The sequence below is a fragment of the Cryptomeria japonica genome, chromosome 4 (genome assembly GCF_030272615.1).
Source record: "Cryptomeria japonica chromosome 4, Sugi_1.0, whole genome shotgun sequence".
NCBI classification, from domain to species: Eukaryota; Viridiplantae; Streptophyta; class Pinopsida; order Cupressales; family Cupressaceae; genus Cryptomeria; species Cryptomeria japonica.
The window spans coordinates 358493239-358565327 of NC_081408.1; positions in this window are offsets into that span (position 1 = coordinate 358493239).

The window sequence follows — 72089 nt, forward strand, 5'->3', positions numbered from 1 at the left end:
AAAAATGTAAGATCATAAAACTATGAACCGCCAAGGATATAAGCATGTTGTGTTGAATCCTTGGCTTATGAGGACAACAAAGAATTTGTACATCCACCCATTGATCACCATATTAATCACAACAATCTCATCATTCATCCTATCCAATAATGAAATATAAGAAACTAAATCTCACATCATTTTCGATTTCACACAAAAATGATTGCATCATGCTTTCAATTGAACATAAAAATTTAAGTCCACATCTTCCCAAAAAATTCTATGTATCTACTATATAATCAACTCAATAGCTGAAATAATGCTCATAATCTATCATGAACACATCCAACTGATCATACCTAAAAACAGGGTAAACAAATTACAAGGAGAAATATACACTATTCGACACAAAGTAATAACCATTGGTAAAAAAAATAAGGTCTTTTGAAGCATATTCCAAAGAAAAATTATCCCCCAATAAGCACATATGCATCCTATAACTCTTATTACCTATAACTCTTATTACCTAGGTGAGAACTAACCATAACATACAAAATTCCACCAATTTCACTCACATAAATGATATGACTTGTGTTTTATGTATCATGACATGTTAAATAAAACCTAGTAATTTGCAAACTTGCAAATATCATTATTAAATATATCTTACAATTTTTTTTCCTACAACACTAACACATGCACTATATATGACAAGTAATAGCCCCACCCCCAAAATCCCAAATGAAAAGTTATCAACCATTCAACTCAAAGATAAAGCACGTAAATATTTTGTATGTTTCTCGTGGAGATCGAACTAACAACCATTCCACAACAAGAGAATATTCCCAGAGTCACCATCTTATACTGCTCAAATATCACCTTTAGAATCAAAACTACAAATAAAGACTAAAACATAAGGATACAATAGAAAATATAATCATGAATCTACTTCTCATGCAAGTATTCATAATTAATGTCTACAACTCAAGAATGAGTGGTAAGGAGATAATAAAAAATAATACCATGCATCTACTCCTTAAGCAAGTCCTTAGAATTGATATCCATAATTGAAGACTTAGACACATGTAAATATCATAGATAATGAAAAACTACTTTTAAAAAATGGGTGGGTAGTACCTATGATACCATTGACCACCAAGTGAAACTCCTCAAGAGTAAGTATGAGATTATTTTTAAGCACAATCTCCTCAATAGATCTATGTTGAAATCACATATAGCTCTAGGTGTAGGATCTTTAGTCTTTTTCCTAGAACCAAGTCAAGGAATTCACTTCCCATGATCTTTAAAATCAAAGATATCTCTAGTCTCATCCAAATTTAATATAGGTGCACAACTGATCATCTTATTTCAACTAAACTCCATTTGGAACACTAAAATATCTAGAATCTCACAAGATAAAATGATCACAATGCACATCTAACAAATTTATCTTTGAAATGTGGCCAACACTCCTAGTAAATATCTTGAAAGGATGTATATTATAGGAACTCCATATGGCTCCATAATTTGTATTTTTTATCAAAGAGGATCATCTATATCTAATTGGAAAATATTCTCAAAATCATCCATATCTTTCCAAAAAACAAATGTGTGATCTAGAGTATATCATGGTATAAAATAATCCATCCTCTAAACCAAGGACAATCCATCTGAAACTAAAAAATCATGATAAATAATTCAACCAAGAACTCTTATTGCACTAGAGCTCACCACAATAATAAGCTAATTTCATCCCCACAAATAATGAAGATAACCATCTTTTTTTGATAGAATAAAAAATGTCAAAAAAAATCTCGTTGCTTACATAAAGTAGGGAGCATGAAGTCCACATGACACAAATGTGTATGATATAATATGATCCATCACAAGGTAATACGTCCAAATAATTTCCAAATCTCTAATTAAAAGGGTAAGTGCAACAAGATGGGGGACCAAAAAGGGGTCTTAAGATGCGGCCACTTTTTTTTTTTTTTTTTGAAATTGGTAAGTCTAAACTTCAACAAGAAAATGAAGATAGTTACACTCAAAATGTGAAGATGCAACAAGAAAAAAAGTTGTAGTGCTCTAAGTCTAATTTTTAAAATACTAATTTATTTTGAAACTGGTGAAGATTAAGGGTTTAAAAAGGGGGAGCACACAAATTGGTCTTTTTTTTTTTTCCAGAAAAACATAACATAGCATTTGGTACAGTCCCCCTAAAATTTCAACTTTTTTTTTTTAATTTATAAAATCGCTCCAATAAGAAATTAGTTAATACAATTTAGTTTATACCATATTTTTCGGCTAATTGTTTAATGAAAACATAATTTTTTACTAATTTTCAAAGTGGACACATCTTGAAAAATAGAAATTTGAGCACGGTCCCCCTTAAAATTTATGAAAACTAATCAATTTTTTATTTATTTTCTGAAATTGGTAAGTCTAAACTTCAAAAAGAAATGAAGATAGTTACACTCAAAATGTGAAGATGCAACAAGAAAAAAAGTTGTAGTGCTCTAAGTCTAATTTCTAAAATACTAATTTATTTTGAAACTGTTGAAGATTAAGGGTTTAAAAAGGTAGATCACACAAATTGGTCTTTTTTTTTTCTAGAAAAACATAACATAGCATTTGGTATAGTCCTCCTAAAATTTCAACTCTTTTTTTTTAAATTTATAAAATCGCTCTAGTAAGAAATTAGCTAATACAATATAGTTTATGGCATATTTTTCGGCTAATTGTTTAATAAAAATATAATTTTTTACTAATTTTCAAAGTGGACACATCTTGAAAAATAGAAATTTGAGCATGGTCCCCCTTAAAATTTATGAAAACTAATCAATTTGTTTTTTTTAATTTATTTTTTTATTTTCTGAAATTGGTAAGTCTAAACTTCAACAAGAAAATGAAGATAGTTACACTCAAAATGTGAAGATGCAACAAGAAAAAAAGTTGTAGTGCTCTAAGTCTAATTTTTAAAATACTAATTTATTTTGAAATCGGTGAAGATTAAGGGTTTAAAAAGGGGGAGCACACAAATTGGTCTTTTTTTTTCTAGAAAAACATAACATAGCATTTGGTATAGTCCTAAAATTTCAATTTTTTTTTTAAAATTTATAAAATTGCTCTACTAACAAATTAGCTAATACAATGTAGTTAATTATGCCATATTTTTTGGCTAATTGTTTAATAAAAATATATTTTTTTACTAATTTTCAAAGTGGACACATCTTGAAAAATAGAAATTTGAGCATGGTCCCCCTTAAAATTTATGAAAACTAATCAATTTTTTTTTTTTTTTTTGACATTGGTAAGTCTAAACTTCAACAAGAAAATGAAGATAGTTACACTCAAAATGTGAAGATGCAACAAGAAAAAAAGTTGTAGTGCTCTAAGTCTAATTTTTAAAATACTAATTTATTTTGAAACTGGTAAAGATTAAGGGTTTAAAACGGGGGAGCACACAAATTGGTTTTTTTTTTCCAAAAAAATATAACATAGCATTTGGTATAGTTCCCCTACAATTTCAATTTTTTTTAAAAAAATTATAAAATCGCTCTAGTAAGAAATTAGCTAATACAATGTAGTTTATGCCATATTTTTCAGCTAATTGTTTAATGAAAATATAAAATTTTACTAATTTTCAAAGTGGACACATCTTGAAAAATAAAAATTTGAGCATGGTCCCCCTTAAAATTTGTGAAAACTAATCATTTTTTTTTTTTAATTATGTATAATGGAATCTAGTTTCTAAAAATGTATTTTTTTTTCAAAATTTGATGTACGAGTAAAAATCTATGCCCAAACTATGACATGTTGGTTTTTGACAAAAATAAAAAACACTAACAAAAGAAATTAGAAATGAAAACCTTAACATAATCAAAATGTGAAATTTTTTTTATATGGTTGGATAGCTAAGAGAGAGCTTAACGATGCCATGGTGTTTATATTTGTTTGCATTAAAACATGTGCAAACCTGATGAAGAGCATGATCATAAATGTGATAAATTTTTGCTCGTTTTCAAAAAAACACATCTTAGGCCTGAGAAGGCCATCCAAGCCTTTGGGTTGGATGCCTGAGAAAAATCCAAGTCTAAGGCTTAATGTTTCCCAAGACAAATACTTTGACGCATGCCAAATTTGGCATGCACCAAATTCAAAAAAATGTATTTTTAAAGTTTGGCGAGTGCCAAATATAGTGCATGCCACATGTATTGCATTAACAATTTCTCCATCTCACTCACTCCCTCTCCCTCTCTCTATTTGTTAGTACACTATATACATAAACTATCTTATACTTTAAGTAATATTTTATGTATATATTGGCAGGATGTTTGAGAGTGGTTTGAAATCTCTAGAAATTATAATGTAGATTATAGTTTTTAGAATATCATATAAATTTTAGACAGTCAAATTTCAGTAATCAACATTGTCATATTAGAATTCTCTCTCTCTATCTCTCTCTCTCTCTCTCTCTCTCCATCTCTTTCACTTGGGCTCTCTTTCTCTCTCTAGTCTCTCCCTCAACCCCCCCTCTATGTGTGTGTGTGGTATCTCCCTCTCTTTTCTTCAACCCCCTCCCTCTCTCTCTCTCTAATCTCTCCCTCAATCCCTACCTTCATCCATCTCTTTCCATCAACCCCCCCTCTCTCCCTCCCTCCCTCCCTCTCCCTAATACCTCCCTCTCTTTCCATCAACCTCTCCCTTCCTTCCTCCATATCTCTCTCTCTTTTCTCTCCCTATGTTTTCCTCAAACCCTATCCCCCCCTTACTGCCTTTGTCTGTCTATCTCTATTTGTTTGTCTATTTTTTAAATTTGTCTCTCTTTGGTCTTTCCCTCTCTTTCTCTCAACTTCCCATCTCCCTTTCTCTTAGGTCTCTCCCTCTCACTTGGGTTCTCTTTGTCTAGAGGTGAGAGAAATAGAGCCTAGGGAGAGAGAGGTGAGAGACTTGGGTAGGGAGATAGAGATGAGGGGGATAGAGGGGGAGGTAGAGAGAGAGGGAGGGAGGTAGGAATGGAGATGGGGATAAGAAGGAAAGGCAAGATAGGGAAGGAGAGAGGGTGGGAGTGACTTAGAGAGAGCAGATTTAGAGAGGGGGGAGAAAGAAGTTCACAAAGAGAGAAAGAGGAGTAAGGAGACATGGAGAGAGATGGAGAGGGGGGTAAAGAACTAGAGAGGGGAGATATTTATTGATGAGAGACCTAGATCTTGGGGAGAGATAGGTGAGAGACCTTGGGGAAAGATAGATATGAGAGAGATAGAGGGGGAGAGAGAGGTGGGTAATGAGACAAGGAGGGATAAGTAAAGATAGAGGGAAGGGGAGACCTGGGGATTGGGAGAGAGAGAGAGAGAAGGTGGGAGGGAGAGGCAATGATTGAGAGAATGGAGAGAGAGGGGAGATACAAAATAAGAGAGGTGAGAGAAGAAGAGAGGGAGGGAGGAAGGCATAAAGATGGGGGTAAGTAAGGAAGGTGAGGTACAAAGGGAGAGAAGATGAGAGAGACCTAGAGAAATAAAGATAATGAGGGAGTGAAGGGGAGGTGTGTAAAGAGAGATAGGAAACATAAAGTAGAGAGTGAAGGGTAGGAGAGAGAGGTAAATATGTAGTGCTAAATCTTGGAGGAGAGAGAAGATAGAGGGATAAAGAGAGGTAGAAATGGGATAGAGGAAGATAGATATAGAGAGATCTATAGGTTTATAATTTGGGGGAGATAATGACAATCACATAGAGAGAATAAGTGAATGCTCATACGAGCATGCTGATTACTAAAATCTGACTAGGTCTAAATATTTAAATGATTGTTTAAAACCTAGCATCTACATTATAACTCCTAGAGATTTGAAGCCACTCTTAAACATCCTGCCCACATATACATGAAATATAACTTAAATTATAAGGAAAAGAAAAATAAATATTGAAATGTGACTTATATTTCATGTATATATTCTTGTTGGGAGAGAGAGTGAAAGAAACAATTTGCCAATGCTAAACATTTGGCAATAACCAACAATATAAATTCTAAAGTACACGTGAAAGTGACCCAAATTACTACTACAAGAATTCTAAAAGTTGTCAAAAGTATTGAAATATGAGTTATGGCACCTTAAACATCTATCTCTTTGTCTCTATACATTTAATATACCAATGCACCATGATGGCTAGTAGACTAGCCAAATGAAATTTATACCATGAAATCTAATAACAAAACCTTGATTCTACAAGATACCAATATTGCATTGAAGATCCATAGTTACTTTTTTGTTTAACATGTAGGTATAAACAATCCACAAAACCAAAATGCACATGACATCTAATATGAAATAGACATGGCCAACGCTTGAGTTAAAAAAGATAAACTACAAAAATTGGAAATATTGAACAATGTGTTATATAGATTCAACATTGTAAATAATAAAAAGACTAGAAAAAACATCAGATGCCTTGTAAATTCTCTATGAGACCAACATAAAATAAAAACCCAAATATAGAAAAATGGAAATCCACCATATAACAACTAGGTTTAGTAATTGAACAATCAACTTTGTATGAATGTTATGTGAATAATCACATTCCAAAACTTCTACACCCAAGAAAGTAGGAAAGGTTTCTTTTCAAACTATTCATAACGTATACATAAAAATTTGAATATTATCTTAATCTAGAAAACACTCAATATTTACAATTAAAGAAATAATCTTCCATAGATCTCTAAAAACACAAGTTTTATAACATGTAAAACCTATAAAATCATATATGTCAAAGACATCTATGCAAATATAAATACATCAATTATTTTAAAAACTCAAAATTTTGAAAATACTAAATATATAAATTAAAAACAATGGAATATCAAACTAAACATTAAAAAATGTACCGAAAAATTATAAAAACTGACATAACCATATAATATGAATCTATAATTTCAAAGAAACTTTTTCGCATAAATATCTTAGGGCTATCTAGGAACTCTAGGTAACCAAAAGGTCATCTCCATAACCTCCACCAAGTACACACAAACATATAAAGTGTTGAACATTGAGAGAAAGAGAGGTTGGGGGGGGGGGGTGAGTTAGCATACACTTAAAATTTGATTAGATTAAATTTTCACTACAACATAAATTTCATCGACCATATGTATGAAAGTAAACAACAAAACAACAAGGCAAACACACAAGAACACCAAAATTTTTATGTGGAAAACCCAAACTGGGAAAAATCATGATGAGATTACAAGATTTAGGTCACAGGCCAAGGATCTCACCACCCCTAAGAGGACTTGCACAAGTAAAGTGCACTACCTTAGGGAAAGAAACAATGGGGACTTGCACAATTGAATATCACTTCTTCAAGAAAAGATACATAAACTTAGAAATAAAGGCAACAAAACATTGAATTGCAAGAATACTGCATCTTCCAAAATGTTGCTTATAGTTCACAAATAAAACACATCTAAAATAGTCTTCATCTCTGTATTGCTACACATTTGAACTTCTATGTTGTATCACAATTACTTCACTTAACATTCACAACTTGCTTATGATAATACAATGATTCTGTCCTACACACACACACCTCAAAAATACTCATCAGATTGACATACAAAGATGTAACATGCACATGTATAACCATCAGCCACAAAATAATCTCCAAATAAATTTGAAAGGCAAATAAAGTGTGTGAGGGGTCACACCATGTTGGAACACCTTCTAGATACATCCAAGATTGCACTTATGTAACTACACGTTACGACATAGACAAAAAAACATATGAGTTAGCCTCAAGAGATCAAATAGTTAACTCTAGACTAATGTAACCGACACAACCACTAATTTGGACCAACAAAAAAACTTGTAGACAACCAAGGAAGTAACATAGAGCATTATGAAACTTGAAATAACCATCCACAACACTATATCATCAATCAATTTGAGGAATGCACTATATTCCTTCATACCGCTTCACTGTACAAAACTGAACAAAACACATACATGCATAACTTTAGTTGTAGATCCTTGAGCACCATAAATATAAGAAATGATATATATATACACCTCAAAAATACTCGTTAGATTGACATACAAAGATGTAACATGCACATGTATAACCATAAGCCACAAAACAATCTCCAAAGAAATTTTAAAGGCAAATAAAGTGTGTGAGTGGTCACAAACTGTTGGAACACCTTCTAGATACATCCAAGATTGCACTTATGTAACTACACGTTACGACATAGGAAAAAAAACATATGAGTTAGCATCAAGAGATGAAATAGTTAACTCTAGACTAATGCAACCGACACAACCACCAATCTGGACCAACAACAAAACTTGTAGACAACAAAGGAAGTAACATAAAGCATTATGAAACTTGAAACAACCATCCACAACACTATACCATCAATCAATTTGAGGAATGTACTATATTGCTTCATACTGCTTTACTGTACAGAACTGGACAAAACACATACATGCTGTAGACACCCAAAAATGGTCAACGCTTGCGAGGTCATACTTTAACATTTGCGCATTGCCTCATTTTAGGTTTTTGCGTCGCATTAACATTTCTCCTATGTCACGCACTTGGTCTTTATCATTTGCAAACATCGAGTCATTCTTCTACATTATTCAATCATCTTGTCCTCAAATTTGGTCTTCTCGACAACATTATCCAGTCATGATTTTGATCAATTTTATCCTGTCGCATCAATGTGCATATTCATTTGTCATCATTTTGGACATCGTCAATCCTAATTAGGGTTTTGTCCTCTTATCAATCTTATCATTTTGGACATCGTCAATCCTAATTAGGGTTTTGTCCTCTTTTCAATCTTGTCGATTTATCATCAATCCTTCAACCTTGTCATTTTAACGATCGATTTGTCATCGATCGTTGTCATGTTCAATCTTGTCATTTTGCGATCGATTTGTCATCGATCGTGGTTATTTTCAATCTTGTCATCTTGCAATCCATTTTGTTTTCGATCCTTGTCCACTTGTCAATTTTGTCATTTTGCGACCGATTTGTCATCGATCGTTGTCTGTCTCAATTGTGTCAATTTGGATCAATTTGTCATTGTTCCTCGTTAATTGGCGCATTTTCTCAATCATTTTGTCGCATTGGTCATTTATCAAAATCAAATCATGACATTAATTATCTTTAATCAAGACCTAATTGTCATTTTCGCATTTCTAATTCGTCTTCTAGGGTTTTATGATTTAGTCATTTAACCTAATTCGCCATTTCTTCCTCTAGGATTACTAAATTACTTGTTAATCCTAAGTCTTCTTATTACAATTAAATCTTTATTTAATTGGCTAATTATTCTTCTTTGTGAATTGATTAATAAATGAAAAATTATTAATTAATTCACTAATTCCTAAATCCTATTTTTCATCAATTTCTAATTCCAATTTCCTAATTTTCATCAATTTCAATTTTCTAAATTCTCAAATTTCTAATTTCTTTTCCCTCCTATTTCATCTCCTAATTCCATGGGAATGGCATGTCAATTTGTCATGAAATTGTCATAATTGATAATCAATCAATTTTGACATAGAATGTGTCATAATTTGTCATCAAATTGTCAATCAATCAAATTGTGCATGGAAAGTGCATAATTTGTCATAATTTGTCATATTGATTTGCAATTTCCATTTGAATTGCATCATGCCAATTTTGTGATTTCTCCAATTTCTCTATAAATTGGATAATTTTTCTTCAATCATCCCCTTCAATCACTTCATGAATCTCAAATTTCTACCGAACTTTCGTTTCTAGTACTCTTGAGCCTTTTTGCTTTCAATTGTGTGAGCACTTGTAGGTGAGATCCACAAAATTATTGAAGAGGAAAGAACAACAATGGAGCCGCATGGAAGGAGTATTCAATCTTGAGTCTGGTTTGCATAATGTTTTCTTTTGAATGCTTCATTTTCATACCTCTATTGAATGTGCATTGTGATTAGGTTCATTGCAATGAGTATTTCTTTGATTGAGCTATCATGTTTAATGTTTTGATTGATATATCTTATTTTGATGAATCCTAATTTCTTATGCGACATTAAATGGTGAACCCGACGTGAAATACTAACCTTCTAACCATCTTACTGTGTTTTGGAGTGCTTCTAAGCTGATTTGCAGGTCAAAAACTCAAAAACAGGGCCGTGCAGTGCATTCTGGACACATCCTGCGCCTGTGTAAAGCATCTTGCGCCTGTGTTGAAGAGTCTTGCGCCTGTGTCAAGACATCTTGCGCTTGTGTTTGACAACCTGCGCTTGTGTCCTGTCTTCTGCGCTTGTGTAAAGTCCAGATCAGAGGGTAAAAAAATGCAGTTTACTTGAAATTTTTGATGTTTTTGCATTCTGTTTTCTGTGTTTTGGATTTTGGTACTGATTATTTGTGCAGGATCTTGGCTTACACATGACAAAGACTAAAAATCAAATTACTAACGTGTGTTATGCAGATTCGATGGTCAAAGACTATAAATCAAACTTCTGACATGTGTTTTGCAGGTTGCCTTGGAGAAACAACCAAATTGTGTGTTTGAGTTTTCTAATTAGGCACTTAGTGATTTTTTTTAAATAGGTTGGAAATGAACCCTTGTTTGCTTTGTTTTCTAAGTATGACATTGGAGTAGGAGAGTATGCTCTCATCCTTCATAGGGTGATCAGAAATCCAGATCTTCAATACCATGCTTGTCTTGTTGATTGTTTGTTTCCATTAGAGGGCCTGCCTTCCTGACCACTTTGCTTTAGCAAGCAAGTGATAATCGTGAGAAGGGAACAACCCAAAGTGAGTACGGCTAGAATTCCTGGGCATTCTAACTCACTATAAACAAATACCTGATGAGCAAAAGCTTTGAAGGAAGTGTTACGTGGGAATTGTAGTTACTTGGGAAGTGATGCCCCTTGAAACTCTTTCTCATATCAACATCTAAGTAGGGCCTCTTGGTCTAAATCGCGCTTGCGTGACTACATTTGTTGGTATCTTGATGGGCTTAATGTCTCAATCATGCTTGCATGACATCAAGGAGTAATGCTTAACAGAAATCCTTACTACATACCTTGTTTTTAGAGGCCAAAAACCCTTCTAGTTGCTTGAGAAGGACAAATTCGGATACTTGGAAGAGATACTAAGTTCGCCATGGGGAGATTCCATGGGGACTGATGCTTGGCTGCCCTGAGAAGTGAGTGCCGTGGAGGGGAGCCCGTGGGGTCAAGCATCTATGTATTCTCCTTGAATCCCATAATGAGTCTACCTCTCAAGTACCTAATGTCTTTGCCTACCATAAGAAATGTGGAAATGAGCATGATTGTCTTGAGTCTAAGTTGCAATATCTTGTATTCTTTGATTGTCAAAAGTTGAATACCATTTCAAGAACAAGCACATTGATATAACATAAGATTTAAACACCAAAGACATTCATCCAACAAACATTCAACAAGATTCAAAGATCATATTCCTAAAGCATGGTTATCCAACAATGTTCAAAAACTTGTCTCAACTCTTATGTCACTTACATTTAGGTTCATCCTAGGTTGCATTTTTCAAAGTCATTATCAAGTATCAAGGTTAGGTTTCATCTAAGTCATACTTCTTTTGCATACCAATAAAAGTCATCCATTTACATGAGTCCTCTTGCATAAGAGTAATATCATTTCATAATTAAACCTTAGGTTTCATCTTAGGTTGACATTGTTATACATTTGCATTTGCATAGCCCAAGTCTCTTCATTAAGCCTAAGTCATTGTCATATCATATTAAGATCACTTGCATATTAATTGTCCCTTTGCATATAGTCTCAAAACCTAGGTCTTGTCATACTTAAGCAATCCAAATCTTTGATAAACCCCAAGTCATTGTTAAGAAGTCTAGACCTCATCAAGTCTTTTGTCCTTTTTGTCATCAATATCATTTCGTCAAACCTAGCTTAGTATCCAAGCATATAGGTGAGACATTGTCAATTTGTCCTTTTGTCACTTGGTCCTTTTGTCCTTTGAGGCCTAGGCATCATTTCAATTTCCTAAGGGTCAATCTCTTAGATTTGCATTTCAAAAGTTTGTCAAAATCTTCAAAAACAACCAAAAACATAGATTGCATTTTCATATATTTAGTTTGCATTTAGTTGCATATCATACATTATCCTTGAAAATTTCCAAAAAAAAAAATTGCATTTGCATAAGTGACATGCCTGTTGAGATAAGATCAAGATCTAAGAAGATGAGTGAATCAATGTATCAATCCATGGATAACATAGTAAATTCGCAGTTTCAAACTAGTCAAACAGTGCAAGTTGAAGGTTCATTAAACACATCTCTACCACCATATGGAATGGTTCAACTTGGACCACCTCTATTATATGAACCAGTGTTTGTACCTATGAAACCAGGACATGGGAGTGTTCCACCAACTCCAAGAGGAAATGCACCTTTCGATTGGAATCAGTCCAGCTTGCAACAGGAAATACAAACATTGTATGAAGAACCAACTCTATCTCAAGGATTTGGTTCAGATCAAGGCATTCACCAAGAAACAAATCCAAATGTCCAACCAGACTCTTCATCCGATTTCAATGTCTCTGATGATGTTGTTATGTACCTTAAGGATCCAAAGTTGACAAAAAAGATGGATAAATTCTTGAATAAGCTCTTTAAGAGGTTCCCACAAAAATATCTTGACATGATGAGTAATGTGACCTCCTCAAGTAAGCAAATTAATGTGCAAAAACAACAAGGCGGTGAGTTGTTAGGTTTCTCTCTACATCCAAATGATGAAAATGTGCAACAAGAACTCCAACCCACCTTGATGAGTAAACGTGCTTCAAAGGCATTGACAGTGACTATTCCTCAAAAGTCCACACTCAAAATAATAAACAATCCATTGTTTAATGCAACACCTTTAACACCAGATCAAATGAAGGCCACAAAAATGTTGATGACAGGTGTCCCTCAACAAGAAGTGATTCCTCGAATACCAAAAAGTGGATCCAAATCTAAGATGCAAGAAAGCTTTACGGTTGGAATGTCTGATCTTACAAATGTTCAAATTGCCTTTCCTTCATGCCAAAGCATTAATCCCTTGCCAAAATCCCCCATGCATATTCAAAGTCCAACCCCATGTCAAAAGGATAATTTAGAGCATGAAGAAATGAGTCCTAAAGCAAATCAAGATCAAGATCCTGAAACCTTATCACCCCATCCAATTGTTGACCAAGATCCCATTTCCCCAGACACTCATAATGATTCCCCTATTCTTGTACATCCTATCCAAAGTCCTATTGGCACTCCATTCCCCAGGCAAGATCAAGATATCCCAGTCCATTCGATCCCAAAGGATCCCATTCCATTTAATGAGCAAAATGTCCTTTCAAATCCCATTGACATTCCACTTCCTCAGAAAGATCAAGATATCCCTTCCATCCTTTCCGATGATCCCATTGAAAGTCAAGAGCAAAGCACCTTTAAAGAAGATTCCAATGATCTTCCTCCTTGTCAAGATCAAATTATTCCTTCAGATCCTCCACAAGATCCACTTGTTCCTCCATCTCCATGTCCTAATCCCGCATATCCACTCCAAGATCACATTTCTTTTGATGATCCCATTATTTCTCCCATTCCATCTCTTGAAGAGCCTGTCATTGAACCATGTCCACAACACAATCCTAGTCACCCTCATGATCCTAATCCCCCTCATGATTCTAACATGTCAGTGCAAGATGTTCATGAACCCCCTACATGCATAATGGGTTCTTCCACTTTGGTGCAATCCGATCCACTTCAAGATCTCATTATTTCTCTCATATCACATCCACCTCATAATGAACTCGCGTCTTCTTCCCAAAGAAAAGAGTATCCTACAAGTCAAGATATTCATAAAGGCAAAGGGGTAGACCTTCACAAGCAGGAACCCTTCCATATCAAAGAGTATACTAATGGTCATGGCTACAAAGCTCACACTCAAGGCGTTGGTATCCCTTCAAAGTCAAAATCCAAATGTCCACCTTCCCCATCATCGCTTCCATCCATTCTAGGTCCCTATATCCCTCCATCTCCTATGCAACATCAGCAGAGGCACACATCTTGGAGAACCTTCCATCCATCCCACATGCCTCCATATCATTCCCGTCCACACCAACATCCATTCCCCCCTCCAAGCAATTTGGATGCCAAGTATAAAAGTCATAAGTCTAGAAATCCACATGTATTCAAGGATCAACATGTCCAATCTAATCAACATGTCAAAGCAAAGAAAAATATGATCTATAAAGAAAAAAATATATCCAAAAGGCCGCAAAGGCCCACTGAGCAAAATAAAGCAAAGTCAAAATATATATGGGTTCCTAAATCCCTTGTGCAAGCAATGCACTCCAAGGAACCACAAAGCATGAAACATCAAAAACCATGTGGATTCCCAAGAAGCTCCTTGAAGCCCAAAGAGAAACATCAAACTTGGCATCTAAAATTGTTGTTCCTCCATCCAAATTTTCCAAGTCTATTCCTCCATCACATTCTTCATCTGTTTTGGGCCCTTATGTCCCAAAATCCCACACTATTCCTCCATCAAAATCTCAATATCCAAATCCCACTTTTCCTCCATCAATCCATCACCCATCAAGGTGTGTGCCAATGTTGATCTTGCCAACATTTCCATTCAGTGAAACCCAATTCTTCCAATACCCTATCCATTATCCAATGCATATTTTCCATCCTTCCATCCCTCTCGTCCAATCCTTTGCATAAATCATTGCCTTAGTTTCATCTCATTGTCCATGTCCTTATCCTACCAACATCTTTGAGCATACTTTTAAAGGTCATGGTCCAATTTTTTAAGGCTACTATCCAACCAAAAAGACGCTCGAGTCCTTCTTCCATCCCCTATCATGTGTCCGTCTTCTATTGAAAAAGTCAAAAATCAAAAAAAATTGAAAAAAAAAAAAGACAAAAGAAAAAGAAAAAAAGTAAAGAAAAAATAATTCGTCCACTGGTGAAAACCTGGCAAATAGGCACCTTGGGCAAGTACCATGATGAAAACCTGGCAAATAGGCGTCATGCGTAATTTATGAACTTCTTGCACACCACACTTGGGGGCAGGTTTTCTCCTTCATATCCTATTGCCCTTCATTATCCTATTGTCCCTCATGTCCAATTTCCTCTTTCCACCTTTGATCTTGACAAGGCTGACGGTCGTCATGAGTATCATGTATCTTGTTTGCAGCTTTCAGTCCATCATAGCTTTTGGTCATTTATCCATTTGCTTATTATCACCTTTCATCCATATTCCCTAGCTTATTGCAACTTTTTACCACTATCCCTTAGCCTATCCTGACCTTCAGTCCATGTCCCTTATCCATTCTTGGTCTTGCTTATCTTATCCATATCTTATCGCTATCCATACACTCTGTTTCATTCCTTGATCTTGATCTGACATAAGGACGTAAAATTTAAACATGGTTTCAAAAGCCTCTTGACATGTCCCTCATGCCATGTCACTGCTTTACATTATCATATCCAGTCTCTTGTCCCATCACGCAATAGCTCTTGGAAATTGCATCTGCATTGTCTCCATAATAAAAGGCCTTTGTCTTCCCTCTATCCACCATCATTTCAGAAAGCCTATTTATTCACCTGTCATATTCCTTGCCTTGCTAGACACTGGGGGCAAAAATTCCAAAAAAATCAAATAATGTCCTGAAAAAAATCCATAAAAATGGCAAAATGTCCTGAAAAAAATCCATAAAAATGGCAAAATGTCCTGAAAAAATCCATAAAAATCGAAAAATGTCCTGAAAAAATTCATAAAAATCTCAAAATGACCTGAAAAAAGTCATAAAAATTGAAAAATGTCATGAAAAAAATCCATAAAAATGGCAAAATGTCCTGAAAAAATCCATAAAAATCGAAAAATGTCCTGAAAAAATTCATAAACATCTCAAAATGTCCTGAAACAAGTCATAAAAAAAAAATTGAAAAATGTCCTGAAAAAATTCATAAAAATCTCAAAGTGTCCTGAAAAAAGTCATAAAAATTGAAAAATGTCATGAAAAAATTCATAAAAATCGAAAAATGACCTGAAAAAAGATCATAAAAATTGAAAAAAGTCCTGAAAAAAAAAAAATTCTAAAAATTTCAAACATGTCCTGAAGAAAGTCATAAAAATCGAATAATGTCCTGAAAAAAAAAAAAATCATAAAAATCAAATAAAGTCCTGAAAGAATGAACCCAAAAAAATTGTAAAAACTCGAAAAACCAAAAACACGCATTCTGCAATAAGGTATTCCCTTTATGCATCGACAGCTCATTGAGCATTCCTCCAACTACTCGCAATCAAACACTGTGCTTTAATGAAATCATGCTTTAACCAGATGAACTATTTCAATCATATCAAGCATTCAAACTGATCCAAATTGTCATCTCAATCGAATATCAGCATCGATATCATTTGTCCTTGTCACATTATCATGGGTCTTATACAGGGTGTGGTATACTCGAAACCAGACTGTGTCCTGTCTTAGACGGGGTACCACATTTCCTGAAACCAGACAGCATGATCGTCCTATCAGCACGTTCAACTTTTGACAATGAAGATCAATATGTTTGTTTGATTTGCTTGAATTTGTGAGTCTTATCTTTTTATTGATTTATCTTTGGCTTCGATCATGTTCCTATGTTGCTCGATGATGTCACTAAGTGATTTAGAGTGACCGGGATGGTTCATGATCCTTTTCTTTTTTGATTATGATTGTCGTTTGTCTATGCTGTGTCTGTTTTTTGCAAAAAGGGTTGCATTTTAGCTCTGGCCTTCAATGCCATGATGCTACGCATCCATTTTGCTAAATCAAAATAAAGGTTCTCACCTACAAAGTGCATTACTGAAAGCAAATTTTTTGTCATCTTTCACTGTCCTCTATCTCATTTCTTACTAACATTTCTTCCGTCCGGTCGGCTAGTCAGTTCGGTCTAGTGCTCCGATATCCAAGCACATATGCTGCATCCTACATCCATTTGGTTAGTACATTTGCATTCCATCACATATTACATCAAGCATTTTATCCATTTCATTTCATAAATGCATCAAAAATACATAAAAATGCATCCATACATGTTCATAAACCAGTGCATAAGTCATCCATACATGCAAAAAAACCATAAGTCATAACATATTGCATCCATCATATCGATGCATATCATATCACATATCATCATAATGTCGGAGTACAAAATCGGACTGTCTGTCCTAAGTATGACCTGCAGGCTGACTACATAATGGCAAACTACATGATGTCCACTGTCTGTCATACGGAGCACGTGCCTCTGTCACTGGGTGCTCCCTCTGTCCTCCTCATCCCTGCCATGTCTCACAGATGATGTACCTGGTCCTGGTCCTGGCTGCGGTGGTCTCATCGGTCCACTCCCTCCTATGCTGCTCAATGACCTCCGAGAGCGTGACCTGCTCTCTGTCCTCGATCGTGCCCGATATGAAGGTGCTCTCTGCTCCGGTGGAACTGCACCCTCATATAGTGTCCTCCAGTACAGTCTCTCCTCGCCGGTCTCTACCAGCATCTGTGCCATCTCCCGTGCACTGGCATCCCTGATCGACCCAATGAACTCAGTGACTCTCTGTCCCTCTCGCTGTGCCTGAACTATGGCTGTATCCCGAGCCTCTGTGAGTCTGGCTATCTCCGCTCTGAACTGCTCATGCTGTCTCTCCAATATTGCAATATAATCCTGCTGGCTCGCTATGGTAGCCCTGTACATGTCTATCTCCTCTGTCCTAGCTGTCTCTGGCTCTATGGGAATATCCTGCGAAGTCTCCTGATCCGCTAAGTCTGGCTCCTCATCGTCCTCACCACACATCGCTGCTCATACTCGGCCGCCATAGTCTCCCACCGAATCTCCCTCTCGACAATGTCTAGATCCTCTGCGTCACACTCAAACAGTCTGCATAATGCGTCTCTCCCTGTCACTGGGTCGTACTCTATCATCTCCCCATGTATAGGAATGCGGAGGATGCGCCATACATCCTCTAGAGTCACTGTCGCCTCGCCAGTCGCCAAATGGAATGAGGAAGTCTCCGAATGCCATCGCTCTGCCAATGCGGTAAGCAATCCTGTGTTTGCCCTAATTTCGGGCATATATGTGATGTAATACAATCCCAGTCCAGCTAATGTGTCTCTCTCTGTGCTCCTGAGTCTATGTCGTAGCATGAAACAGTCCGGTCGATTCTCTCGTGCGATCAATGGATATTGTCGACTCTGCATCACAATCGAGGTATCATTTTGTCAGTTTTAGGGTTTGCTCCTACAGGTTGCATGTCTTCATTTTCATGATCAAATCAGGGTGTTTTTCATCCACATTACCCTATCCTACCCTTCCCCCCCCTGTCAGGTCATTTGCATGCACTTTCACCTCAAAACTAGGGTTTTTATGACAACTTGCGCCTGTGTTGGAGAAACTTGCGCCTGTGTTAGATTAATTGCGCTTGTGTATTCCTACACAAGCGCAAAACTCCTTACACAAGCGCAGGTTTAGATGACACAAGCGCAGATGTCCATTTTGGTATCCTCTGTGGGCCCTGCAATGTCCCGTAAGCCATCAAAATTCATGAAATCCAAAACATGGGTTTTTGAGATACATACCGCTGCTCTTGCATCCTCCGGTCGTCTGAATGTGCGTACACGTTCTCCAAGGTGATCCGCCGTTGGAATGTTCGCCATCTGTCTGCAAGTGTCCTTGTCCAGAGCAACAAATCCTCCTCTTTAGCTAGTGCAAATGAGTCATTTTCACCCTCTTGGTCCCATTTATAGCTCTTTGTCATTGCATAGATGGATGTGCGTCTTCTCCATCTTATGTTGGTCGCGGTCTTGTGCACATTAAATTGTTTGTCCTTCATGCATCCGATCTCCGATTGTCAGTCCGTTCGATCCTGTCATTTTTATCGATCAATTGGCCTCTTTTCCGCATGTTTCCGGCCAATTCCTCGAGGGGGCATGCATATGTCATTATCATTGTCTGGGGCATTTTTATTATTGTTCTTTGAAACAACGCTCAGAATCGCATTGTCTCAAAGAGGGGCAAAATGTAGACACCCAAAAATGGTCAACGCTTGCGAGGTCATACTTTAACATTTGCGCATTGCCTCATTTTAGGTTTTTGCGTCGCATTAACATTTCTCCTATGTCACGCACTTGGTCTTTATCATTTGCGAACATCGAGTCATTCTTCTACATTATTCAATCATCTTGTCCTCAAATTTGGTCTTCTCGACAACATTATCCAGTCATGATTTTGATCAATTTTATCCTGTCGCATCAATGTGCATATTCATTTGTCATCATTTTGGACATCGTCAATCCTAATTAGGGTTTTGTCCTCTTATCAATCTTATCATTTTGGACATCGTCAATCCTAATTAGGGTTTTGTCCTCTTTTCAATCTTGTCGATTTATCATCAATCCTTCAACCTTGTCATTTTAACGATCGATTTGTCATCGATCGTTGTCATGTTCAATCTTGTCATTTTGCGATCGATTTGTCATCGATCGTGGTTATTTTCAATCTTGTCATCTTGCAATCCATTTTGTTTTCGATCCTTGTCCACTTGTCAATTTTGTCATTTTGCGACCGATTTGTCATCGATCGTTGTCTGTCTCAATTGTGTCAATTTGGATCAATTTGTCATTGTTCCTCGTTAATTGGCGCATTTTCTCAATCATTTTGTCGCATTGGTCATTTATCAAAATCAAATCATGACATTAATTATCTTTAATCAAGACCTAATTGTCATTTTCGCATTTCTAATTCGTCTTCTAGGGTTTTATGATTTAGTCATTTAACCTAATTCGCCATTTCTTCCTCTAGGATTACTAAATTACTTGTTAATCCTAAGTCTTCTTATTACAATTAAATCTTTATTTAATTGGCTAATTATTCTTCTTTGTGAATTGATTAATAAATGAAAAATTATTAATTAATTCACTAATTCCTAAATCCTATTTTTCATCAATTTCTAATTCCAATTTCCTAATTTTCATCAATTTCAATTTTCTAAATTCTCAAATTTCTAATTTCTTTTCCCTCCTATTTCATCTCCTAATTCCATGGGAATGGCATGTCAATTTGTCATGAAATTGTCATAATTGATAATCAATCAATTTTGACATAGAATGTGTCATAATTTGTCATCAAATTGTCAATCAATCAAATTGTGCATGGAAAGTGCATAATTTGTCATAATTTGTCATATTGATTTGCAATTTCCATTTGAATTGCATCATGCCAATTTTGTGATTTCTCCAATTTCTCTATAAATTGGATAATTTTTCTTCAATCATCCCCTTCAATCACTTCATGAATCTCAAATTTCTACCGAACTTTCGTTTCTAGTACTCTTGAGCCTTTTTGCTTTCAATTGTGTGAGCACTTGTAGGTGAGATCCACAAAATTATTGAAGAGGAAAGAACAACAATGGAGCCGCATGGAAGGAGTATTCAATCTTGAGTCTGGTTTGCATAATGTTTTCTTTTGAATGCTTCATTTTCATACCTCTATTGAATGTGCATTGTGATTAGGTTCATTGCAATGAGTATTTCTTTGATTGAGCTATCATGTTTAATGTTTTGATTGATATATCTTATTTTGATGAATCCTAATTTCTTATGCGACACATGCATTACTTCAGTTGTAGATCACTTGACCACCATAAATCTAAGAATGATATATATATATATATATACACCTCAAAAATACTCATTAGATTGACATACAAAGTGATGAATAATGATGAATAGTTAGTACCAAACCAATACTGAGAGGGGGGGGTGAATCAGTATAGACAAAAACTTTTCCTTGAACTGGTTTGACTGCACAGACTGCACTTTAACTGGTAAACAATATCACCGGTCTAAATCAGGGCACTACCGGTAAAACACGGTGAGACTATGAAAGATATAAACTGGTTAATACTTATACTTTTACCTCACCTAACATCTCCTATTCACTTCACTCACATGCATAGACAGATAATACATCATCAGACATATAATAATCATTGGACCAGCATGCATTACCACTTAACAGAAAACACTAACCATCACATGAAAAGGCATCACACATGACACACAGATTTTTCACGTGGAAACCCAACTGGGAAAAACCATGGTGATGATGAATACCCACAAGCTATTCTTTGAACTCTTCTGAAGTCCACTCTGTTAGGAGCCTAGTCCGGTCAAAGACTTTTAGAATATGTTCTGCTAGGAACTGATGCTAGGGATCACCCAGTTAAGGGATGGCTAAATACTTGGTTAAAGGTTAGAACCCTGTTAAAGGTTACCTCGCAAGAGGATTTGAAGAACTCATTGAATTGAGTCACCCTATTAGAGGATTTACACAAAAGCTTGTTAAAGCTACCTGGTTAAGGGATTTTCCAATTTGCTAAAATGGTTAGAAGTCAATAGGTAAATCATTGATTTGATAGCAACACACAATGCCAAGGCAGATCCACTTTAGCTCATTTTCTTCTGCAATCACACTCTGTAGGTATCACCACACTTCTCCGGTCTGGAAAGAATCAAGTACCACTCATTGGGATACACACATAACATTTGCTAACAACTTCAAAATGAAAAACATCATCGGCCTTATAGGAAACAGATAGGTCGATAGCATAAACCCTAAACCCTAAACATTTAGGTTTAACAATTCAGTCGGTTCAATCTTGACCGTTAATTACACTGCATTGAATGCAACAGTCTTGAACAAATCTCAAGATGTTATCCAACGTTCATTCTTTTCCGCTTCAGGAGGTTGATAACCCATCACGCGTTCTCCACTATTTACAGAGACTTCACGCATTCCCAAGGAAGATAAGATCAATCTCCATGCAAAATCCTTAAGGAAATCCTTCACGCACACAAGGATGACGTGGCAACACGATCTGATCTTCATTACAATGCTAACTCATCACAAGATGTCATCGGTTTAATCACACAGGCTTGGAATGCATCAACCAAAAACCCTGAAGCTGAGACTACCAACCAGTAGTCATACCAAATGAAACCTCGATACAAAACTTCCCATATACCAGTTGTCATTCCAACATATTGGTTCACCTTGAACAAACATACCACTTCACTTTTTCATACATGTACCGGCTCACATCATCATACCGGTTCTCTTTCCAGTTGCTTTATATCAATATACCGGTTCATACTTCAGCCTATTGACATCAATGACAACATACAATATCATCATGTCATCAAGCTCTGCACATATGCCAACAATCTCCCCCTTTGGCATTGATGGAAATATACAAAGATATCTCTATGCTTCACATTTTCTCCCCAATACTGCAAATATCTTCTCTGCTTTACATCTTCTCCCCCTTTGACAACAATGCCAAAGTGGAGGTACAAACAACTATGTTCCACTATGCTGCTCCCCCTAAGGAGTAGCATCCTTCAACACACCAACCCTGAAAAAGATTTGTCAATGCAATACTTGACTGATGTGGAGCACACACCTTTAGTTCACCTCTTGAAGGGGCAACACCCCTAATTCACCTCTTAAATAGGTAAATGTAGCCTTCAGTAAAGGCTTGGTGAATATGTCTGCTAACTGCTCCTTATTGGAAACATGTTCTAATACAACCTCTTTGTTCTGAACCTTCTCCCTCAAGAAATGTGAATTGAGCTCGAAGTGCTTGGTTCTAGCATGTTAAATTGGATTCTTGGAAATATTAATTGCACTTGTGTTGTCATAGAATATACTCATCGGTTTAGATATAGGAACTTTGAAACCACTTAATACATGTTTCATCCAAATTGTCTGAGTGCAGTTCATAAATGCTGCAACATATTCCGCTTCTATTGTAAACTGAGAGATACAAATCTGCTTCTTGCTCATCCATGAGACTAGTCTACCACCAAGAAAGAATGCACCACCAGTTGTGCTCTTCCAGTCATCCACATTACCAGCCCAATCAACATCTGTAAACACTTTCATGTTGAAATCATTATTGTATGGATACCATAATCCATAGTCAATAGTTCCCTTCAAATATATAAGAATCCGCTTGTCTGCTACCAAGTGGGATTCTCTTGGGCTTTTCTAGAACCGTGCAGTAATGCCTACTGCATGTGCAATGTTCGGTCTGCTATGTACTACATAGTGCAACTTACCAATCATTGATTGGTATTCCTTATCATTCACCAATGTCGAGTCATCCTCTTTTGATAATTTACACTGGTGTACCAACCGGTTTGCTGTCTTCCATGCTAAAGGTCTTCAACACCTCTTTGACATACTTGGACTGAGTGATAAAGATACCATCTTTCATTTGTTGAATCTGTAGTCAAATGAAGAACTTAATCTCCCCTATAAGTGACATCTCAAATTCCTTCTTCATCTCATCTGCAAAATCATGACTCATCTTGTCATCTCCTCCAAAAATTGTCATCAACAAATACTTCATAGATCAGAATCTGATCTCCTTCTGACTTTAGATAGATATTGCTATCTTCACTTTTTCTTTCAAATCCAATCTTCACAAGATGGGAGTGTAAGCGTTCATACCATGCTCTAGGTGCCTGCTTCAATCCATACAAGGCTTTATGTAGCCTACACACCATGTCACTATCTTCTGATAGGGCAAACCCATCTGGTTTCTCTATATACACCTCCTCTTCAAGTATTCCATTCAGAAATGCAGATTTTACATTCATTTGATATACTTTGAATCCCTTGAAGGCTACATATGCAAGAAGCATACAAACTCCTTCCAATCTAGATACTAGAGCAAAGGTTTCTCCATAGTCTTCTCCTTCTTCTTGAGCATATCCCTTACACACCAGTTTGGCTTTGTTTCTTACCACTATGCCATCTTCATTTAGCTTATTTCTAAAAACCCATTTGGTGCCAATGACATTTTTATGCTCAGGTCTGGGTACCAAAGGTCAAGTTTTGCTTCCATTGCCTTGATCCAGTCTTCATCGTTATGTGCCTCTTTAAATGTTTTAGGCTCAAATTCAGAGATCATGCAAGAGTTTTCTCTGACCTTTCTTCTTGTAAGAATTCCTGCATCCTTGTCTCCTATGATCTATTTTGGATCACGATTCAGCTTTACATACCTGGGAATGATCTTAGTTGTTTCCTCTTGCTTTTGTTCTTCATCCTCATCTTCATTAGTATCAACATCTACCAGTGTAGAAGCACTATTACTGTACTAGGTTGTTTTGCAACCGGTTCCCAGAAGGTTACCACCGATTCATCTACCACTTTCTCATTGCCAGTTTCCTTAAGTTTCTCAGAAGCTTCATCACCTCTAACATTGATACTTTCAACAATTCTCTGAGTCCTATTGTTGAAACACTCGAGAGCTTTGTTTTTGGTGGAATACCCTAGGAATATTCCTTCATCACTTTTTGCACCAAACTTGCTCTGGTGTTCACTCCTCTTGATATAACATTTGTTACCAAACACTCTAAAGTATCTTACTACTAGTGTCTTACCGGTCCATACTCATAAGGAGTTTTATCCTTACCTTTCTTAATGAGTACTCGGTTCATAGTGTAGACTACAGTGCTCACCGCTTCTCTCCAAAAAGTGTGAGCAACCTTTCCTTGAATCAACACGGTTTTGGCTGCTTCAACTATAGTCCAGTTGTTCCTCTCTACTAGGCCATTCTGCTATGGAGTTCGGGGGGCAGACAGTTGCCTCTTGATGTTGTTCTCTTCACAGTACTTGTTGAATTTACTGGAAGTGAATTCTCCTCCTTGATCAGTTCTTAGGCAGTTAATCCTCTTACCACTTTCCTTCTCGACTAGTGCTCTGAAAACTTTGAACTTTCCAAAGGCTTCAAAGGTGAACTCATAAAGCTGGTTCCCACTTTTTCCAATGAAGGAAATTGGTGAAAGTGGAAAATTTTGTTTACGAGGGGTTCGAGCGAAGTGGGGGTGTTCGAACAAAATACCCTTTGGGGTTCGAGTGAAGACCCCACTTCACTCGAACCCAATCTTTCGAGCGAAGCACCTTTAATGCCCGTTTATGTCATTTTTCAATTATAGCGCGGGGCTTCGATCGAACCCCCCTTCATTCAAACCCCTCTAAAAATGGGGGCTTCGCTCGAACCCCCCTTCATTCGAACCCCTTTTTTAACACTTCTCTGAAGATTTCTACATTTTTTTAAGGATTTTTGGCCTTGAAACCTCTAGTTGAAGGCTCAAATGGAATGATCTTGATAACCCAAAATGTAGTATTATATTCCCCGAAGCAAGCTTTCCAATGAATATAATTTTATTACATATTGAGTTTATTATGAACTTGTTTTTTTAATTTTACCAAATATAGGTTTTTCACCGAACATGAACTTCTCTATTCAACACATTGGGAAAAATAGGAAATTAATTTATAAAAATTCTGAAAAATATCTAAGCCTTGGGTATTGATGTCTTCTTTCTAATAAAAAAAAGAAAATTGAATTTCAATATATATAGAATAAGTTATGTGTTCAAACGTAAACCTATGTCTGAATTATGACTAGTCGGACTTCAAAACTTAATAAAATGAAAAATATTGAACATATCACTATCAAACCAACTGTAAGCCTTGGATATTGATGTTACAAACCAAAATTTGAAAGAATTGAGTTTTTATCATTTATAGAAAAAAAGTTATGCATTTCAGGAGGCACATCACTCTTAAAAAATGTTGTTTGTTGTAAAAAACTACTTTTCGAGGGAGATGGAAAAATTAAAAAAAAATCCTTCAAAAAAATTTGAAAAAAAAATATATAGAATCTACAGACAAAATTCTACAAATCACTAATTTGCATCATCTTCAAATTCTTAATAGTTTAAAAGTTATAGTTGTCGGAAGTTGAAGATTATTTTAAATTTGTTCATCTCAGTGTCAAAAGTGGCAAAAAAGTGGGAACCATTATTGTGAGTTCACCCTTATCTTTCAAGAATGTGACCCACATCATTCTTGAGTAGTCATCAGTGAGAATCATAAAGTACCTATCTCCCTGCACACTCCTAGTTTTCATAGGACCACACAAATCAGTATGCACAAGATCAAGTAAATTGTCTGCAGTGAAAGATTTACCTTTGAAGGTTGAGTAAGACATTTTCCCCAGTTGACACTCTCTACACAAAGGATTCTCTGGTTTGCTCAACACATGCAATCCTCTAACTGACTTGATCTTACTGGCCTTCATAATACTATCAAAGTTTACATGGCAAAGTCTCCTATGCCATATCCAGCTATCATCAAACTTAGCCATTAGACATGTACTGATATTTGCATTCAGCTGAAATAAGTTACCTCTGGTCTGCATACCAGTGGCCATTAGTTCACCACTCTTTCCTTTGATTTTGCACACTCCATCTTTGAATTCCAGAGTGAGTCCATTATCATTCAGTTGGGTAACACTCAAAAGGTTATGCCTGAGACCTTCTACCCAATACACATTATTAGCACTGCTTTTTCCATTTAGAGAGATGGACCCTCTGCCTTTTACCATACATGGTGCATCATTACCAAATCGGACCACACCACCATCATACTCTTCCAGAGACAAAAAATTTCTTCGGTCACCAGTCATGTGGTGAGAACAACCACCGTCAATAATCCACTCATTGGAATTATCAAAGTGGGAGACAAGAGCCTTCTTGTCTGACAAATCTTCCTTGACTGCTACAAACACAATGTCTTCACTTTCTTCATCTTCTAATTCCTCATCAGTGACACCTTCATCAACTGCTACAAAATAGTTTCTTTTGAACTTCTTGAACTTCTCCAGTTTGACCTTATCATCACCATTAGGACAGTTTACAATAATGTGTCCTATCCTATTACAAGAAAAGCATTTCAAAGGGAGCTTACCTCTATATTTACCGGTTCCCTTAGGAAGTCTCTTGGCAAGAAGAGCTTCAAATTCCATCAGGATCTCCTCATCATCCATTTCTTTGCTTTGTCTTGGTTCACAACTGGTACTAGCTTCTTTTCCCTTTCTAGATGGTGCAACAGATGCTCTAAAGGCTGATTCAGTCTTCTGAATACTGCCATTATAATTATTTAGCTCATATGTGGTGAACTTAGCAATCATGGAATCTAGGGATACCTTTGTCTTGTCTATAGACCTCAACTCCTAAATAGAAGCAACCCTTATTGCATAGATTGGTAGCAAGGATCTCAAGACTTTACTAACAAAAGTGGAATCATCTATTTTACCTCGTACACTCTTGATGTCTCCAACAAGAGTCTTGCTTATTCCATATTGTTGAATGGTCTCTCCTTAAACCATTCGCATGTCTTCAAACTTTCCCCTAAGGCTCTCTTCCTTAGTTTGTTTCACATGCTCATCACCACCATATATATTCTCCAGAGTATCCCATACTTTTTTGGGATTGTCTTTATCCTGAACATCAATAAACTCAATGTCAAATAGACTGCTAATTAGGGCTTCCAGGACTTTCCCATTCTCCTGAATCTCTCTTCTTTGATCATCGGTGAGAGTACTACTAGGGATAAAATAAGCATTCTCAACATAGCTCCAGTGTTGATTACCCATGCTTCTAATGTAGATCTTCATTCTGTCCTTCCATATCTTAAAGTTATCTCTATTAAACTTCGGACCTTCCCTCTTCATCATTAGAGTAGGATCTTTTCCTCAAGCGATTAAGCTTACAACACAGAGGACCTAAAGAAGCTCTGATACCAATTGATGAATAATGATGAATAGTTAGTACCAAATTGGTACTGAGAGGGGGGGGGGTGAATCAGTACAGACAAAAACTTTTCCCTGAACAGGTTTGATTGTATAGACTGCACTTTAACTGGTAAACAATGTCACCGGTCTAAATCAGGGCACTACCTATAAAACACAGTGAGACTGTGAAAGATATAAACTGGTGGTAAACAATGTCACCAATCTAAATCAGGGCACTACCTGTAAAACACAGTGAGACTGTGAAAGATATAAACTGGTTAATACTTAGATTTTTACCTCACCTAACATCTCCTATTCACTTCACTCACATGCATAGACAGGTAATACATCATTAGACATATAATAATCACTGGACCAACATGCATTACCACTTAACAAAAAACACTAACCATCACATGAAAAGGCATCACACATGACACACAGATTTTTCATGTGGAAACCCAACTGGGAAAAACCACGGTGGGGATGAATACCCACAAGCTGTTCTTTGAACTCTTCTGAAGTCCACTCTATTAGGAGCCTAGTTCGGTCAAAGACTTTTACAATAGGTTATGCTAGGAATCGATCCTGCTAGGGATCACCCGGTTAAGGGATGGCTAAATACTCGGTTAAAGGTTAGAACCCTATTAAAGGTTACCTCACAAGAGGATTTGAAGAACTCATTGAATTGAGTCACCCTGTTAGAGGATTTACACAAAAAACCTGTTAAGCTACTTGGTTAAGGTATTTTCCAATTTGCTGAAATGGTTAGAAGTCAACAGGTAAATCACTGATCTGATAACAACACACAATGCCAAGGCAGATCCACTTTAGCTCCTTTTCTTCTACAATCACACTCTACAGGTATCACCACACTTCTCTGGTCTAGCAAGAATCAAGTATCACTCACTAGGATACACATATAACATTTGCCAACAACTTCAAAATGAAAAATATCATCGACCTTATAGGAAACATATAGGTCGGTAGCATAAACCCTAAACCCTAAACATTTAGGTTTAACAATTCAGTTGGTTCTATCCTGATCATTAATCACACTGCATTGAATGCAACAGTCTTGAACAAATCTCAAGACGTTCTCCAACGTTCATTCTTTGCCGCTTTAGGAGGTTGATAACCCATCACGCGTTCTCCACCATTTACAGAGACTTCGCACATTCTCGAGGTAGATAAGATCAATCTCCATGCAAAATCCTTAAGGAAATCCTTCACGCGCACAAGGCTGACATGGCAACATGATCTGATCTTCATTACAATGCTAACTCATCACAAGATGTCATCGGTTTAATTACACAGGCTTGGAATGCATCAACCGGAAAGCCTGAAGCTGAGACTACCAACCGGTAGTCATGCCAAATGAAATCTCGATACAAAACTTCCCATATACTGGTTCAGCTTGAAAAAACATACCGCTTCACTTTTTCATACATGTACCGATTCATATCATCATATCGATTCTCTTAATAGTTTCTTTATATCAATATATCGGTTCATACTTTAGGCTATTGACATCAATGACAACATACAATATCATCATGTCATCAAGCTCTGCACATATGCCAACATAAAGATGTAATGTGCACATGTATAACCGTTATCCACAAAACAATCTCCAAAGAAATTTCAAAGGCAAATAAAGTGTGTGTGGGGTCACACCATGTTGGAACACCTTCTAGATACATCCAAGATTGCACTTATGGAACTACACATTACGACATAGACAAAAAAAATATATGAGTTAGCCTCAAGAGATGACATAGTTAACTCCAAACTAATGCAACCGACACAACCATCAATCTGGAGCAACAACAAAACTTGTAGACAACCAAGGAAGTAACATAAAGCATTATGAAACTTGAAACAACCATCCATAACACTATGCCATCAATCAATTTGAGGAATGTACTATATTCCTTCATACCGCTTTACTGTACAAAACTGAACAAAACACATACATGCATAACTTCAGTTGTAGATCACTTGAGCACCATAAATCTAAGAAATGATAAGATATTATACTACAACTGCATAACCATCTGACATAGATCTTCCACAAACCGGATTAGAAAGGCTTCTCCACAATGTTTTTGTTACTACATTAGCTAGGATACAGACCAACATGTCTTGTACAATGATTGAACATATGAATCTAAAGAGTATGAACTCACAACTAGCATACTTTGACCACATAAAAATATGATACACATCCACCATAGTTCTAAGAAAAAACCAAACATACATATTGTTCATTGGAACATACACATTTCTCTAAAACACTACTCCAAATCATGAGGATCACCAACAAAGCACTGAAAACTTTATACAACGTCATTATTTGCTATCAAAGATATCAATACACATACTCCATACATCTACATGACATATACGTCAACATATATCAACTACACACCATAGAACAACTTCTGAACCTAAAGAATGGTTAAGTATCTCTTATGGACCTATCAAGTTTGATAATACCGAACTACAAGACATAATACTTCTTTACACATCTTCATGATCACAAAGTGTTATAGATTACCTTTCACCAACCTATAGCACAACATTGTATCAGACCATATCCAGACCATCCCAACCACTTCCAAACCAACAAGTTTGACAACAATGACAACGCGATCTTATATTTTTAAACATAAATCAGGTTACCCACAGTCTTACACAATATAAAAAGAAAAAATCCTAAACCTATATGTTGTCAAGGGCTAATAATTTAGTACTCACCCATGTAAAATATTAATTTATCAAGAATCTAATTGAAGAAAAAAAAAATTGGTTCTCTTGCATGTGGCTAAGGGGAAAAGATGGACGCCTAACCTGAACACTATTTTTTTACACATGACCATAGGATAAAGTAATACAACCACCATGATATCCATTTGGTAGTCTCAAGATACTAAATAAGAGCTTTAATTCCATACCATGCAAATTGGAAACATATGACCAATTCCAAGTCATTCATCTTGAGTATCTAAATCTTGATGTTGGTTCCATTGAATACTTCCACATTTCTCCAAGTTATTGCCATATTATTTTCTAAAATTAAAATAAAGTCTATTGTAAAAATGTTATTTTATAAAGGATTACTATCACAAGAATATTGAATTCTCTTACAACAAAAGTATGTTCTAATGCATGCAACCCACATGTAAGAACATGCAAGTACATATAAGCCACATACCAAATAACTAACTAAGATTTGATATTTAATATAGGAAAAATTTAGTGCCTACAAACCTCTTAACAATAAAAAATCAAAGCAAACTTTAACTTTAACATCTAATATTTCAATACTAACCACATGAGGATTTTTTTATGTTTCCCCATTTAACAATTTAACATACTCTCATGTTCGATCATAAAATAACTTATTTGGTTCATATACTATAAAGCTACTTGATGGATTGATTAATATGGAATTTTGCATTGTCTTTTTATTTTTAATTGAGAGTGATCCAGATAAAGTATTTTGCAAAAAAATTTGTGTAATACTTATTACATAGGTAAAGTTAGTATAAATATGGTAAGGTAATTTAAACATAATACAAGAAAAGATGTGGATTTTTACATGATATATTTAGTGTCCAGTTAAATTCCATTCTTAATAATAATTAGTATGATCATATTATATTCCTTATTTGTGTATACTTTGTTTTGAGATGCATATAATTGGTCTTGGATTATAGTCAAATTAAATGACAAAAGAGGCTTAGATTTGTTCTTGTTAGAATTGTTAGTAAAAATAGGCAAGAGGAATAAACAAATAACTTATTGTTGTATTAGTGAGATGAGAAAAATGTATAAGAAGGTGTACGTATATAGAAGAAGTATCTTACCTACTTCTTAGCTATCACCCTACCTAGCTTGCCACATAAGCAAGATGACAGCTAGGTAGCCACCTAAGCACCTAAGTAGGATTAGCACACCAACATCTCACCTTAAGCCTAAGTGATGTAGAGGTAGGGCATACACAAGGACATCAACATACAATGATTGTGGTTTCATACATCTTCCTAGAGAGTCCTCTTGGATACATGTCTTGGGGCTTCTAGACTTGCACATCCTAGGAGGGCTTGAACCAACATCATGAGGAAATATGATCACTATGGGGAAATGGTCTTGGTTTGAGACATTACAACAAATGCAAATTAGTGTCTCTCAACACTACAACACTACCACACTTAAGCCTTTGCAAGTAGGACTGTTAATATTGATGGCCAATGGCTGAACACTACAATTATGGATAAAAAATCATTCACTTTGATTAAGGAGAGACTTTCAAAACATTTATGACTCATCCTCTTGAGAATTAGACACCCAATATTTCCCCAAGACTCTATTTGCAGACAAAGGCATTGATTGTCCAAATTGTCACAATTTGTCCCATTAGGACCATATTTAATATCACTGTTCTTCCATATTATTATGACTTCCAACCAAGTGGATTTGATCCACAAGGGCCCTACACATCTCCCTACCACCACACTCAAGGTGTATCAATTCTATGTGTTAGTTAAATGAGAGGGGGGGTGAATCAGATAAACTCACAATTCAATGTTCTAATCAGATTCAACCTCGGTAGAACTTACTTGATATGCAACTATGACTATAAATCATTCAAACTCATAAACTGATAAAATTGAAACATCAAAACACATTTAACACCAGATTTAACATGGAAACCCAAATAGGGAAAAATCATTGTGGGATTTCAGACCCACAAAGAAAATATACTCTTCTAGAGTATGCTTGGTTAAAAGCCAATCTTGTTAAAGATTACATAAACACATTGTTATATGTGACTTGGTCAAGGGATTTCCCTCAGATCTATCAGAATCTTGCACTTTGTTAGAAGTGACCTTGTCAAAGGATTTGAAACACTCAATTAGAATGTTACCTTGCTAGAGGATTTACAAATAAGATTGTTAGGTCCACTCGGTTAAGAGATTTCCTGTCACTTACAAAAATAAATAACAGTAATAAAATATATTTGCAACTTTACATCTGAAATGTTATAGTAGACTCTATGTGCTCAAAATAATCTTGTCATAAGACTTATCTTCCTCCTTGCTGGGCTTCTTACTCTGTTCTTCAATCAGATCTTCAATCTTTTGTACTCTGTAATCACTTCAGCAGCATCATTGTTCTTCTATTTGCCCGCATTCATTGTTCATCAACTAATCCTTATTTATAAGCAATTCCTAACCGCTTAATCTCCTTAATCACATTTCCCATGATTAATATTAACCATCATATCTTCAAACTTGACTAGGTTCATTGAATCCTTCAAACTGAAAAACATTTTATCTTGCCTTGAAACTTGTATTCCTTCCTTGGTACTTATGCTTGGTTATGACCGTTCAATCTGTGTTGTAGATCTAACTCTTGAATTTTCATTGCTGTTGATCTTTAACAAACTTCTTGCACGACATTCCAATCTTCTATAAATCTCTAGTTCATTGGCATCCTTCATTTAATAATGTATTTATTCATCCAATGGATTCTGTTACTGCTCGGATGATGCTCGATTAATTCTGAACTTTACTCGGTAGACATTCTGTATTTGTCTCGGTACCTTTTCTTGCTGACGACACTTGGTGACTTCTTTCTTCTTTAACCGACATCGATAACCTTGGAGTTTACCGACTGGCTCCTTGCTCGGTAAAATAGAATAGTATCAAACCTTTACTCATTCTATTACATGAAATCTTTTCTCCTTCTTATTTAGTCTTCAAATACACATATATAGTATATCAAAACAATCAAAATAACATAATCTCATCATTGTCTAACTTGGTAATAGTTGCCCATTGAATAAATTATCACTCCCCTTCATTTTCACATTCTTTCAATGTCACTTACCGACATCTTTATACTCATCAAAACATACTCTTTAAGATATGGCAACATCATACTGAATCAGAAAATCAATTGCTTGACATCAATGACAAAATAATATTATTAAGACAGTTATCATCCTTTATCAATTATATCATCAATCTCCAACAACCTTCTCAATATCAGCATACCAACAAACTTAATGTAATGCCAACAATCTCCCCCTTTGGCATTGATGGCAATACCAACTTGATTTATTCCAATTGATTCGAACTGCTGCTATTCTTCTCCTATTATCCTTGAGCTGTAAACTTCTCCTGTAATCTTCTCCCCCTATCATTATTAGTCTTCTCCCCCTTTGACATTAAGAAAGACTGGAGCCAAATTTGGTTTGATAAATACATTAAGAATCAGACTATTCAAGGGATCCTCAATGATGAAGATATCTCGGTTGGATCTTTCATCTGGAATAGTGTAACCAAAGCCATAAAAGTTGCAAAAGCTGGAGCTGGATGGGTCCTTGGAAAAGGTGACAAAATAAGGTTCTGGGAAGACCCCTGGATGAATAATGAAGCCCTATTTGATCAAAACAACAATCAAGTCATTGAAGAATGTAAAAGGAGGTTTGGGCTGATGGTTTGTGACTATTGGAAGGAGAATAAATGGGCCAATCTTGAGGACATCCATCCTGGTCTTTCCTCTATTCAGAAAGAGTTGTTGTCGTTTTCCTCTAACAATAACTATGATGATGTTTTCCTCTGGAAAAGTGACCCTAAAGGTGAATTCACAGTTTCTTCTGCTTATAACAACACTTTTTCTCAAATCCACAATCCCTTTTGGAATAAAGTTTGGAACAACATCTTGATCCCTAAAGTCAACATGTTCTTTTGGCTTGCTTCCCATAATAGTATCCTTACTATTGATAATTTAATTCGATGGGGCTTCAATTTCCCTAATAGATGTGAGCTCCGTCAGAAGGAGGAGGAATTAGTTGATCACCTATTTTTTCATTGCTCCTTCACTTGGGAAATCTGGTGTAAAATATGGGAAATATGGAAAATTAATTGGGTCATGAACAAAAGCATTAATGATATAATATGGCAATGGAATTATCCTACCAAATGCTAAATTATTAAAAACCTGTGGTCCCTGACCCTCCCCATGATATGCTGGGGCATTAGGAAAGAAAGGAATAACATGATATTTAGGGAAGAAAAGTGTAATACTCAGGTTGTCTTTGAAAAAATATGCAGGGCTATAAAGGAGAACATCAACATCCCTCACAAGAATAATCAGCAATGGGCTATTATAAATTTGAATGATATGGAAAAAGACATTATTAGTGAATGGAACCTGATTGATAAGGTCTACAGAGTGGATAACAAGAAGAAGAGAGAAAACATTGTTTGGAGGTTCCCTGATTATGACTGGATAAAGGTTAATTTTGATGGGGCTGCCAAAGGGAACCCTGGAAAGGCTGGTGGAGGTGGAGTTATCAGAAATGCTCAAGGAAGGTTTATTGCTTCTTTTGCTTCCCCTTTTGGAATCCAAAGTAACCATGTGGCTGAAGCTATGGCCATGCTTAAGAGCCTCCAGTTAGCCCAGGAATTCAAATTTAAAAATGTAGTCACACAAATCTGTCCAACTTAATTAAATAAATATTCGCTATTTATTTGATTAAAAATCCGCTAGCCATCAGTTAATTAAATTAATATTTAATTAATTCCTCCCCAAACATTCTTCTATTAATTAAATAAATTATTCAATTTATTTTAATTAATTCATTAAACCAAATACAAATCAATTAAATAAATAAAATCTATTTATTTAATTAAATCCCCCCATTCCTCTTTTAAATAAATTAAATAAAACATTTATTTAAATCATTATCCCCATCCCACTTGCATTTTCCTACAAATGCAACTTGCACACATTTATTGAAATAAATTAATTTATTTTTAATAAAATCCTATTTTCCCTCACCCACCAAATCCACTTGCAAAATCTAATCCCCTTCTAGATTCTTCTAACCCCTTCCTAATTAGCCTAATCCATCCCCTAATTATTGTCACATTCCTAAGCAAAATGGAGTCACTTCTCAAAGACTCCAAAGTCTTTGAAAAGCATTTAATGCTTTGTGTGTTCAACAAATTAACCCCCAAAGTCTTCCAAGACCACTAATGGCTCTTACATGACCATTTATGGCTCTTACATAACCATTTATGGTTATTTCAAACTTGTCCCCCCAAACATTTATTGTTTTGACCATATTCATCCATTTCACATTTGCACAAGAGTTTATCCATTGGATAAAAGCTTTATTCTTTGAATAAAGAGTTTATTCACTCAACCAACCTTGACTCTAAATCCCAAAGTCATATCAGGCATTTAATGCTTATTCCCTCCCCTCTCAACCTATCTCACATTGACACTTGTCATCCCGGGATTGGGTTGAAAGCCCTCACATGGATTTGAAATCATTCAATCCTGACCCTTGTTGAGATTGCTCAATCTCAACCATCCATTGCTCCATTTTTCCTATAAATAGAGCCCATTTCTTCATAATCCAGATCCTGAAAACTTGTATGCATTTAAGCTATAAGCATTTTTAGAGAGCATTTTAGCATAATTATCTAATATCTTGTCTTTTTGATAAAATAAATCATTTTAGCATCAATAGCATAGTAGTAGCTTTTCATTTCACATTTGGAGCACAATACTACAATCTCAATCCTCCATAAGCATCCATAGTGCAAAAAGCTGCTAAGAGCTACACTATTTTGAAACTTGGAGAGGAGAGGAACAAGGGAGAAAGGAGCCAAAACCATGCTAAGAGGCATTTGGAGATGTCTCATTATCTTTGTTTCTTTAGTTAGATATATTAGCATGTTTTTAGTGTCTCTCTTGGTATGTCTTTTTAGATTAGTTTTTGATTGACTAACACTAACGATCTTTTGGTTTTTTGTGTGTTGTTTGTCATTTGCTAAACCTTGTCCATTTAGGAAGGCATCATTTGGTGAACCCAACGTGAATCCAAGCACCAAAAACATGTCATTTTTTTGTAAACTAACATGTCTGATTGTTGAAATTGTCACATAGGTTGCACTTTAGCGCTATTGAACACGTTTTAGCGCTACTGACACTTTCTCTTTTAGCGCTATTGTTCTTACAATAGCGCTATTGTCAAAGTTTCAGCGCTTTTGAAGTGGTTTTAGCGCTTTTGTCGTTATTCTGGCGCTATCGATAAACTTTTAGCGCTTTTGACTCTCTGTCATTCATGTTCTTTCAGCGCTTTTGTGTTAAATAGCGCTTCTGTTCAAACACAGACTAGCGCTATTGTAACAGAGAGTTGTACGAAAATTCCTTGTAACCAAAAACCAAAAATTTTAGGCTTGTAGAAGCCCACCAAAACATGCGGATTTTTCTAACACATTGTCTTTCATACAGGTTCTAATATTTTTGTGCAGGGGAAGGAGTTAGTTGAGATGCTTTAAAGGTTTCTTTTTTTTTTACTTTCTGTTAACAAAAGTTGGTTAAAAAGAATCCATTTTTCCTTCTTGCACAAGTTAAAATAAACCTCACATTTTATTTTAGAGTGCATAAAATGAACCTCAAACTTGTTTTTGGTGCTTAAAAAGAAAATTCATCTTTCTCTACTGCAAGGTAAAAAGAACAACAACTTCAAAATTTTTGCTTTCATTGCAAGTTAGGGATACATTTTGTTTTGGTGCTTCAAATCAACAAGACAAATTTTCTTTCTCGCATCAAACTTAAAAATCACAAGCCACACTTCAATTTTTGGGCAAATAAAAAGAACAATCCACTTGTTTTGGTTTTGGCAAAAACAAATTTTACTTGAAGCAAACGTGTTTTTCATTAAGCTGACCAGGATTTCCGAATTCTAGATTACAAAACACATTTCCTTTGAAGTTAAAAAGAACACCATGGCTGTTGGAGCAACATCTCCAAATAGTTAGATCACATTTGAAATGGTGGATTAAAAAGAACAATTGTCTTTCGTACTTGGCACACTTGTGCAAAAAAAGTCAGTCGAGTGGTCCTACCTCTAACACACACTATCCTCTCCCTTAGCTTTCGTGGTCCTAGGTGCAAGAGAAAAGTGTCAGTAACACTCAAAATTTTTATCTTTTTAAGAGAGGCCTGCCAAGGGATCGATACTCTTGGGAACGACCTCAAGTGGTAAATCCTTTGAGCCGCTATAAAAATCAGGTGAGAGCGAAAGCTGTAGCCTTGGGTATAGCTGTTCCTATAGTGTAACTGGTCGAAAGGACAAATGGGCCCCACCACCAGTTACAAGGCTCTTAAGTGAGTCACTGTAGAATGAACTTATGTCCAAAAACATCGAACATGACTAAACACCTTTAAGTAGTAGCCCACCTGTTCTATTGATTGAGGATATTTGAGATATAATTTAGTGCAAGAGCATAGATGGTTTTGCTCCCAAGATACTCACCATACATATTTCCTTGAGTATAAACATAGCTTTTTGAAAAGTCACTTGTGGCTTGATAAAAGTGGTGACTCCCCCATCATAGGGATCATCTATTTGTTATACTCGTGCAAGACTTAGTATATCACATCCTTACCTGCCACGGTGGGATTCATAAGGTATGTAGTACCAAAGTCGAAGAAATATCAAGATGTGGGCTAAATTTATCACAACTGGCCATTTGACCTTAGGGATAAAAAGTGTTTGAAGTGTGTTCGTTTTAAAGACCAAGTGCAAATTGAGCCGACTTCAGGCTTTGGAAATACGCCTTAAAATACATCTAAAGGAAGGGTCATATACAAGTCCAAGGATTGGGTTGATCTAGACCCATACTCATTTGTGCCTTTTTAGGCAACATTTTGGTGTTTGTGTGCTTGCTTTGTTTTCTTGTCAAAGAAAAATCAGAAAATCACTTCCCAAAAACAAAGTATTCATCCAACCAAACATTTGTCAAAACAAACAAAACACATCAAGAACAAAGAGCCAAACAACAAAGAATCAAATTTTTTTTATGACCATTCTTCACATCTTGCGAAAGAAGAAGCGTCATCAGAATATCAACTTGAAAAGAAGACCATTGAGCTCAAAGGCTTTGATCAAGAGAAGGAAATTCTTCTATATAAATAGACAAATCTTTGTCTCACATAGAGTCTTTCTACGTCACATGCATCTCTACCTTCAAGGAAAAACAAACGAATTTGATTCTGAATCATTGAACTGCAGAGCTTTTATGCAATATAGAGCTCTGAGTTATCACAAAAACCAAGGAGGAAAAATTAATCCCAACTTCTTCCCAAACGTCTGTATCACATACAACACAGCTCGAGAAATACCACCAACACCTAAAAGGGAAGAGATAGAGTTTGTCCCATTTGTAACACAAAGTTTTTATTGAAGTTGAAAGCATTTTCATCCATCATCTCACTCATACATCATCACTTCATCATCAATCCATCCCAACTTTCAAAACACTAAGAGGTTCTTGTCCCAAGTTCTCTTTTAGATATTGCTTGAAATCAAACACATCACATCACTTTTTAGATTGTTTCTACATCTAGGATAAGCTCATCCTAAGAAACACATCTACGCAGGTTAAAACTAGTTCATGAGTGAATCCTCTCATTACTAGGTAGTTAAATCTGTAACACATCTCAGATTTCTCTACACCTTATCACATCCAATCTTATCAAACAAGCAAGCAATTCAAAGGAGGAATTTCGGTTACATCTACCTTAAAAGTGTTAGAGATCCACATACCACACAATCCAGCAATCATCAATTTCTCATTTCATCAAAAACTCATCATCATTTTCATGCAATTTCAACAAAGACTCATAAACAAAATGGCTCAAACCCGATCACAGTCAAGGCAATGAGAAATAGAAATAGAAGAAGAAGAAGAAGAGGAAAATTTCAATGAATTTCAAGAAGCGCTTGGAGGAAATGCAAATGACGAAAACCCAAGTACTCCTACTCCTGCAACAATCGAAAGGGCTCAGCATAACCCTCTCTTTAACAGATTGTTTGATGAAATACTCAAGAGCAATGCGGATGCTCACTTTTTAAAGCTCGCTCGAGAAGGAGAAAAACTCCCCTCAGACTTTGATCTTGCCCAATTGAGACAAGCATCAGAAAGACAAAGTCGCCATGAAGAAGACAGAGGTAGAGATCCCATCAGATATAACATTCCTCGAGGTAACCCACCACCTCCTCCTCCAAATGAAATGGAGATGTTGCGGCAACAAGTCGAGAATCTCACCCAACAGCTTCATAGTGGTGTCAAGACTAACCAATTCTCACTCAATGACATCTGTCCCTATCCTTTTGATAGGAATCTTTATATGCCACCCTTTCCACGAGTATTCGAAACACCCAAATTCGAAAAATATAGGGGAAAGGGAGATCCTCGTGATCATGTCCGAGAATTTCATTCCGTCTGTCTCGAAGTGGCATATGAAGACACCTACCTAATGCGCCTTTTTCCCCAAATCTTGGGAGGACCAACCACATCATGGTTTTCCCGACTATCAGGTGGCATTAGAACATTTGAGGAACTCATCCAGAAGTTCCTAGCTCATTACTCTCATAACATTGAACGTGACATCACCATGGCTGATCTGTGCAACACCAAACAAAAACCAGGTGAACAATTCTCAGTATTCCTGCAACGATGGCATCAAATTTCTAGCAGACATTCTCTTCAGTTACCTGAACGAGAACTAGTGGAAATATTCATTTCCAACTTAAACGAAGAAATGGAATTTCACCTGGATGTCAAAGACATAGACTCTTTTAATGATATGATCACCGAGGGTTTGAAGTGTGAATGAGCACTCATTAAGAAAGGACTCATCAAAATCTTTAATGAACCCAAAGATGGTCCTTGCCCACGCTTCAATAGTGATAAACCAAACTTCTGGAATAAAAACAAGAATATCGTCAACGATGGGGTTGTGGATGCCTGGACTATCCAAAATGCACAACCTGTGGTTCGGTTTGCAGGACAAAATCCTCCACCTCAGAACAACACAAATGGTCCTACAAATCAAGGTCGCATCACATCTCATGATGAACCTAGACCTCGTCAGCAAAAACAAAAACGCACATACACTCCCTTAGGGGAACCCATTGAAACAGTATTGTGACAACTCATATCTCAAAATTTGGTCACTCTACCTAAACTATCAAACTATGAGCCTCAGGTCAAACCGGCATGGTGGAGAGATACTGAACACTGTGAATTCCATCAAGGAAGAGGACACAAGACAAGTAATTGTCACCGATTAAAAGATCTTATTCAGGATCTTATTGACGAGGAGAAATTGAAATTGAAGGACATGACCCAAAAACAACAAATAATAATCATCTGATGTTCAAAAATCCACTTCCATCACAAGATCAAAGGGGTCCTTCCACTTCTAGGTGAGATACTGATACCACTGATTATACACAAGCTGCGTATAATTACACTGTAAATCATCTATATGATGCCCATGAACAAGTTGCAACTATAACCTTCAAAAATCCCAACTCAAATTACAATGTTGTTACGCGTCGCGGCAAAGTTACCATAAAGGAAGCTCCACAAGGCACCACCTCCATCCCAAAGCAGTACAATCTTGTGGAACAATTAGACAAAACCCCTATGCTTATATCCATTTTAGAGCTTTTGTGTCTATCGCCATCTCATAAAACTATCTTGCATCAAGCACTCCAAGAGGCGTTAGTCCCTGCAAATCTAAATACAGACCAATTTCAAGCCATGGTTGGAAGTCTAAAGTCATCACCTTGTCTCACTTTTTCCGAAAGTGACAACTCTTCCTTCCAGCAACCTCATAATGCTTCACTACACATTGAAGGCTTTATCAACCAGCACAGGATCAAGCGAGTCTTGATCGATAATGGAGCAGGCTTAAATATTTGTACACTACAATTGGTCACAACATTGGGATATGCAGTAGAATTAGTGGATCCTCGTAAGAAGATCACAATCAAAGCCTATGATGATGCAAAGCGTTCATCCAAAGGGGCTATGGTACTACCAATCCGAGTGGGCCCTGTGGTAAAGCACATCATCTGTCAGGTTCTGGACCTTCCTCTGCCATACAATCTATTGTTAGGGAGACCTTGGATACATGCCATGCAAGCCGTTCCATCTACCTACCATCAATGTATCAAGTTCCCACATAATGGTGTAGAGATCACAATCCCGGGCGATGCAAATCCCTTTGCATATTGCCATAATATCAGCCATCAACCAGAGATTACTGTTCCTAATAATAGGGAAGCCATATCCTCCACATCATATATAAGTCTAGCCTCTCTTGCCAGTTCGAACACCACTATACCGACGCAAGAAAATCTTAAGATGAAAGTAGCAGAGGAAGGTCCTGGGGAATACAACTTGAGTCAACTATTTTGTGTAGGACAAATGCCCACTTCTCCTCAAACACATGGTAAACCACAACAGTTACTCCAGCAACCACTGATCACGCCAGCATGTGCTTTGATGCCTTTCATCCTTGGAAAGAGTCAAGAAGAAGAAACCCAAGATGAGGACTTAGCGGAATGGATCTATAAAGATCCCATCACCACTGATATACTGCAAGTTAAGCTGCCTATAGATCAGTATGGCAAAGGTCTCCTCATTATGCAAAGAATGGGATATGATGGTCAGAGTGCTTTGGGATATTGGAAATAAGGATGACATGAACCTCTGCTGCCAGAATTAAAGCCCAAAGGTAATATAGGCCTAGGCTTTGAGAAAGAAATCTTTCCTAAACTCAGATTCAAAGGAAAACCCAGCAAACCATTATGTCAACCTACTGCAAAAAGGACACCTTTCATCATTAAAGCAGCCTCAAGCACCATCCTGACTGCCCCATTGAGGCTCACAACCCCAACACAACCATCTACAAAACCAATCATCCCACCACTCAAACTAGTAATCCCATTCGCAGCAGCCATTACATCCATAGTACCATTAGTAGCAGCAACTTTATCAGAACCCGTAGCAGCATCTATGGTACCAGCAGTTCCCGCAGAAGCCACTGAGTCAACACTGCCGATACTTCCTGTGCCAGATTCTTTTATCCCCATCAAACTTCCTGTAGCACTGATCACCACAAAGGTACATCAACCAATCACACCTGCAGTGTTTAACTCAAAAGACATCCCAGTATGGTATAGCAATTGGATGCTGGAAAGTGATTCAGAGACCGACTCACATGAATGAGAATTTGATTCGGTACAGCTTAATACTTCAAATGAGGAAGACACATCACCACCTCCACCACGCAAAGACATCCCTATTTACGGAGAAGCACAGATAAAGACCACTTGGGTTCTTGAGCTGGAAACATCTTCCACAGACCCTATGTCTCATCCTACGCTTGATTCTGACAGGGAGAGTACCATCAACGACCTTCACCATAACGTCTTAACCCTCACTGATACCTCTAACGAACTTAACCTAATCGATGAAGTAATGCCCATTATCCATCCTGAACTCATCGAATGGAACCAACCAAATCCTCCATGTCTTGACTTCTTCCAAAATGATGAGGCCATCATTGACTTTTTGGAATTAAGGGATAACCTACCAAGCGGGGATCACAAAGCTAGATTCGCCATAGAACTTAATAGCCCAGCATACTTCGGGGTGGATGCCAAACCTTTCAGCTGCAAAAATACAAAAATAAAACATGGATCTTCCAGTGAAAACCACACTGTGGCATTGTTTGATCCAACAAAAGTAAAAAGAAAGAGCGTATCCAATGGTGAAAACCTCTCTGAGGCGCCTGAGGATGAAGGGTTTGACATTCTCCCTGCTAAGGCACAACAGGAACGATCAACGATTCTCATCGAGGAAACCAAAGAATACAATGTGGGGACTCCTGAAGACCCTCATCTCATACATCTGGCATCTCTTTTCACTCCAGAGGAACAACCTAAGTTTATAGAGTTCTTCCAGAAGCGTCAGATCAACTTTGCATGGTCATATGCAGACATGCCTGGGCTTGATCCTGATTTAGTCATGCATCACCTCACCATAGTAGAAGGAGCCAAACCTGTCAAGCAGAAGCTTTGTAAGATGCATCCCCAGATTGCAGTGCTAGTCAAAATAGAACTCAAGAAACTCCTAGATGTTGGTTTCATTAGACCAATTGATTATGCAGAATGGATCTCCAATATTGTGCTTGTCGGCAAACCAAAAGGGGGCATCCGCATTTGTACTGACTTCAGAGATCTGAATAAGGCCTGTCCTAAGGATGACTTCCCCCTTCCAAATATCGACATCACAGTGGATCTGACAGCAGGACACACCATGCTTTCACTCATGGATGGCTTTTCAGGATACAATCAAATAAAGATCGCACCAGAGGACCAACATAAAACAGCCTTCACATGTCCATGGGGCACTTATTGCTGGAATGTAATGCCCTTCGGTCTAAAGAATGCAGGAGCAACCTATCAAAGAGCAATGACCACCATCTTCCATGACATGATGCATACCATGATGGAAGATTATGTTGATGACTAACTAGCAAAATCACTCACCAGAGAAGGGCATCTCCACATCTTAGATAAAATCTTTGATAGACTGGAACAATACCATGTTCGACTCAACCCAAAGAAATGTGTCTTTGGAGTAACCTCCAGGAAGCGTCTAGGATACATTGTCTCAAGCAAAGGCATTGAGGTCGATCTAGCAAAGGTAAAAGCAATCATGGACATGCCACCACCAAAGAATATCAGTCAGCTAAGGACATTACAAGGGCGACTTCAATCCATCCGAAGATTCATTGCACAATTGGCTGATAAATGTCACCCATTCACACACCTGCTACACAAGAACATCTGCTTTCAGTGGGATGCCCGATGCCAGCAAGCATTTTAGATGCTTAAAGACTATCTCATGAATCCACCATTGCTGATGCCACCAGATCCAAGTAGACCGTTGTTACTCTATATCTCAGCGACAAGTACAACATTGGGTGTACTACTGGCACAACATAATGCAAAAGGAAAAGAGTGTGCTGTTTACTACATCTCTCGCACACTGGTGGGCTATGAACTCAATTACACACCTATTGAGCGAGCTTGCCTAGCAGTAATCTTAGCAGCCACCAAACTGAGGCACTATCTGTTAACACACAAAGTACAACTCATTGCAAAGATTGATCCACTCAAGTATTTACTCAGCAAAGCAGCATTGACAGGCCGCTTGGCCAAATGGGTGATGATTCTAAGTGAATTTGACATCGAGTATGTAGACCGTAAAGCTATCAAAGGTCAAGTTATTGCAGATCAGTCAGCCGATGCACCACTCATAGGCAATCATCCTCTGATTTCCAATTTTCTAGATGAAGAGATATTCATGATCACAACAGCACAACCATGGAAACTATATTTTGATGGTTCGTACACTAGGCATGGCTCGAGGGCAGGCATTCTGTTTATCACACCTCAAGGTGACAGCATCCTGAAGTCTTACAGGCTCACATTTCCATGCACAAACAACATAGCAGAGTATGAGGCCTTGATCATAGGACTCAGGTTAGATGTACAATGGAAGTTACAAGAACTACAAGTATATGGCGACTCCCAACTAGTCATTCGACAAGCAACAGATGAATATCAGACAAAGGATGACAAACTCATGCCATATAAGCAAATGGTGGATACTCTAAAGACATTATTTACTACTATCACCTTTGAGCAGATACCAAGAGATTAGAATCAAGCTGCTGACGCTATGGGTACCATCGCATCTCTCCTAGATCTTCCACAGAATTCAACATGCTACGAGTTCTTGGTAGAATAGCTTTGGATTCCCGCTTATAATATCCCCGAATCCGAGATGATATGTTGCCTTGTCGGTTCTGAATCCCCATGGTACGGTGAATTCTACACCTATCTCCGCGATCACACCCTTCCTCCCAACCAATCGAATAACCAACGTTAAACCTTCATTCGCCAAACTGCTTGATATACCATTATTGCTGAAACCTTATACCGCCGTAGTCTTGATGGTACTCTCCTTCGATGTCTGGAACAAGATGAGATAACAAATTCTTTGGAAGAAGTCCATGAAGGAATTTGCGGGACTCACTCAAGTGGTCCATCACTAGCCAAGAAACTCCTGTGCAATGGATACTATTGGCCATCTATGGAAAAGGATTCCTACTACTTTGTCAGGAAGTGCAAGAAATGTCAAGTTCATGGCAACCTGATACATGCACCAGCTCAGGAACTGCAACCAATCACAACACCATGGCCTTTCTGTCAATGGGGCCTTGACCTTGTGGGTAAGATTCATCCATCTTCATCTAATGGCCATAAATTCATTATTACCGCCACTGAATATTTCACAAAGTGGATCGAAGCTGTTCCACTTACCCAAGTCACCGGCAAGCAGATCACCTCATTCATCCTCAACTACATCATCTGCCGATATGGTGTACCCATGTCCATCATCACAGATAACGGTCTTCCTTTCAAAAATCAGGATGTTCGCGAACTTTGTGAGAAATTTCATATCCAACACCGCTTTTCCACTCCCTATTACCCACAAGGCAATGGTCAGGCCGAAGCATCCAATAAAAACATATTGAGGATCCTAAAGAAGATAGTCAATGATGCTGGCCGTGACTGGCATGTTCAACTAAATCCGGCACTATGGGCATATCGAACTAGCATTCGAACCCCTACAGGTGCAACTCCTTATTCATTGGTCTATGGTGCAGAAGCTATCTTGCCTATTGAGGTTGAGATACCATCATTACAAGTTTCCTTGCATAATCTGATCGATGATGAAGCTTACAGAGTATCCCATCTTCAAGACTTAGAGTTACTAGATGAGAAGCGACAAGCCGCATACAATCACCTCAAAGCCTATCAGTAGCACATGAGTAGAAGCTACAATCACCGAGTTAGATCTCATACATTTGAGGTAGGTGATCTTGTTCTACGAGAGAATCCTCGCAACTAGCCACACAGAGAACATCAGGGAAAGTTTGAATCAAACTAACTGGGCCCATATATTGTCACTGCTGTGTTCGGGTCTGAGGCATATCAGTTGGCTACATCAGAAGGAGAACCGCTCGCAGATCCAATTAATAGCATGCACCTCAAACAGTTTTATACCTAAGCTGTACAGAGCATCAGGCTCCCCTGCATATCAGAAAATACCAAAAACATTCAAAAAAATGTCCTGAAGAAAATACAAAAACATTCAAAAAATGTAAAGAAAAATCATGCATCCAACCGGTGAACAACCACTCCGGTGGCACCTTGGGTAAGTACGATGGTGAAAACCTGGAAAATAGGCACCACTCGTAAAGGCTATGGCTCCATTGTCTTTTAGACTTGTTGCGATCACATCTACTTCATACATACATCCATCCATCCAAAACCATGGCTTGTTATTCATCTGCAATTATGATAGTACTCCATGCATCCTGCATCCCGCTTTTTCATCGTCATGTCTAAAACTGGGGGCAATGCCTTTAACCTATTGATGGAAGTGGATTCTACATTGTCTTATGATTCATTAAGTTCTTCATTCAAGCAATCATCAAAATACCAAAAACATTAAAAAATGTATCACAAAATCCAAAAACATCCAAAACAATACAAAATTCAAAAACATCAGAAAACATTGAAAATCCAACAAAAACATGGCAACACCTTGTACATACTCATGCATGCAGATACCAAAACAAACATTGACATAATACTCACACAATGACCATTTACCAATCAAACCACACAATCAACATCAACACTCAAAACTGTCTTCAACAAGGATGCATCCTTCCTTACCAAAACAAAGACAAAAAGTGACATTTTCTTTGACAAGAAAATTATGTTAAGCTATCAAATACTTGGTTGATTTGTGAGTACAATCATTCATTTATCTGTATCGGGATCTTTCAGCATTGTTTTGTATCATTTGCGCATTATTTCCGATGAAGTTCTGGGGCATGTACTAATGGTGTCTACGTGGGAAGTTCACCAAGCTACGTGATCTTATGCCAAAACCAGTCATGGATCATTACGGCTTGCTGACTATAGCATATACCTCGACCATATGGGCATGAACCATTACCAAGGATCCTTATTCTTTATTCTTTATGTATATACTGTTGGTTTGCAGATACAATGCTCATTCCTTGGTTCCTCCTCATCCAAATTGGATAAAGGTTTTTATCTCTTAGTACGGTATGCACTTGTCTCAGGATATGATCAGCCTAAGATCAAGGAGGACGATCCAAGTCATGCATGAACAAAGATAATCCTTGTCTGTTCTGCAAGCAATACTCTGGTCGGCTTGACCCTTATATCAAGTCGTTTGTATTAACTTGCTATATAAAATCCATGAAAGGAATACTCAGGTCATCTTGAATCATTATGTCAAGATGCTTGTATTCTCTTCCAACATTTTAAAGCTCAATGATGAAAATAGAGCACTATGGATCATCATTTCATCTCATCTGTTTATATCTTGCATTCCGTTGCATATCACCCATTCATTCATTCATATATAGGATTTATATGCAAAAGTGACCATTAAAACTGATCTTGGATACAATCACGACCGAGTACTCTGATACATCATCAATGAATCATGCAAAGTCTTACAAACCTTGCATTCCTCATGGTCATATCACCATCGCATTTAGTTGCATCTTGCATTAAGTACATTCATATCACTTTTAACTTAACATTGCATATAGTTCATTTTCTTGACATTTAGTTTTCATTAATCATTTGCATCATTGCATCAATCATAAATAATTAGATTCATTCGTGAGATCAAATTGTCTTTGATTATATTAAGTCCTTTCCTAGGCATTCATTTAGTGACAATTATCCATCATCATTTTATCATCCTTTACCATTTCTTATTATAGTTAAGAAAGTGCATTCATTCATTACTAAGTATCTTATTATGTTCATTTTAGGATTCATTCACATTGCATTCATTATTATCTTTTTAATTGCATTAAGGTGTAGTTATTAAACCCATAAGTTATAATATCATCATATTATCATTTGTACTTAAATCATATTCAAAACATTTAAAATCATAAATCCACTTGTTTATTAAACATTGGTTCATACCATTTTTTTAATATATATATATCCATTTTACATACGCATTCATTTAGGCATTATCATATAAAGCATTTGTACTTTACATTTTGTTTATCCATATTGCATTTATCTAAAAACATCTAGATACATATCCATACATAACATCATTCATTCGACCATTGCATTAACATCATCACACAAATCATCTCATCATTATATCAAAATAGGAAATACCAAAAATCCTGTTCATAAATTATCATAAGCATACCTCATCATCATGGCATAACATACATAAAGCATTGCATCAACAAATCAAAACAAATCATATATAAACCTGCATTCATATGTTAGTATCCAACATCATAAATCATCATAAACACATACATATAAGAAACATCTCATCAAGTGCATACATATACACATATCCATCTAAACAATAAACTCATCATCCTGCATCAACATCCATATAAATCAAATGCATATCATCAAAATATGGGATCTCCTCATATATCTCATCTCATATATCAGAGTACAATGAAGTCTACAAAATCGGCTACCAAGAGCCATCCAAGATACGGTCCAAAAAATAAACAAGGATACAAATACATATATGCATGAATGCTCTCTCAAATGCCGCTCTGGCCCGATGCTGTCCCAACACCTCCACCTGCTCCACCACTGATGCCTGCACCCCCTGCTCCATCTCTTCGTGGAGGCCTCATCAAACCACCACTCCCTCCTGCATCTCCTGATCTCTCCCACCTCAAAGGACCCATCACTCCCCCATTGCTCTGCATCCTCTGTGATCGCTCTGATCTAGTCTGTCGCATCTGAGTATAACTGAGAGCTCGCTGACTCACTGGCACCACCTGCTCATATAAACCCCACCAGTACTCTATCTCAGCCTGTGCTCATCCAAACTGCCTCATAACCTCCCCTGTAGGCCCCTGTGCTCCTACTCCAACCCAGACTCTCTCCTACAGCTCTGCCAATCTCTCCACTGCAGTATCTCTCTCCCGCAACACCACCATCAGCTCTGACTCCCGTGCAAATAGTTGCACATCCCTAGCTGCCACCTCTGCCTCCAAATCCTCTATCCAGGTCTGCAAGCGTACTATCATGTGATCCCGCAGATCTCTAGTAGCTCCCCCCTCGGTATCCATAGCTGCCTCCCCTGCACCACCCTCTCCAGTAGTCCCCTCTCCTCTGTCCATCGGGATCTCTCTCTCCATCCCCCTCCCACTCAGCTGAACTCCTACTAGTATCAATGGTCCCTGAGATATCTGTAGAGGAAGTCCACCTCTCTCTCTCCACTGACTCCGCATCCCCAATCCTCCACCTCCACCTCCTCCATCTCCTCCTCCACCTCCACCACCTCCTCCACCTCCACCTCCTCCACCTCCTCCACCTCCTACTCCTCCTCCTTGACCTCCTGCCCTCCTCCGGCCCCATCCCCTCTCATCCTCAAACGCTGGGATCAGCTCTGCTAGATCCGATATCCGTGGGATCGGGTGTGCTACCCGGTACTGTGTATACTCATCTGTCACCCCTGCATCAATGACCCTCAGTCGTAGGTCCCATGGCCTCGCCTGCAGTGTTCGAAACTCTGCCAATGCCTGATCATAAGGTAGCACTGGACCCCATGCATACCTCTCTCGAATCACCTGCGCATACTCTCCAGATCCACTGGGCAGTCCCTGCTGCCGTCCGAACTGCCTCATCACTCTCCCGAGCACTTGTCTCTCTACATGGTATGAGGTGCTCCCAATGAGGAATCGGGTCGTGAAGACATACGACAGTGCCTCTGCATCATCACCCCATGGCTCACACTCCAAGTATGACCACCATATCACTGCATCCAGGTCATCCAATGCCCACCGCCACCACTCTAACTTCCCCAAGTGGGGCTGACTCATCATGCCACTGTACATAAACATGTACGACTGATCCACTACACAGAATCAGAGACTCACCGGTCGAGTCACTGGTAGATGCTCCGAAGCCCAAATATGTAGCAGCATCATGCCCATTGCTAAGGAACCCCTCCCCCAGTACACTACCTCATGGAGCTCTTGATACATGTGCGCTAGCACGCACGACCCCCATGGAAATCGGGTCCCCTCGGTCATCATCATCTCGATAACCTGTCCCCATCCCACCACCAAACCATGTGAACGCCTATCTGGACACAGCAGTCCTCCTACAATCCCTGACAAAACTGCTGGAAGAGGCTCATATAGTGCCGCTATATCCTCCCACGCAATCGAGCCATCATCAATGAAAACATCCTCATAAAAAATCCTCTGCACCGAAAGAGTCCCCCAGGATTTGTCATATGTGACCAGCTCCCCTCAAATCAGAATCCGAAGGATGTGCCACACATCCTCTAAGGTCACGGTCATCTCCCCCTGTGCCAAATGAAAGGTGCACGTCTCGCTGTGCCACCACTTTGCCACTGCTATGATCAAACCATGATTCATATGAATCACGGGCATGTGCATCACCTCGTATAGACCAGTCGTGGCAATGCAATCAATCTCCACCTGTGTCAATCGATCCTGCAACCCCTGTGTCGCAGGATGGTGCTCGCGTAACTGCAACACGCGCAGCTCCTCCTGCACATAGACATTCATCAATCACCATCAGTTGTTTTGTTTTCAAACTTTCTTAAGTTTAAACCTAGACTATCAACAGATACTTTGATCAAGTATCTTCGGGTCTCAACAGGTAAGCAATCATGGCCACCTAGACTTCAACAAACATTTATCCTAACAAATGACCTAAGTCTCATTAGGCTGCTATGGTTCAAAACAACTCCCACTTCACCTCACCCTCCATCATTCATTGGCATCAGGAGATTGGTCTTCATCCACACTGGGGCATCTTTTTATCCTCAGACAAAAGCGCTATTATACAAACAACAGCGCTAGTTTCCAAATAATAGCGCTACAATCCTAACAAAAGCACTCAATCAGCTATCCTATAGCGCTAAAACTACAACAACGCTAAAACCCCTATACAATAGCGCTACTTGAAATCAATAGCGCTCAATTAAGCCCACAATAGCGCTACTTAATCAATAGCGCCCAAACTTGCCTACAATAGCGCTACTACCAAGCAAAAGCGCTCAAACAATGGCTCAATAGCACCATTGCGGCGCAGTAGCGCTGATTCAGGGAGCAAAAATGCCAAAACCAAAGTTCCAGCGCTCTTGCTCCGACTTGACTTGGACTCAGCTAAAAACCTATCAAAAATGCATAAAAATTAATGTTTTGAATTTGCGTACCGCTGGTCCATAGTCGTTTGGGCGCTGGAACCATCACACTCGTTCGAATCTATGCTCGGTGATCAGAATCGGCATCCTCGCTGCTACTCGCTCCTCCAAATGTCCCTATCAGAGCTCTGATTTTCAAATGGTCGCGGTCACAAATGATCCTATTTTTGCCCACTTCACCCCATTTATACCCTTCGCCGTCACCGTAACTTCTCCTCGCTCATCACCATGGTCCCCATGAACTTCCCGAGCCCCCCATGTCTCCATTCCTCCCCCGTTTTCTTCTCTTTTTCACCCACGTTGCTAACTCCTTCTCTTCTACCACCTCGCCAATTTTCATTCTTTTTCGAGAGATCGCCTGATTTTTCAAAAAATTTCGGTCCATCTCTCGAGGGGGCATACCACCCATTAAATTAACATTTTTTGGGGCATTTTCTTCACACCAATTTTTCTTTCTTTGAAACGACGCGATAAACCGCACCGTCTCAAAGAGGGGCAAATGTAGTCACACAAATCTGTCCTGCTTAATTAAATAAATATTCGCTATTTATTTGATTAAAAATCCATTAGCCATCAGTTAATTAAATTAATATTTAATTAATTCCTCCCCAAACATTCTTCTATTAATTAAATAAATTATTCAATTTATTTTAATTAATTCATTAAACCAAATACAAATCAATTAAATAAATAAAATCTATTTATTTAATTAAATCCCCCCATTCCTCTTTTAAATAAATTAAATAAAACATTTATTTAAATCATTATCCCCATCCCACTTTCATTTTCCTACAAATGCAACTTGCACACATTTATTGAAATAAATTAATTTATTTTTAATAAAATCCTATTTTCCCTCACCCACCAAATCCACTTGCAAAATCTAATCCCCTTCTAGATTCTTCTAACCCCTTCCTAATTAGCCTAATCCATCCCCTAATTATTGTCACATTCCTAAGCAAAATGGAGTCACTTCTCAAAGACTCCAAAGTCTTTGAAAAGCATTTAATGCTTTGTGTGTTCAACAAATTAACCCCCAAAGTCTTCCAAGACCACTAATGGCTCTTACATGACCATTTATGGCTCTTACATAACCATTTATGGTTATTTCAAACTTGTCCCCCCAAACATTTATTGTTTTGACCATATTCATCCATTTCACATTTGCACAAGAGTTTATCCATTGGATAAAAGCTTTATTCTTTGAATAAAGAGTTTATTCACTCAACCAACCTTGACTCTAAATCCCAAAGTCATATCAATCATTTAATGCTTATTCCCTCCCCTCTCAACCTATCTCACATTGACACTTGTCATCCTGAGATTGGGTTGAAAGCCCTCACATGGATTTGAAACCATTCAATCCTGACCCTTGTTGAGATTGCTCAATCTCAACCATCCATTGCTCCATTTTTCCTATAAATAGAGCCCATTTCTTCATAATCCAGATCCTGAAAACTTGTATGCATTTAAGCTATAGGCATTTTTAGAGAGCATTTTAGCATAATTATCTAATATCTTGTCTTTTTGATAAAATAAATCATTTTAGCATCAATAGCATAGTAGTAGCTTTTCATTTCACATTTGGAGCACAATACTACAATTTCAATCCTCCATAAGCATCCATAGTGCAAAAAGCTGCTGAGAGCTACACTATTTTGGAACTTGGAGAGGAGAGGAACAAGGGAGAAAGGAGCCAAAACCATGCTAAGAGGCATTTGGAGATGTCTCATTATCTTTGTTTCTTTAGTTAGATAGCATGTTTTTAGTGTCTCTCTTGGTATGTCTTTTTAGATTAGTTTTTGATTGACTAACACTAACGATCTTTTGGTTTTTTGTGTGTTGTTTGTCATTTGCTAAACCTTGTCCATTTAGGAAGGCATCAAAAAAAATCTGGCTTGAAGGGGATTCCTTAAATATTATACAAGCCCTCAAAGGGATTAGTTCAGTCTCCTAGAATATTGCTAATATTATTAAAAATGCTAAGACTATCCTTAATAACTATGTTAGCATTATTTTAACCCATACTTTTAGAGAGGGTAACAAGGTAGCGGATATCCTTGCTAATGAAGGGGTTAATTTGGAAAAGGTGGTCAAATATATAGGGGAAGATCACATTAAGTGGGAGACTAAGGAACAATTATATTTTGATCTCCTTAATGGAGCAAGCAAATATTATGATTGAATTCTGGGGAATGAGTACCAATGATAGAGTTTGGAGGCGGATGAACTGCCATTCGATGAGTGCTTCTAGGCATCATAACCAAGAACACATGTGTGCAAGAGGTAATTGTAATAATAGCCAGGTTCGTATGAACATGAAAGGCAATTTCAAAATTGTGAAAGTATCTTTTCAAGGAGAAACCATAAACACAGAGTTTTACTTGCGGGCCGAGAGTTGTAACAGAGGTGATTGTGACCTGGAAAGTAGAATGGGAGGCAGCCTTAACATGAATGAAACGTCCGGTTGTGAGCACTAGAAGAGCAAAAGGAAGGTGTGGAGAAGGCTCCACTGACACGAGTTCACGGATTACATGGAGAAGATCCATGGTAGTAGAAGCTCTGTTTCTCAGGGGTTCACAAAAAGCTGGAGCAATAATAGGGCTACCCTGTTTGGGGAAATCTGGCACATTGATGAAAGCCTGATCTCGGAGGTAACGAGGCTCAAGATGGAGGGGACCAAATTCTATAGGGATAGAAAGTACATCGTTGAGGCCTTCAAAAACTTCCCTAAGATGGAGGACGAGAAGAGCAAGCTGGAGAAGAAGGATAATATATCTTACTTCACCCCCCAACAGGTAAAACCTTTCTGGCAAAAAATTCTTAGGGCATTAATGGAGTATTTAACTATGGATGGTAGGTTTACAAAAATTTACAATTATCACTTTGCCATCCTGAACCACTTCCGCCATGGGGTGAAAATTTCTTTGCCCTTCTATCTTGCTTCTTCTCTTAACGAGAGCTTGGTCGACCACATTTAAAAACCCAGCTCCTACCCTCTTGCACACCAGGGTCTCATTCTGCTGATTTATGAATATATGAAGAATAAGACTAGGGCAACAAAGGATGACCCTTTAATTCTCAATTCTTAGACTTCTGAGAAAAGCATAGACTCTGGTTCGACTAAGGAGACCAAAACCCCTACCCATAAAAAAAGGAAGATTATTGTGTAGGAAGAAACGGATGTGCTTTGTGAGGAAGAAGAAGGAAAAAATAATGAAGAAATTTCTGAAAAGGAGATCAATAAGGAGGAGGAGTATGGGGAAGGAGAGGAAGGAGGCAATTCTGAGAATTGTCAACATAATATTGAAGGCTCAGAAATTGAGAAAGAGGCTCTGAAGCCTAAGGAAGGTGAAAACCCTAATGCAGAGGAGACGGAACAAAGCAAGGATTCTGCGGAAACCATTCTGGATACTGCCTGCAATTGCACCCTTGAATTCTTCAATTTTTAGAAGTGGGGGGTGGAAAACATTACCAGCATGTAGGGTAAATAGAGGGAGTTGGAAGTTAAGATCAACAAGTTGATCAACATGTCTGATTCTGGGAAGGAGCACGAGGAGATGGAGAATAGTGAAGTGGAGGAAGAAATGGAAATGGAAGACTGCCAGGAGAAAAACCTGATTAAAGGTGACTTGAAACACCTAGAGGACATCATCAAAATTCTGATGGAACAGGTGGAGGAGGATAAGGACAATGTCAATGCCCGGATGGCTAGAAATGAGAAAGCCTTGAAAAGCCTTATGGATCATAGCCTCCAGGTTCTAAAAGTCTCCTCCCAGAACATGAACGCGCTGGTGAATCACCTGGAAAAGAAAAACCAGGAGAAGAACCTGGTGGTTATTGAAGATGCTCCTACTTCCAGCCTAAGCCACCAGACCTCTAGATGCAAAACCAGACAGACTATGGTGGAGAAGGAAATGAAGATGAAAGATAGCCAGACTGCTCAGGAAAATACTGATTTGAGGGAAGCGGCAAAAGCTATGATGCTTTTGGTATAGGATGCAGAAGAAACCATGAAGAATTTCTAAATCTTGTCTTTTGCTGGGCTTGGCGCCAATTTCTTGCTAGCCTTTTGCTATCCTTTCCTTTGTTGTTGGTCTTTTTGCTGGTGTTTTGCTGGTGTTGTATTTTGTTGCTTTGTTGAATATCTTTCTTATGTATCTGGATTTCGGGTCCCTTAAAACTTGTTTTTAATTAATCAAAAACAATGCGAAAAGTAAAACTAATCCATGATTACTTCCCTTGTGAAGTAATTTCCTTGTTGTTAAAACATATACAAATGTATCATCTCAATCTCGGTTGGGGCATCTTGTCTTCATTCACTATTTCTTGCACAACTTTAGGCAACCTCCTAAAGTATGTAAATCAATATCAACTCACAAATAGTATTCTATAGAGTCATGGAATTGATGCTTTCACCGAACTTTGTCAGTGAGTACTAGATAGGGGTAGGACCTCTAACTTACTTCTGAGATACTCAAAAGTGTCCCTTGGCAGTGGCTTTGTGAAGATGTCTGCTATTTGTTCCTTTGTGCTAACATATTCCAACACAACTTTCTTTTCTTGAACTTCTTCTCTTAGATAATGATACTTTATATAAATATGCTTAGTTTTAGAGTGCATTACCGAATTCTTTGCAATGGTAATAGCACTTGTATTATCACAAAATATAGCTATTGGTTCGGTAACTGTCTCATTCATACCTTCCAATAGTTGTTTGATCCATGCTATATTGGTACAATTCAATGCCGTAGCGACATATTCAGCTTCAACAGTTGACTGTGAAATGTATCCTTGTTTCTTGCTAAGCCAACTCACTAGTCTTTCTCCCAAAAAGAAAGCTCCACTGCTTGTTCTTTTCCTATCATCAATATTTCCTACCCAATCAACATCAGTATAGACTTTTAAGTCAAAATCATTCTTCTTTTTATATAGTAAACCATAATCTATAGTGCCTCTCAAGTATCCAAAAATTCTCTTGATTGCTGTCATATGGGTTTCTTTGGGATCTGCAGAAAATCTTGCAGCTATACCTACTGCATGTGCTATATCAGGCCTACTATGAACTACATATTGCAACTTTCCAATCATAGATCGGTAAAGTGTCTCATCAACAGATGTAGATTCATCATTCTTTGATAGTTTACAATTAGTAGTCATAGGTGTACTTACAGGTTTAGAATCCTCCATTCCAAATTTCTTCAAGATTTCCTTTATATACTTGGATTGAGTAATGAAAATCCCATTTTTCATTTGCAGTATTTGTAAACCTATAAAATACTTTATTTCACTGATTAATGACATCTCAAATTCTTTGCACATTTCATTTCCAAAGTTCTTGCATAAAGAATCATTTCCACAAAAAATAATATCATCAACAAATATGGCCAAAATCGGTATACCATTATCCTCATCATTCTTCATATACATGTTGTTGTTTTCACTAGTCCTCATAAATCCAATCTTTATTAAGTAGGAGTGCAACCTTTCATACCATGCTCTAGGTGCTTGCTTTAGGCCATATAAAGCTTTGTTCAATTTACATACTCGATCTTTATTCTTCTCTTCAATAAATCCTTCAGGCTGTTCAATATAGACTTCTTCTAGTATACCATTCAAAAATGTAGATTTAACATCCATTTGATATACCTTGAAATTTTTGTAAGCAGCATATGCCAACAATATTCTCTCTCCCTCAAGTCTTGCCATAGGTGCAAAAGTCTCACCATAGTCTATTCCTCCTTCTTGAGCATAACCTTTGCAAACTAGCCTTGCTTTATTCCGAATGACCTCACCTTTTTCATTTAGCTTATTTCTGAAAATCCACTTTGTACCAATTACATTTTTCTCTTTTGGTCTTGGGACCAGTGTCCATGTTTCATTTTTCTTGATTTGTTCAATCTCTTCTGTCATAGCATTCACCCAATCTTCATTTCTTAATGCCTCTTTTACTATCCTTGGTTCAAACTCGAATATCAGACATGTGTTCTGTCTCAGTTTGTTCCTTGTCATCACTAGAGCATCCTTATCTCCTATAATCGGACTTGATGCATGATTTCTTCTGACATATTTTTCTAATATAGGCTTGGTAGGCTCTATATGATCTTCTTCATCACTCAGTAACTAAGTATTTTCTTCATCGGCTTTCTTGGTTAGACTTCTCAGTTATACATATACAAATTTTTCATAATCTTTTGGTTCTTTGGAATTTCCTTCATCATTCCTTTTTGCAAATTCATCAATTTTCACATTTGCACTTTCCACTATTTTGTTAGATGACTTGATCAGACATTTAAATGATTTACTCCTAGAGGAGTAACCAAGAAATGTTCCTTCCTCGCTTTTCTGATCAAATTTTCCATTTTTGTCATCTTTGTGAACATAACATCTACTTCCAAATATTTTAAAATAACTTACATTTGGTTTCTTGTCATACTAGATTTCATACGGTGTCTTCATAGTTCCTTTCTTCAGTTGTACTCGGTTCAGGGTGTAAATTGCGGTGCTTATTGCTTCTCTCCATAATATTTGAGGTACTCTCTTTTCTATCATCAAGGTTCTGGCACAATCTACAATTGATCTGTTTCTTCTTTCAGCTATCCCATTTTGCTGTGGTGTTCTCGGTGCAGACACTTGTCTCTTTATACCACGATCATTGCAAAAAAAGTTAAATTCATCTGAAATGAACTCTCCTCCTCTATCAGATCTTAGACATTTCAACTGTCTTCCTGTTTCATTTTCAACTCTTTCCTTATACCATTTGAACATTTGAAAGGCTTCTGATTTCTCTTTTAAAACCATAATTGACATCATCCTTGAGTAATCATCCACAAATAATATGAAGTATTTATCAAAATAATAACTTTAAACTTTCATAGGACCATAAAGATTAGTGTGTACAAGATCTAAAATTCCTTTAGAAGTGTAAGACTTACTTGTAAAGCTTGATTTTGACATCTTACCCATCTGGCATCCTCGGTATATTGCATTCTCAGGTTTTTCCAAGCTTGGTAAACCTCTTACTCAGTGCTTCTTACTTATTTTGATCAGGTTATCAAAATTTACATGACAAAACCTTTTATACCATAACCAGGTATCTTCTATTTTTGCATATAGACAATTGTTCCGAGTTGAGTCAAGATGAAATGTATTACCTCTTATTTGAGTCCTGGTAGCAGCCACCTTTCCATGTTTGTCATGAACTTTGACAATTCCTTTTTGAAATTCTATTCAGTATCCTGTATTGTTTAGCTGTGCTACACTCAACAAATTGTATTTCAGACCTTCGACCCAATATACATCATCACATTTAGCTTTGTCAAGAAGTGTGATAGAACCTTTACCTTTCAGAGGACATGGTGCATCATTACCAAATCTTACATAACCTCCATCATAATCTTCTAATTTAACAAACGTGTGTTTATCACCTCTCATGTCATGTGAGCATCCACTATCTATGATCCAAGAATCATTATTATTAATGTGTGATACTAAGGCTTTTTCTTCATACATTTCTTCATCTAATCCATCTTTGATAGATACATATACAACTTCCTTTGTCTCAGTCCCATCAGATTTATCATCATTGGATTCCTCATCAACTACTAGGCATGTCTTTCTATCTCTCCTTTTGAAGTCTCAGTGCCCTCTGTATTGGTTATCTTTCTGTCTGTCATCTCGGTATTCTCTCTTTTCACTAGATTCTTTTTCAGGATAGTTAGAAGCCGTATATCCAATTTTATCATAGTTAAAACATTTGAAAGGTAACTTTCCTTTATACTTACCTTTGCCTCTTGGTAACCTTCTGGCCAATAATGCTTCAAACTCTTCTTGTTTTCTGATTTTCTCATATAGTTTGTGTACTTCTTCCATGTTTTTGAGAAATCTCTCACTTGCTCCATTGTGATTTCCTTCAGTATACTTATACATTCTATCATTGTAATCATTAGATTCACCAAGATGAAAAGAACTGAATGCAGATTCAACTTTCTTTACCGAAGACCCACTATTATCAAAATTACTTAACTCAAAAGCATTTAGCATACCAATAGTAGCATCCAAAGAGACTGGCATGTTTGGTATAGACCTTAATTCATTAATTGTAGAGACTCGAATGGCATAAGTAGGTAGAAGTGTTCTCAGCAACTTGCTTGTTACATCCTTTTCTTCAATAGTTCCTCTTGCTCCTTTGATTTGAATGACAGTTTCTTTTAACCTTGTATTGTATTGGATTATGTTCTCACCTTCATTCATTCTCATGGATTCAATTTGACCTCTTAGACTATCTACTTTTGCTCTTTGAACATGTTCATCACCACCATACACAGATGTAAGCTTATTCCACATAGCTTTGGCATCATTACAACCTTCTAGAACTCTGATTCGGTCAATGCTGATGTTATTTCAATCATTGTTTGAATATGTTCTTGCTTTGCCTTTATTTCTTCCATTATGATAGGGTAGGTGCTAGGTGTAGTGTAATCATTCTCCAGATAATATATTGCATATTCTCCAATTCCTGATAAGTGTAACTTCATCCTTTTCTGCCATGTGGTGAAAATTGACTTGTTCAATTTTGGTGCATCTCTTTTATACATCTTTGGATCTTGCCTCAAGTTCTTTTAAAATTTTCTTTCGGAGTTCTAGCTCTAATACCAATTTTTAGTTAAATGAGAGGGGGGGGGTGAATCAGATAAACTCACAATTCAATGTTCTAATCAGATTCAACCTCGGTAGAACTTACTTGATATGCAACTATGAGTGTAAATCATTCAAACTCATAAACTGATAAACTTGAAACATCAAAACACATTTAACACCAGATTTAACATGGAAACCCAAATAGGGAAAAACCACTGTGGGATTTCGGACCCGCAAAGAAAATATACTCTTCTAGAGTATGCTCGGTTAAAAGCCAATCTTGTTAAAGATTACATAAACACATTGTTATATGTGACCCGGTCAAGGGATTCCCCTTGGATCTATCAGAATATTGCACTTTGTTAGAACTGACCTTGTCAAAGGATTTCAAACACTCAATTAGAATGTTACCTTGGTAGAGGATTTACAAATAAGACTGTTAGGTCCACTCGGTTAAGAGATTTCCTGTCACTTACAAAAATAAATAACAGTAATAAAATATATTTGCAACTTTACATCTGAAATGTTATAGCAGACTCTATGTGCTCAAAATAATCTTGTCATAAGACTTATCTTCCTCCTTGCTGGTCTTCTTACTCTGTTCTTCAATCAGATCTTCAATCTTCTGTACTCTGTAATCACTTCAGCTGCATCACTGTTCTTCTATTTGCCTACATTCATTGTTCATCAACTATTCCTTATTTATAGGCAATTCCTAACTGCTTAATCTCCTTAATCACATTTCCCATGATTAATATTAGCCATCAGATCTTCAAACTTGACTAGGTTCATTGAATCCTTTGAACTGAAAAATGTTTTATCTTGCCTTGAAACTTGTATTCCTTCCTTGGTACATGTGGTCGGTTATGACCGTTCAAGCTATGCTATAGATCTAACTCTTGAATTTTCATTGTCGTTGATCCTTAATAAACTTCTTGCATGAGATTCCAATCTTCTATAAATCTCCAGTTCATTGGCATCCTTCATTTAATAATGTATTTATTCATCCAATGCATTTTGTTACTGATTGGTTGATGCTCAGTTGATTTTGAACTTTACTCGGTAGACATTCTATATTCGTCTCAGTAACTTTGCTTGCTGACGACACTCGGTGAATTCTTTCTTCTTTAGCCAACATCGATAACCTTGGAGTTTACCGACTAGCTCCTTGCTCGGTAAAATAGAATAGTATCAAACCTTTACTCATTCTATTACATGAAATCTTTTCTCCTTCTTATTCAGTCTTCAAATACACATATATAGGGTATCAAAACAATCAAAATAACATAATCTCATCACTGTCTAACTCAGTAATAGTTGCCCATTGAATAACTTATTACTCCCCTTCATTTTCACATTCTTTCAGTGTCACTTACTGACATCTTTATACTCATCAAAACATACTCTTTAAGATATGGCAACATCATACTGAATCAGAAAATCAATTGCTTGACATCAATGACAAAATAATATTATTAAGACAATAATCATCCTTTATCAATTATATCATCAATCTCCAACAACCTTCTCAATATCATCATACCAACAAACTTAATGTAATGCCAACACTATGGTGTCTTACAAAATGTTTCTTCAACCTTGCTGTCCTTAAATCTCTAATACATAGGGATATCAAACCTTCAATCCCTTGCCGCATGTGTGAACCTCTCTTGGAGATTTGCAAACTTGGGAAATAAAAATGCATGTTTACATATATTAGTTAGATGAGAGGGGGGGGGGGTGAATCAGATAACCTCAATAATAATTACTCTAATCAGATTCAACCTCGGTAGCATTTACTTGATATGCAACTTATGACTGTAAATCATTCAATCTCATAAACAGATAAACATGAAACATTAAATCACATTCGACACCATATTTAACGTGGAAACCCTAATAGGGAAAAACCACTATGGGATTTCAAACCCACAAGAAAATATACTCTTCTAGAGTATGCTTGGTTAAAAGAAAATCTTGTTAAAGATTACATATACATTGCTAGATGTGACCCGGTCAAGGGATTTCCCTCAGATATGTTAGAATCTTCACTTTGTTAGAAGTGACCTTGTCAAAGGATTTCAAACACTCATTTAGAATGTTACCTTCCAAGAGGATTTACAAATAAGGCTGTTAAGTCCACTCGTTTAAGAGATTTCCTGTCACTTACAAACATAAATAATAGTAATAAAATATATCTGCAACTTCACATCTAAAATATTAAAGCAGATTCTATGTGCTCAATGTGTTCAAGATAATCTTTTCATAAGACTTATCTTTCTCCTTGCTGGACTTCTCAATCTGTTCTTCAATCAGATCTTCAATCTTCTATACTCGGTAATCACTTCTGTAGCATCACTGTGCTTCAGTTTGCCGACCTCTCTTGTTCAACAACATTACTTTATTTATAAGCAATTCCCAACCGTTTAATCTCCTTAATCACATTTCCCATGATTAATCTTAGCCACCAGATCTTCAAACTTGACTAGGTTCATTGTATCCTTCGATTTGAAAAATGTTTTATCTTGCCTTGAAACTTGTATACCTTTCTTGGTACTTGTGCTCAGTTAGGACCATTCAATATGTGTTGTAGATCTTACTCTTGAATTTTAATTGCCATTGATCCTTAACAAACTTTTTGGACGACATTCCTATCTTCAATAAACCTCCAGCTCATTGGCATCCTTCATTAAATAATGTATACACTTTATTTAATGCATTCTGTTACTGCTCGGTTAATGCTGAACTTTACTCGGTAGACATTCTCTTCTTGGTGAATTTTTCTTTCATTAATCGACATTGGTAACCTTGGAGTTTACCGACTAGGTCCTTGCTCGGTAAAATAGAATAGTATCAAACCTTTACTCATTCTATTACATGAAATCTTTTCCCCTTCTTGTTCAGTCTTTGAATACATATATCTAGGATATCTAAACAATCTAAACATCATAATCTCATCACTGTCTAACTCGGTAATAGTTGCCCATTGAATAACTTATTACTCCCCTACATTTTCACATTCTTTCTGTGTCACTTACTGACATCTTTATACTCATCAAAACATACTTTTTAAGATGTGGCAACATCATACTAAATCAGAAAATCAATTGCTTGACATCAATGACAAAATAATAATATTAAGACATTAATCATCCTTTATCAATTATATCATTCATCTCCAACAACCTTCTCAATATCATCAACCATCAAACTTATTGTAATGCCAACAATCTCCCCCTTTGGCATTGATGGCAATACTAACTTGATTTATTCCAATTGATTTAAACTATTGTTATTCTTCTCCTGTTATCCTTGAGCTGTCAAATTGTCTTGTAATCTTCTATTATTAGTCTTCTCCCCTTTGAGTTGTAACAATCATCTCCCCCTTTGACAACAATGCCAAAAGTAAGACTGATCCATACTTACTCCCCCTATGAAGTAATTTCCTTGCAGTTCAGACATATACAAATGTATCTTGGTCAGAGCAACTTGTCTTTATTCACTATTTCCTGCACAACTTTAGACATCCTTCTAAAGTGTGTAAATCAACATCAACTTACAAATAGTATTCTTTGGAGTCATAGAATTGATGCTGTCGCTGAAATCTATCAGCAAGTGCTAGATAGGGGTAGGACCCCTAACTTACTTATGAGATACTCAAAAGTGTCCCTTGGTGCTGACACTTGTCTCTTTATACCATGGTCATTGCAAAATAAGTTAAATTCATCAGAAATGAATTCTCCTCCTCTATTAGATCTAAGACATTTCAACTATCTTCTTGTTTCTTTTTCAACTCTTTCCTTATACCGTTTGAACATTTGAAAAGCTTCTGATTTCTCTTTTAGAAACATAACTGACATCATCCTTGAGTAATCATCCACAAATAATATGAAGTATTTATCACCATAGTAACTTTGAACTTTCATAGGACCACAAAGATCAGTATGTACAAGATCTAAAATTCCTTTAGAAGTGTAAGACTTACTTGTAAAGCTTGATTTTGTCATCTTACCCATCTAGCATCCTCGGCATATAGCATTCTTAGGTTTTCCCAAGGTCGGTATACCTCTTACATGATGCTTCTTACTTATTTTGATCAGATTATCAAAATTTACTTGACAAAACCTTTTATGCCATAACCAGGTATCTTCTATTTTTGTATATAGACAATTGTTTCGAGTTGAGTCAAGGTGAAATGTATTACCTCTTGTTTGAGTCCCGGTAGCAGCCAACTTTCCATGCTTATCATGAACTTTGACAATTCCTTTCTGAAATTCTATTCGATATCCTGTATTATTTAGCTGTGCTACACTCAACAAATTGTATTTTAGACCTTCAACCCAATATACATCATTGCATTTAGCATTGTCAAGAAGTGTGATTGTACCTTTACCTTTCACATGACATGGTGCATCATTACCAAATCTTACATGACCTCCATCATAATCTTCTAATTTAACAAACTTGTGTTTGTCACCTGTCATGTGATGTGAGAATCCACTATCTATGATCCAAGAATCATTTTTATTTATGTGTGATATTAAGGATTTTTCTTCATACCTTTCTTCATCTGATCCATCTTTGATAGCCACATATACAACTTCCTCTGTCTCAGTCTCATCAGATTTATCATCATTGGATTCCTCATCAGCTACTAGGCATGTCTTTTTTTCTCTCCTTCTGAAGTCTCAGTGTCTTCTGTATTGGTTGTCTTTTTGTCTGTCATCTCGGTATTCTTTCTTTTCTTCATCTTTGTCAGGACAGCTAGAAGCCATATGTCCAATTTTATCACAGTTAAAACATTTTAAAGGTAACTTCCCTTTATACTTACCTTTGCCTCTCGGTAACCTTCTGACCAATAATGCTTCAAACTCTTCTTGCTTTCTAATTTCCTCATATAGTTTGTGTACTTCTTCCATGTTTTTGTGAAATCTCTGAATTGCTCCACTATGATTTCCTTCAACATACTTAGACATTCTATCATTATAATCTTCAGATTCACTTAGATGAAAAGAACTGAATTCAGATTCAACTTTGTTTACCGAAGACTCACTGTTATCAAAATTACTCAACTCAAAAACATGTAGCTTACCGATAGTAGCATCCAAAGAGACTGGCATGTTTGGTACAGACCTCAATTCATTAATTTTAGAGACTCTAATGGCATAAGCAAGTAGAAGTGTTCTCAACAACTTACTTGTTACATCCTTTTCTTCAATAGTTCCTCTTGCTCCTTTGATTTGATTGATAGTTTCCTTTAACCTTGTACTGTATTGGATTATGTTCTCACCTTCATTCATTCTCATGGATTCAAGTTGTCCTCTTAGACTATTTGCTTTTTCTCTTTGAACATTTTCATCTCCACCATACACAGATGTGAGCTTATTCCACATTGCTTTGGCATCATTACAACCTTCTATATCATTAAACTCTGAGTTGGTTAAAGTTGATGTTATCTCTATCATTGCTTGAATGTGTTCTTGCTTTGCCTTTATTCCTTCCATTGTCATAGGGTAGGATCTAGGTGCAATGTAATCATTCTCCAGATTATATGTTGCATATTCTCCAATTCCTGATAAGTGCAGCTTCATCCTTTTCTGCCATGTGGTGAAACTTGACTTGTTTAGCTTTGGTGCATCCCTTTTATACATCTTCGGATCTTGCCTCAAGTACCTAATCAAACATGCCCTAATCTCACTAAGCAAACATTATCCTCCAAGCATTCTTCAAAACATTCCCTAATCTCACCATGACTGTCAGTAGTAAGTGTTTAATTGCAACAACTCCGAGGAGAGAGAAGGGAGAGTCCCTAGGGTTGATGGTTTTCCCTCGTGATCTAACGAATTTTCTAAAGCACTTATCCTAGCTCCTAGACAAGAACAACATGGCTCGGAACATGAACATAGCCCTTGTTTGGATCTTGTGATAGCTCCATCTGCTGTGTTGGATGTTCCTCCTCTAGCATGTTTCCTACCTTCCCGAAATATTGATCAGCAAGATCGGGGGGTAGATGACGTGCTAGACTAGTAACATTGGCATAGCAGACTCTCTCCTCCTCTCTTGATCTCTTTTGTTACTTCTTCTATGTGTTATTCTCATTCTTCTATTTGTTTTCCTTAGTGTTGTCTACTTGAGGATGATGCAAAACATTGAGATCTCTTTTGGTCTCTCTCATGTTGACTCAAAAGACACATGTGTTCCCTTCTTCTAGGTGACTTTCCTTGATTGGGGAATGAAGAACAATTATGCATACATACATATGATATACATGAATTATCATACAGCATACTAACCTCGAGGAAAGCGAAGTCACCTTGTGCTTTTTGTTTTGTGTCTATTATCCTTGGGCTTATCTCACACTTGGGGGCTAAATCCTTGCGATAACGTGCTCCTTTCCCTTCTCATTTTTTATATGTATCACTACCTTAAAGCAATCACCCCCGGTGAGGCGTGTGTGATCACTTTAACATAGGGGGCATACATCCCATTCATATCTCTTCAAGATACTTGAAAATCTCTTGACAAATTTGTTGAAAATTTTTGATATCTTTCTTACATGACTCATAGTGAGGGAACCTTACTACTGACAGTCATGGTTCTCCCTCGTGATCTTCCCTTTTACTTTGTCAATTGACATCATAAGATCCTTAGTCCACTGGGGGCTTGGTGTATCTTGCCTCCTTGACATGGTGAAAGTTTTTCAATGTTGTTTCCTTGTACTTTACTGAAAGTATTGGCATACGCTTATACTCCCGCTAAAGTGGGGGCTAAATGTAGCATCCTAAAATTGTGACACTTGCAATTTCAACTGCATTTGGGTCTTCACGATGGCGATGCAACACGGAACCTGAATGGAGACCCCGAAACTTGTTCATGACATCAAAAACTGCATTTTTCCACACCTTGGCATGATCCCTCCTTGCATCCTGCTGTCCCGGGAGGTGGGACCATGGCGCCCAGCGCCCTGGTCCTTCAGAACCATGGCGCCCAGTGCCCTGGTCCTTCAGGACCATGGCGCCCAGTGCCCTAGTCCCCCAGGACCATGGCGCCCAGTGCCTTGGTCCCTGGCCCTATTTTGGGCCCGGTCTCTTTTGGGCATCGGGTCTCTAAGTTTGCAATTTAGGAAATATTGTTTCCTGGTCAGCCTAAGGTCAGGAAAATCAGTCTATCAGCCCTAATTGACAAGTATATAAACTACATTTCCTCTCTCAAAAAGGGAGGAGGACATATGTGAGCAAGGAGTGAAAGCGATATTCAAACATTCAAGCATTCAAGCATTCAAGTATTCCTTCAAGCAATTGAGCATTCTAAATCTCCATTCAAGGCTAGGTGTTGCATTCAAGACAAGGATTCAACCATTGAAGAGGAGATCACTTACAACACATTACATACTACATACATTACACCTTCGCATGTAAGAATACAAACATTCTTACAACAAGGTATCAGTACTTGTTTACATTACAAACATTTACATTTATAGCATTCTCATTTCTTGGTTAATTCCAAAATCGGGGTTTGAACTAAAGGCAAACCCCTCATCCCTAACCCCCCAATCGTCCTCTCTTTTCTATGTGTAGGTTGCAGGTACGCGGCTGTAATTGAAGATCTGGAATCCTTGCGCAGAGATGAACAGATCCCCCTTCGTTTCGCGGATTTTTCGGAGGACCGTGTGCACGCCGGGCGCCATCGTCCCATCAACTTTCGCTCAAATTTGTAGAACAGCACCGTCTCGACATTTTAATGCTAATTCCAGGTCCGCAGCTTCATCCCATATCCCTACCTCTGTTTATAAGCGAATCTTTCCTACTTTACATGCATTCCTAGTTCAATCATCCTATCTACATTTCTTTACAAAAGAGGGTATCCTTGATGTCTTAACCCTTGAAACTCATTTAGAATCCAATCTTGCATTGTGTGGGATTGGATCTTGTTGGTTTCAACCCCTCTTTTGAATGTAAAGTCCCTCCTAAGTGAAAACCATCAACCCTAGTGACCTCCCTTCTCTCTCCTCGGAGTTGGGGAGGGGAGAACGACTAGGGTTCGATTTTTCAAGGGTTAACACCTCCATCACAATCTAACACGTCTAATATGAACTCTTCGACTGAAGTGACCATTAACAATCTTGCACAAACTATCTCTTCTTTACATCAACAAATTGCCTCTATGAATCAATCTATGTTTAGTGTGCCCACATTTGATGTTGCGAGCCCACTTTCTCTTGACATTGTTCGAGCTATTCCCCCTAAACATGTTGAAATTCCGCATTTGGAGCTTTATAATGGTAAGGGTGATCCTCTAACACATGTTAAGACCTTTCAAACAATATGTATCGATTTTGCTTATGACCAAAGGTTGCTTGCAAAACTGTTTACTAGAACATTAAGAGATAAAGCCCTACAATGGTATTGCTCGTTGCCTTCGTATTCTATTACTTCTTTTGAACAACTTGCAAATGCTTTTATTCAACAATTTCAAAACAATATAAGTCCTAAAGTTACTTTGATTGATTTAATGCATTGTAAACAAGGTGTTAAAGAAAAAGTGACTGATTTCATCGGTAGATATAAGCATTTGTATGCTCAAATTTCCTTTCTAGTGCCTAACAATGATATTCAAAGAATCTTTATTTCTAATTTACAAAAAGATATTAGAGAAAAACTCCTGTTTTCTGAGTTTACTTCTTTCCAACAGTTGTGCACAACTCTTCACAATTATCAACTGACTGTGAATGAAATGGAACAAGCAAATCCTATGGCTCCAAGTGATAAGGGTGATAGTAGTCAACAACCATTTGGGAAGTTTAAACCAAACAGAGAGTCAATTAAATTCAATGAAAACATCATCAACAACAATGTGAATGCAGCATCAGGTGTGCCTCCTATTTCTAAGTTTTTCAAGAAAGAAAGAAAGTTTACTCCTTTGAATAAATCATTGCATAGTATTATGAATAAGTTATTGGAACAAAATGTGCTTACTCTTCCTCCTATAAAGCAAATAGATCCTGCAAAGATTAATTCACCCTATTTTGATAACAAATCTTTTTGTCAATTTCATCGTCAACCTGGGCATGATACTGAAAAATGTTTTTCTTTAAAGGGTAAAATTCAAGATTTGATTGATAATAATACTATCTCTATTTCTGGTGTGAATGATAAAGGCAACAAATCTGTAGCTCCTCCAAACCAAAATCTTCAAATTTTTACTGATCCATTGCCTTCTCATACCTCTAATGCGATTGATACTAATGATTCCTCTGTCTCACCTGATGATCTTGTGTCTATGACTCCGAATGTGATTAACTTTGTAGAGCAACAGAAAATCCCTAAAGAACCTTCCATCACATTTGATTCCAGTGAAACTATCAGGGCACTTGATGGTCCTTTATATATAGTTGCAAAAGTCAAGAACACACCTTGCCGTGGAGTGCTTGTTGATCCTTCTTGTATGGTTAATGTCATTACTGAAGAATTTCTTTTTACTTTGCAATTGAATCAAGTGATCTATGACGAAACAAATGTGGTGGTGAAACTATTTGATGCATTTTCTTCTCCTGCAATTGGTTCTATTACATTACCTATTGAGGTCCATAACAAATCCCTTGATGTGGACTTTGCTATTATTCCATCATCTGAACAATTTCGTGTGAAGCTAGGCTATCCTTGGCTATCTTCCATGAAAGCTATTGGTTCTCCTATTCACAAGTGCTTGAAATTTCCTCATAATGGTGAAGTTGTTACTGTCAATCATAGCCTCTTTAAACCAGCTGAAAGAACTTCTAGCGTTCCTATTGATTACTTTTGGCCTAAACAATTCCAATCTCTTCCTCTGTGAAATGATCATGTTTTCAAATATTATCAAAAGTGGAAAAAAGATATGATCTTATCTCTAAGTGAACCTAGAACACCCAAACTTGACATTCCCATCGTTCTTGAGAAGGAAGTTCTTCCTTTGAAAGATAAAACTAATGTCTTTCCTCAAGAAGATTCCCAACCCATTCCTATGAATGTGACTATGTCTATGACTAATAAAATTCCTAAAAGTAGACCTATACCTCCTCGTCATGATGGACTTGGTCTCCTTCCTAAACCAAATATTCCTCCCTTATATGGAGCAGTTCCTCCTCCTTCCTCTTATGGAGGGAAGAGACCTTCCTCTTCTCCTATTGTTCAACCTAAGAGACCACAACCTAAACACCCAAGTGATAAGGATGAGAACATTCCTCCTCCTCAATCTTCTCAACTTCCTACTAAGACTAGACGAAATCGTTCTGCACGTGAACACCGACGAAAGCGTCATCTTAGAGCTCAGGCAGCTACTTCTCAAACTTTGCAATCCCCAAAAACACCTTCAGCCAGTATTATTCCATTTTCTCCTCAGCCGAAGATTGAGCCGAAATCTCCTAAACATAAGATGCATGATGGTCTTGATCCTATGCGAGTTAAAGATCCTATTTATATAAATCTTGATGATGATATAGATGAAAATGTTATTCATGATGAAAATGTTACTCCTGTTCATTCTGATAGTGAATATGAATATGTTGATGTTGATAACCATTTATCTAACTTATTTTCTAAAGCACTTATCCTAGCTCCTAGACAAGAACAACGTGGCTCGAAACATGAACATAGCCCTTGTTTGGATTTTGTGATAGCTCCATCTATTGTGTTGGATGTTCCTCCTCTAGCGTGTTTCCTACCTTCCTGAAATATTGATCAGCAAGATCGGGGGGTAGATGACATGCTAGACTAGTTCATTAGCATAGCAGATTCTCTCCTCCTCTCTTGATCTCTTTTGTGACTTCTTCTATTTGTTATTCTCATTCTTCTATTTGTTGTCCTTAGTGTTGTCTACTTGAGGACGATGCAAAGCATTGAGATCTCTTTTGGTCTCTCTTATGTTGACTCAAAAGACACATGTGTTCCCTTCTTCTAGGTGACCTTCCTTGATTGGGGAATGAAGAACAATTATGCATCCATACATATGATATACATGAATTATCATACAGCATACTGACCCCGAGGAAAGCGAAGTCACCTTGTGCTTTGTGTTTTGTGTCTATTATCCTTGGGCTTATCTCACACTTGGGGGCTAAATCCTTGTGATAACGTGCTCCTTTCTCATTTCCTATATGTATCACTACCTTAAAGCAATCACCGCCAGTGAGGCGTGTGCGATCGCTTTAACGTAGGGGGGCATACATCCCGTTCATATCTTTTCAAGATACTTGAAAATTTCTTGACAAATTTAGCTTTGCCTTGAAAATTTTTGATATCTTTCTTGCATGACTCATAGTGAGGGAACCTTACTACTAACAGTCATGGTTCTCCCTCGTGATCTTCCCTTTTACTTTGTCAATCGAAGTCGTAAGATCCTTAGTCCACTGGGGGCTTGGTGTATCTTGCCTCCTTGACGTGGTGAAAGTTTTTCAATGTTGTTTCCTTGTACTTTACCGGAAGTATGAGCGTACGCTTATACTCTCGCTAAAGTGGGGGCTAAAT